General features: G+C 37.4%; 1 protein-coding gene, 1 long non-coding RNA gene and 1 pseudogene across 5 annotated transcripts; 2 read left to right on the top strand and 1 right to left on the bottom strand.

The window, feature by feature from the left end:
- The first annotated feature begins 6,015 nt into the window (after positions 1–6,015).
- On the top strand, positions 6,016–6,795 carry LOC148581517 (secreted RxLR effector protein 161 pseudogene; annotated as a pseudogene).
- Positions 6,796–38,867: 32,072 nt separating this feature from the next.
- On the top strand, positions 38,868–39,422 carry LOC148581516 (uncharacterized). The gene has a single exon (XM_088492401.1). It carries the CDS (start codon positions 38,868–38,870, stop codon positions 39,420–39,422), a length of 555 nt encoding a protein of 184 aa, XP_088348527.1.
- A 3,644-nt stretch (positions 39,423–43,066) lies between these two features.
- On the bottom strand, positions 43,067–52,560 carry LOC148581515 (uncharacterized). 4 transcript variants are annotated; one of them, XR_015886038.1, is made up of 5 exons: positions 52,409–52,560; positions 46,425–46,550; positions 46,224–46,317; positions 45,124–45,199; positions 43,067–44,643 (listed from the first exon to the last, which is right to left on the bottom strand). It is a non-coding gene; the product is annotated as an uncharacterized LOC148581515 (long non-coding RNA). The 4 variants fall into 4 exon arrangements; XR_015886044.1 differs by lacking the exon at positions 52,409–52,560 and having other exon boundaries at positions 43,067–44,132; positions 44,585–44,643; positions 46,425–47,662; XR_015886040.1 differs by lacking the exon at positions 52,409–52,560 and having other exon boundaries at positions 43,067–44,079; positions 44,585–44,643; positions 46,425–47,662.
- Between the last annotated feature and the right edge of the window lie 19,529 nt (positions 52,561–72,089).

Here is a 72,089-nt window from a genome sequence, read left to right as displayed (position 1 = left end):
CTTGCAAATTCCAAAGTTGGATCCATGTTAGAACATAGGCAAACTTATTTTTCTTGATTGCTACTCCTTGCCTCCATCTCCTTAGGTTCAGGATATAATTCTTAAATAACCAAGGTACTCCTTTATTAATTCTTAGCACATCCATTTCATTTGCAAAGAAGGATTGAAAGATGGTATCTCCGTGGCTTTGCACTTTGAAATTTGTTGGCTGTCCCCATATAGAAAATAGGCTGATTATTCCATTATTCCAATGCTAAAAGCTCGATCTACTAACATTCTCCCAACAAGACTTAGTGAGCATTTCTTGAATTCCTCCACAATGTTTTTATCTTCAAAACCCACCACAACATCTTCTTCCTCCAATTCCTGTGGATTTTCTTTTCTAGATGAGCCTCCAGGGTCAGCCATTAGTAGAGGACTATGTGCAATCACTAGTCACTAGTCAAAGTATGAAAATTTCACTCGAGAATTGACTTGTGTAAAAATAAGGATTACTCTACTAACCCTAGCAGAATATAGTTTGAAAAATCCTAATAGGACCAATGAATCGGTAGAATTAGAAATTTAAAAATTTAAAGGTTTAATCGAATCAAATATAATAAAATAATATATATTTTTAAAAAAATATTTTTTATATTTTATTATTTTAAATTAGTTAACCACTAAAAATTCGTACCGATTTATTTGATAACTAGTTCGTTGAATGATTTTTTTTAGTTCTTTGACTCTTTTATTACCAATTGATTTTTTATTTGAATCGAATCAATTTGGTGATTGATTTTTTATTAATTAGATTGAACCAATCAACAAGTTTGATCTAATTTTCAGAACAAGATATTAATTGTGTGTTTGGTTTACATGTTTTTTATTTTCATTTTCACAAAAATTAAAAAATAATGGGAAAAAACTTGTTTAGTTAGTTATTTTCATTTTCATATTTTAAAAACATTTTCAAAATTCTTGAAATTTTTTAAAACGAAAAAAATCACGTTTTCATGTGAAAACAAGAGGTGGCAATTTTATTATTTTAATTAATTACTTTATTTTTATTCTCTTTCTTCGGTACTCCATTTCCCATTTCCAATACTATTTGTGTCTTTTTTTATCCTCGCGCTCTTGCTCTCCATCCCCAGTATCATTTCTAGCCCCTTCAAACCTCTTCCTCATAACATCAAATACGGATTATGGAGCATGCCTCTAACTTCTCTGTTACCATAAACTGATTTCTTGTTTCAAAGATGAAAAAAGCCATAACATCCAAGACGACCAGAAGGAAGCACTGGTGATAGAGATGGTAAGATCAATATAATGCTCATGGTGGTGGCCATGGGTCAAAAAGTAAAGCTTGAGAGGATAGTCAATAAAAATATATGTTGGTGATATAAAAACAGAAAACTAAAGAATGATTGATGATGATAATTTTGAACAGGAAGAGTGAATGATAAAAATAAAAACAAACATATTTTCAAAGTAAAACAATTGAAAATAAAAATAAAAAGTTAAAAACTAATAATATTTTTCAAAACCAACGCACTCTAAAATGGCTACCTTTCGAACACAACGGATAAGAAATTGAAATGTCAAACCCGTGCTGTATGAGTTATATTCTCCATCCTTGCATTCCATGCATTTTCCTTCCCTTCGACCTTTCCAACTTTAGCATTTATTGCACGTTGCAAATTGTATATACGGCCGTAGCTGCGTGAATTTTATGTCACAAATCATATAAAGGACAAAATATTGTTACCAAATTATTACATATTACTATAGTTGACTTTACCACACACCACCTATTAATGATTTAATCTCATCCGTTAATTCTAATGTTTGATGGACGCATTAGATTTAAAGATAATAACATATAAAAGGTGGTCCTCTCTCTGCCTCAAAACATACGACGTCTTTACAGTTTCCACTCACTAAAAATACCGTGAAACTGCCATCCTGATGAACGTCTGAAGGAAAGGAAAGGGAGAGAAACCAATCTTGAAGTTCAACTCTATCGTAACCAAAACTCATTATGGCAACCAATCCAGGTATGAAGATCACAACTTTTAAGATCCTAATTAATGCTTCCGCTAAATTAAGTTTACATGTGGTATCAGAGCATGTGTTCTGAAAGTATGTGATTTTCTCTGATCTAATTATGATGTCCATAATGTTTCTGATTAATTATTTATAATTGGATTTTAATTAAGTGGATTTCAAATTTCATGCCATCAAAACTTCATATTTGTGGTTGTATATATTCTATATGTTTTCTTCTGATTTGACCATAGATTATACTCATGTATGAATTCAATCTTGAGTTTATATTTAGTATTGATGACAATTATGAAATTATTTTGAGTATGTAATGTACTCTAGTTTTATGAAAAATCTATAAATATTTATTTATAGTATTAAGTTTATTTCGACTATTTATTGTTTGTGTACACCAAAGTGACCAAGTTATAATGTAAAATGCCAGGATAGTTAATAATATGTTAATTAATTTTAGAATTAGATTTACCCAAAGGAAATCTCTACTATTATTAATAGACTTGAACAAGAAAATTTATTATTCTTGGGTCAGATATATGTATTGTCCAAAGATGGTATATGTATTTGGCAGAGAATTTTAATCTTCAAGTATGATGAATATGGAATTTATTTGTATATTAGTATATTATAGAATTTTACCCAAAAGTGAACTGTAATATGCTTTGTTATGTTCTGTAATCTGAATAGATGATAAAATTAAAATTAATATGAGCATTGTATGATTAAATAACAGATATTTCAATTCATTCGCAAGTTTCATCTATTACCATGTTTAATGGCTTAAACTTTTCTGAATGGAGTGAACAAGTGAAGTTCCATTTAGGTCTTTTGGATCTTGACTTGTTACTTTTGGAAGAGAGACCCATTATTACTGATGATAATGATGAGGATGAGAAGTATGCACTTAAGACATGGGAAAGTTCTAACAGATTAAGTCTTATGTTTATGCGAATGACTACTGCAAGCAATATTAAGACTACCCTTCCACAAACAGAAAGTGCTAAAGAATATCTTGTGTTTGTAGAGAAGACCGCTTCCATTCTGCTGATAAGTCACTCGCTAGTACATTAATGTCACAGCTCACGGCCATGAAGTTTGATGGGTCTAAGAGCATGCAAGAGCATACTATTGAGATGACTAATATTGCTGCAAAATTAAAGTCACTGGGTATGACAATTGATGACTTCTTTATGATGCAGTTCATTTTGAACTCACTACCTTCTGAGTACGGAGCTTTTCAAATTAATTATAATGTCATGAAAAAAATGGGACGTTAATGAATTGATTAAAAAGCTTATACAAGAAGAAAATAGACTTAAAAAATTGTGGTGGTCATTCTGTCAACTTAGTTTAAGGAGCTGGCAAATCAGAAAAGAAATTAAAGACAAAGCCCAAGAATTTTAAGAAGAAAGGACATGCCAATGCAAAACAGTGTCATTTCTGTAAGAAGGAAGGACATTTCCAAAAGGATTGTCCTAATCGTAAGGCATGGTTCGAAAAGAAAGGTATATTTGAAACATATGTATGTACTTATGAATCAAATTTGATTGATATTCCTCATAATCCTTGGTGTCTTGATTCTGGTGCTACAACTCATGTATCTAATGTAATGCAGGGATTCCTTACAATCCAAACCACAAGCCAAAGTAAGATGTTTCTCTACATGAAAAACCATGTGAAAGCACCCATTGAAGGAATAGAAACTTATCGTTTGGTGTTGGATACAAGCTTTCATTTAGATTTACCTAAGACTCTTTATGTACCTTCAATGTCTAGGAATTTAATTTCTGTTTCAAAGTTGGACAATTGTGGTTTTTCTTTTAATGGTGGACATGGTTGTTTTAATTTATTTAAAAATTATAATATTGTTGGTTATGATGTTTTAATTGATGGCTTATATAGATTAAAACTTCTTGATCAACTTTCTGAATCCTTGCTTATTGAGTACCAGAATGACATAGTTAGGCCAAATACGCCTAAAGAAAGTTCTGCATTCTTGTGGCATAAACGCTTGGGTCACATATCCAAGGAAAGAATAGAAAGATTAGTAAAGAATGAGATTTTACAAAATTTAAATTTTACTGATCTTGGTTTATGTGTGGATTGTATTAAGGGAAAACAAACCAAACAAAACAAGAAAGGTGCCACAAGAAGTAGTCAGCTTCTTGAAATTATACACATTAATGTATGCGGACCTTTTGATACTCCATCTATTGGTGGAGAAAAATATTTCATCACTTTTATTGATGACTTTTCACGTTATGGATATGTCTATTTGCTTAAAGAAAAGTCTCAAGCAGTTGATGCTATTGAGATTTATATTAAAGAAGTTGAAAGGCAATTAGACAAAAAGGTAAAAGTTGTTAGGTCAGATAGAGGTGGTGAATATTATGAAAAACATAATGAAACAGGACAATGTCCTGGTCCATTTGCAAAACTTCTAGAAAGACATGGCATATGTGCACAATACACAATGCCATACACACTGCAACAAAATGGTGTGGCAGAAAGGCGTAATCGAATGTTAATGGATATGGTTAGAAGTATAATGAGCAATTCTTCTTTACCCAAATTCTTGTGAATGTATGCATTAAAGACTGCCATATATTTGCTAAATAGAATTCCTAGTAAAGCTGTTCCAGAGACTCCTTTTGAGTTATGGACTAATAGGAAACCTAGTTTACGACATTTACATGTTTGGGGTTGCCCAGCAGAAGTAAGAATATTTAATCTACAAGAAAAGAAATTAGATTCTCGAATAGTGAGTGGCTATTTTATTGGCTATCCAGAGAAGTCTAAAGGGTATATTTTTTATTGTCCAAACCACAGTCCAAGAATTGTAGAAACTGGTAATGCAAAATTCTTTGAAAATGGTGAAGTTAGTGGGAGTGAAAATCATCAAAATGTAGAAATAAAGGAAATTAAAGGTAATGTTCCTATACATGTTAGTGATCCTTTATCTACACCTACTCAAAGAGTTGTTCCAACTATTGTTGAACACATTAATAGTGATGAACAAAATTTAAATGATAATGCTCCCAATGAAGAAACTAACTCACAAATATCAGAAAGAAATGAGTCTCAAGAAATACCATTGAGGAGATCTCAAAGGGAAAGAAAGTCAGCTATTCCAAGCTATTATGAGACTTATTTACAAGAAGAAGATATTAAAATATCTAAAGATCCAGTTTCATTTACACAAGCCATAAATAGTGATGATTCAGAAAAATGGATTGATGCCATGAAAGAAGAGTTAAAATCCATGGAAGATAACAAAGTTTGGGATATTGTTGCATTGCCAGAAGGTGCTAAATGTATTGGTTGTAAATGGGTCTTCAAAGTTAAGCGAGACTCAAAGGGCAATGTTGAACGATATAAAGCTAGACTTGTTGCTAAGGGTTTTACTCAAAAGAATGGTGTTGACTATAAAGAAACATTTTCACCTGTTTCTAAGAAATATTCATTGCGTATCATTATGGCACTTGTGGCTCATTATGACTTAGAGTTACATCAAATGGATGTAAAAACTGCCTTTCTGAATGGTAATCTTGATGAAGAAGTTATATGGATCAACCTGAAGGTTTTTCAACTGAAGAAAAAGGTCGTATGGTGTGTAAGCTTAAGAAATCAATATATGGACTAAAACAAGCCTCACGACAATGGTATATTAAGTTTAATAATACCATTCTATCTTTCGGTTTTGAAGAAAATATTGTTGATGTATGTATATACCAAAAGGTCTGTGGGAGTAAGTTTATCTTTCTAGTCTTATATATTGATGATATTTTGCTTGCAACAAATAATTTGGGAATGTTGCGTGAGACTAAAGAATATCTTTCTAGAAACTTTGAAATGAAAGATATGGGAGAGGCATCCTATGTGATAGAAATTAAAATTTTTCGTGATAAATCACAAGGATTGTTAGGATTGTCTCTGAAGGCCTATATAAATAAAGTTCTAGAGAGGTTCAACATGGAAAAGTGTTCTGCAGGAATTGCACCAATTCAAAAAGGGGATAAATTTAGTCTTATACAATGCCCAAAAAATGATATAGAATGGAAGCGAATAGAAGGAATTCCATATAGTTTTGTAGTGGGAAGTCTTATGTATGTGCAAACTTGCACAAGACTGGACATTAGCTTTGCAGTAGGAATGCTTGGAAGGTATCAAAGTAATCCTGGAATGGATCATTGGAAAGTTGCAAAGAAGGTTTTAAGATATCTTCAAGGTACAAAGGATTATATGTTCATGTACAAAAGGTCTAGCCAATTAGAAGTAATTGGTTATTCAGATTCAGATTTTGGTGAATGTGCTGACAAAAGAAAGTCTACATTTGACTACTTATTCTTATTTGGAGAAGCTGCCATATCATGGAAAAGCTCCAAGCAAAGCGTTGTGGCAACATCTACTATGGAGGCAGAATTTGTAGCATGTTTTGAAGCTACAAATCAAGCTTTATGGCTGCGAAATTTCATTTCAGGACTTGACATTGTTGACTCAATTGCTAGGCCATTGAAAATTTATTGTGATAATTCTGCAGCAGTATTTTTCTCAAAAAATGATAGATATTCTAAAGGTTCCAAGCATATGGAAATAAAGTACTTTGGCGTTAAGGAGGAAGTTCGGAAACAAAGAGTGTCCATAGAACATGTTAGAACAAAACTTATGATTGTTGATCCATTGACTAAAGGATTGCAACCAAAGACATTTAAGGAACATGTACATAGAATGGGTCTTGGTTCTTCTGAATGATGCTAACACTCTTAGCTCACTATGTTTATTTATGTGTTTTCTGAACATTGATAGTTTGTTGTTTCTAGTTAAAGTAATATTATTGTATGAGTTATAACATAATGATCTAGAAACTTTATGGGACCGATATAAAATTGTGTTATTTATGTAGCTTGTGTAGTAAGATGCTAGTGGTTGTAATATATGGAAAGAAATGTGTTTCATATTAAATGCATGACTACCATAACTCACACAAAGTATTTTACCATATTAAAGTAATTATGTAATGTGTGAGAATATGATTACACTTAGGCCAAGTGGGAGAATGTTGGAAGTTTATTGTAATTTAAACTTTTGTTGTGACCTAATTGTAATTATCTATAAACTATTAATGATTTAATCTCAACCGTTAATTCTAATGTTTGATGGACGCATTAGATTTAAAGATAATAACACATAAAAGGTGGTCCTCTCTCTGCCTCAAAACACACGACGTCTTTATAGTTTTCACTCACTGAAAATACTGTGAAACTGCCATCTTGATGAACGTCTGAAAGAAAGGAAAGAGAGAGAAACCAATTTTGAAGTTCAACTCTATCATAACCAAAACTCATTATGGCAACCAATCCAAGTATGAAGATCACAACTTTTAAGATCCTAAGTAATGCTTCCGCTAAATTAAGTTTACACTCTATACTCACAAGTCACAATATATCGACGAGTCAAAAGGCAATAATGGTGGCAGATACCAAGCTGGTGAGAGGTTTTTCCTCTGATCAAAAGAAGATGAAGGGGCCAAAGCGTGGCGGCAGAGACGGCGGCAAACCACTCCTGCCGCCCACAAGAGGCCATATCAAGCGCCAAATATTTTCTACTATCTCTCACCAGATTCATAACATTTTCTGCTCCTCCATATTCTTCACCAAGTAGTGTTGTGTATATCGATCGATGCTCAATTGTTTATTATTTGCCCATTATTGACACGTGCTTACGTTGTTTTCAAGTTTCGTGGTCCTTGTATTCTGAAATCAATAATATTTAGAAAATAATAAAAACATTAACCTAAATAATTTAAAATTATTTTTTAATATTTATTAATTATCGTTAAAATCATTATATAATTTTTAATATAATAAATAGGGGTGGCAAAATGGGTCCAACCCGTCGGGCCGATCCGCTAAACCCGCTAAAAAGACGGGTCGGGCTAGGATTTGGAGCTCGCCAAGTAAAAAAAAGCCCGCCAAACCCGCACCGCCAAATTGGCGGGTTTTGGCGGGGCGGGGCGGGCCGGTCCGCCGGGCCGAAGATTTTTATTTTTATTTTTTTATTAAATAAAAGTGTGATTATTATTATAAAATTAATAATTATAGAATTTTTAAACACTTTTTTTCATTTTTTGTTTTTATTCTTCTTTTAGTTATTAACTTTATTTATTTTATTTTACAATTTTGTATATATGCTCAAATTATGTGACTTATTTTTTAAAATAAAGATGATTCTATTGACAAATATTATTTTGAATAATTTTATTGAAGTTAAAAATTTTAAAAAATAGTAAAAAAATTATATTATAATTTGACTATTTTTTATTTGTATTTGATTTTTTAATTATTATTTTTTGGTTAATTTTAATGAATTTTATTTAAAAAAAAAAAAAGAAGCGGGCTAGCCCGCCAATCCGCCATAAAGCGGAGCGGGCTAGCATTTTAAACCCATTTTAGTTGGCGGGGCGAGCTGGTCCGTCCCGTTTATAGGGCGGGCCTAGGCGGGCCAGCCCGCTTTGCCACCCCTAATAATAAATATATAATTACAAATAATATATGTATAAAATTATAAATATTATATTATATAAAAAAATTTTAGATATTCTCTTTTTAGTGTTATGAAAAACAGTTTTTGATATAGCTAAACAACTTAGTTGCGCTTAGAGTATTAGTTTACCATCCATTTTGTGACTGCATATCAATTGTTTGTCTTGTTATATAGCGAAAGCTTATATATATAAGATGTTTATTAATTTTTTTACTGTTAGGATGTTTACTTCTCCTATTAATTATTCTAACCTATGTTAAATTCTTTTGTGTCCAATAATATATGCTGTAATATACTCCGTGATCACTGATCAGCTTATTTGATCGTTTTTGGACAAACATTTAAAGAGCACTTCAGTTAACCATAATATGAAAGCGACAATTTTAAATTAATTTTTTTAAGCATATAAGATTAGAAAAAATTAATATACATGAACCCACGATAGAGCTTGAATAATTCCGATCATATTATAATCAAGTGCGCCATTAACATATCTAGTTGAGTATACCTTTATTTTTCAAACAGTACATACATTAAATAAGCTAAGCTGATAAAAAAAAATTGTTACATATACAATTTTTATGTAATATTTTATTTTTTATTTAAAAAATAATTGTCAAGAAGTGATGAAAAAAGATAAAATAAAATATTTTTCAATGAAAAAAGAATATGTATATTTAATGGTGTACCAAAAAGAATTTAAATATAATTAAAAAAAAAAGAGGAAAAAGAGATTATACGAAGCAATATAATAAATAATAAAATAAGTGACTCATGTTGGGATAATTAAAGCTAATTAAAGAAGTCAACCAAGTGGTGGGTGATTACAATGAAATAGGTATTACTTTATACGTCTCTTGTGGGTTTAATATGGTAGTACAATACATGACGAAATTGAAGTCAAATGATAGAGGAAATATCTAAATTAGTTTTTAAAAAGGTTAAATTTATAAATATTCTAATTTTAATAATTTTTTATTATTTTAAGAGTTTTTGAGATAAATAAGTTTATAATAACATTTTTTTTAATTTTAATTATCTTAATACAAAAATTTGTAAGATATTTAATTTATTATTTATTTAATAATATAATTTTGACTTTTTTATTTAAATAGGGTAGGACGATTTATGTGTATTCTACAACTCACAGCAGCCTAGCACGATTTATGTGTTAGAGGCTAATTCTCAAGACCCTATGACGATTTATGAAAACAATGAGTCTATAAATAAACGAGTATGATGTATAACGAGCCATGCATACACGAATTGAGAGTTTCGGGAGAGATGGCTGAGAATGTATTTTTTCTAGTTCACTATCGAGAAAAATTGATGAAAACACAAGTGAATGTGTTATGTTATCTATAGTAAAGGCATATTAGTGTTTTGTCAATCCGTCAACGAGTTTGATGGATTTACAAAATATTATATTACAGAAGTTAGGAAAGTGCGATAAAAAACATGTAAAGTAAGTTTTTTTTTTTCGAATTCCTATCTCACTCAGGCAAGGTTATGTTAAGTTTGAAAAATATGAGATGCTAGGCGATAACAGCGAATTATATTTCCCAGTTAAGCTAGATTTCTAGATTTGGATGCTATGGAGTTATTTGCGAGAATGGTTGATGTAGAGGATAATTCTGGGAAATTTGCTCCGAATTTGCCATTCCAACTGGTCACGAGGTTACTGCCTATGTTTTATCTCCATCATTTGTAGTAGATTTGCTTGTTCAGACAGATAATGCAGATGACTTAGGTGATGTGTGTACCTTCGGGGAGCTTGCAGCTGCAATGAAAGCAGCACCTGTATTGGATGGTTTACCGGCATTCATGGAAGTCAGAGATAGGGATCCACTAGCCGAGGCTATAGGCGATGATGGGTCAGATTCGAAATCACCCATTATTGGTGATGATACCAACTGCGAGGAAGACATAACAAGTGTTAGGAGATTGCAAGCTCAGTCAAGTCCCAGACACAACAGTACCCTCCACACTTCTCTAATTTGAATCTTGAGGCAATGACTCAATCGGCATTTTCAGATCAACAACGCTCTACTATTCATGGAGATGGAAATGGTATGCTTGGCCCAAATGAGTTTCAAATCGGCCAGCAGTTCCAAAGCAAAGTGGAAGCTGTGTTGACAGTGAAGAGTTACAATATCCGTCGGGGTATTGAGTTTAAAGCACTTGAGTCTGATCAATTAAAGTATCATGAAAAGTGTGTGTAGTTTGGAAATTGATGTAATTGGCTGATCTGTGTGACTATGGCGGCAGAAGAAAGGCTATTGGGAAGTTAGACACAATGAGCCGCACATATGTCTTGCAATAGAGATATCCACCGATCACAGGTAGCTCGATTATCATGTTATCTGTGGGTTAATTCTATCATTAGTCATGGCAGATGCATCAATCTCCGTAAAAGTATTGCAGAATGTGGTCTCATCAAAATTTGGTTTCAAGCCTAGTTATAAGAAGGTGGGATGGCTAAGCAGAAGGCGATTGCACATATATATGAAAATTGGGAGGAGTCTTACAACCTGATTCCGAGATGGATCATCGAGGTTCAGATATATATATATATATATATATATATATATATATATATATATATATATATATATATATATATATATATATATAATATGCCTGTCACTATAGCAGTGTTGCGTACTTCAGTTGTTAGGGCTGGTAATACTGTCGATAGAACGAGGGTGTTTTTTCATCAATTGTTTTGGACATTTCGTCTGTGTGTTGAGACCTTCAAGTATTGCAAGCCATTGATATCCATCAATGGTACTCATTTATACGGCAAGTATGGGGTACTTTACTAATGGCGATTGCACAAGATGGACACTCAAACATTCTCTTAATGGCATTCGGGTTAGTCGAGGGCGAGAACATGGATTTGTGAAATTTTTTCTTAAGTCACCTTCGTCAGCACGTGACTCTGCAACCTGGCATTCTAGCTATCTTCGACTGCCACAATGCAATCAAGGCTGCCAAAGATAGTGGGTGGCTCCTACCGACTACGCATCGTGCATTCCGGGCAAGACACAAAGTTGCTAATTTTACACTAAACTTCAAATTTAAGGATGCACGAAAGATTCTTGTGAATACAGCATATGTAAAGACTAGACAAGAGCATCAATGATGCGTGGCAGAAGTTAACTAATTAAGAGATTTCAATTAAGAGAACAGCGTTGCACGTATAGCTCTTAACCGGCTAATATCTGCCTCACCAATTTAAAAAGGGTTGTCACAAATTTTAGAAATAAAATACTGGGAGTATGAGTCCCAGGTCGTCTCCCAACGAGTTGCAGGAAAGAGTGCTATTTTATTAACTAGGAGTTTTCAGAAAAATTAAGTTTTGATAACGAGTAATTAAAATGATTAAAAATTAAAGCAATAAAAATAAACTAAGAATAATTATTGATACTCTGAATAAAAGGCCTTGACTGGGGGAATAATTAAATGGAATTTTTATCCTTGGGATCTTCTCAAGTGTAGTGTAAAAAGGGTGTTGTTCTCACTCGGTTATCCCTTACTAAATAAGAAAAAGTATGGTGATTAAACTAACTCTCACCCTCAAATCCTAGTCCTCTCCCTTGGGGAGGTCTAGTGCTAGTAGGTATGGAATTAGCTAACAACGTCCAATTCAACCAAGCACTTAAGCATTCCAACTCAAGTATCTCTTCTTAATCAACCCCCATGTCAAGTAGAAATTCTACTCCATTGACATGAAATTAATAATCATAAAAATATGAGAAGACATAATTAAATAAAATAAAATAGAGAATTAAAATTAATTAAAATAAAAATAACTCTATATATTAATAAATTCAAAACGCAACATAATTATCTGAACAGAGTCAATGAGTAACTAATTGAAAATAAGGGAATAAGGAAACAAACTAAAGTAATGTCTTCAACGGAGGTAATGACTCTCAGCATCCAAAAATCCAAGCAAAAACATAAACTATCAATGTAATACAAATCTAAAAACTCAGATCTAAAACTGACGTAATCCTAATGTGATGAATCTGAATGTGTGTGGATGCGTGTTGAGTCTCAGCATGTTCCCTAGGTTTAGTCTGTGTTTCTAGGCCGAAAACTGGGTCAAAATGCGGCCCGAAATTGCCCCAGCATATTCTGTTATTTTTGCAGATCGCGCAGGTCACGCGTACGCGTTGTCCACGCGTTCGCGTCATTCAGCGATTTTCCTTGTCACGTGTTCGCGTGGTTCACGCGTTCGCGTCATTCGTGCAGACTCCAATCCACGCGTTTGCGTCAGGCACGTGTTCGCGTCGCTGTGAATTCTCCATTTCGCGTGTTCGCGTGGGCCATGCGCTCGCGTCATTGCTCGCTGGTCATCTCCTTAGTTTCTTGTGTTCCTTCTATTTTTGCAAGCCTCCTCTCCAATTTCCAAGTCATTCATGCCCTATGAAGCCTGAAATACTTAACACACGGATCACGGCATCGAATGGGATAAATGAGAATTAAAATACGTAATTAAAAGTCTCTAGGAAGCAAGTTTTCAACCATGGAGTGATTTTGGGAAGGAATTGTAAATACATGCTAATCATATGAATAAGCGGGTAAAGATTTGATAAAACCACACAATTAAACACAATATAAATCATAAAATAATGGTTTATCAACCTCCCCACACTTAAACATTAGCATGTCCTCATGCTTAGTTGAAGGAGATAAAGTAAATGAGTAGGGAAATGTAAAACTCATGAAATGCAATGCAACCTATATATATATATATATATATATATATATATATATATATATATATATATATATATATATATATATATGAATGCAACTATATGATCCTTGTCTACTTGGTCAAAAGTAAATAAACTCTTCAAGACAAACATAAATCAAATTTCACTAATTCAATTCACACAGTAAGAACAGATAAAAATGCAAGAAGATAGCTCATGAAAGCAGGAAATATAGAATCAAGCATTGAACCCTCACTGATGGTGTATGTGCACTCTATTCTCTCAAGTGTACAGGGTAATCACTCTACTCTTCTCTAATCATGCTTTCTAAATTTTTGTTCTTCACCTAACCAATCAACAATATTTAACATACCAATGCAAACATCATGAGGTCTTTTTAAGGTTGTAATGGGGCTAAGGTAAGGGTGAGGGTATATATATATGGCTAAGTGAGCTTATAAATTGAATCTTTAATTAATCTAAGCTTTCACCTAACATACATATACTCTATATAACTTTAGAATCATGCCTAGCTACCCATAATTTTCACTTTTGCATTACATACTCATGTATCAACTTTTCTTTAATTTTATCACATATGCATTGATTTTTCATTAACTTAACATTGGGATAATTTTGTCCCCTTATTTATTTAAATATTTATTGAATATTTTTGGATCTTCTCTTTTTTTTAAATAAAAATAAACATAGCTTATCAATGCACATGAATTTTTAATTTTTCTAGTTTCACACGAGTAGGTGCTCAAATTCTCATTATTTTACCATGACACATTCCTTTATTAACCCATGTTCTCACAATTTTCTCATACTTAATTGACACACAATTTCTATCTTAAGCTAACCAAAGATTCAATTGGAATATTTAATTATTTTTCCGCTTAAGGCTAATAATGTGGTAAAATATAGAACAAATGGGATTAAAAGGCTCAAAGTGGCTAACAAATATAATTTAAAGGGTAGGCTTATTTGGGACAAGTGAGCTAAACAAATAATGGCCTCAATCATGCGCATGCATATAACATATTAAACATTGGACAGATAGGATGAAACAAAATAAGATTACAATCATAGAGAAGTAAACACACAAGAATAAAATATTTATGGATAAATAATGTAACCATGTAATTAAGCTCAAATCTCACAGATTGTGTATTCTTAGCTTTTTAAACTATGTTCCAAATACAACTTCAAGCAAATTTAACACAAAAGTTTTGATTTAAATTAGTAAAATTTTTCAAAGAAAAGGGTCTTAGAAGAAACTTATTATTTTCAATCAAGTAGAACATGCATGCAAATAACCTATTTTTATGTGATCTATCCTATTCTACAAAAGAAAAATTAACTAAATATCCTATTTTACTGGTGTTTAAGGAAAAGAAATTACCTTCGAAAGTCAGGTACTGACCGACCTCCCCACACTTAAGGCTTTGCGCCGTCCTCGGTGCCATCTGTTAGGAACAAAGGGGGGCTGGTAGCAGCATCTCCACCATCGGGACCGTCATGGCTCCCTGTGCTGGTAAATAAAGTGGAGTCTGGGGTGTCTGGGTCTTTGTAGTTTCCCATAAGTAGCTCCTTGAGGTATGTGAATCGGCGCTTGTTACGGCGCTCTCTTAACTTTGCTTTGTGTTCCTACCAGAGTAAAACAGCCATGTCTGCAGTGAAGGAGGACTCATGAGTGCTCGGAAAGACGTAATGAGACATAATCTATGCCCATACTCGAGCCTCCAAGGTAAGTGCTAAAGCCGATATCCCTTTTGGTCGGGATCGATGGTATCCGTAGATCCATCTGCTGCCAGGTTGTGCTATAACTCTGAGAACGGCGTCCCAGTCAAATTGGTATGTCTAGCGCTTGAGTGAGGCTTCTTGGAATGCGTCTAATCCTTTTGGATCATGGGGAAGATCTAAAACTTGTTGAATGGCCTCTTCAATTATGGGGACTTGATTCTGACGGACATAGACAGACTGCATGGTTGGCACGTGAAAGTTGGAGTAGAATTCTACTATCCATGAGAGATTAACCTGCCGTGGCTGTCTCCGTAGGAATTTCCATTATCTTCGTTCAATTTGTGGCTCAACAAATTCAGCAATGCGGGTCGGGAGGATGAGAAGGTATTCATTGTTGTAATTCCTCTCTGTCAGGATGGGGAACATCTGCTCATAGTAGCGGTTAGGAAACCGCGCAGTGTCCTTTGCTGGGAATGCTTTTTCTTTTTCATCGACCTTGATGATCCTCTTGATTCTTTTTTGTTGAGGGCTTTGCTGCTGTTGAAGATGGCTCTGCCACTAATGCTCTTTTTGTTCCTCTCCTTGCTGGTGGTTTGGGAGTAGCTTTCTCTTTGCCTTTCTTGGTGGCCATCTTGAAAAAGAAAAGAGAAAGTAATATGTAAAGCGAAGGGTTCGAGCAAGGGAGCAAATATTATGAGTGGTAATCAATGCACGGTAAGGAAGGATGTCGTTAACACATGGTCTAGACTACATGTGAAAAGTTCATCAAAGGTAATATAGTAAGTGCATGTGATGGCAATTAAATGCAAGATGTTTATTGGCATGCTGGCAAAGGCATGAGTAGCATAGATCAAGCATTCAATGTCCAAGTTAGATTACTAAGTCTTTCAAACTAGTAACCTGTTTGTATTGATAATTAAATTAAATTAATAAAATATAAAAGGGGTTTGGTGAAAAACAGGCATTAAAGTAGTAGGATAGCATAAAGGTAGTGCAAGATGCCATACAGGTTTTTTCACAAACACATAGCATGCATGGTAAATATGTTTTTTTGAAAATATAAAATAGAACATGCAAGTAACCCTTTAAAAGGTAATATTAATTGTCAAACAAATCCATGATAATCCACAAGCAAAATATAGAAAATAAAGACCGAAATAAATTTTTAACACCAATTAAAAGGAAAGAAAGAAATAAAAAGAAAAAAAATATAGATAAAGAAAATAAAAAGAAAAAAAAGAATAGAACATAATAAAAAATAAGAATAATAATGGAAAAGTAAAGAAGGAAGAAGAATAAACCTTGATAATGGGTGTAAAAAGAAAAGAAAAGGGGAAGAGTAAAAAGTGAGAAAGAGTAGAGAAGGAAGAAGAGAGAAGAAGGAAGTAAGAAGGGATAAGAAAAATTAGGATTTGGGGAAGAAAAGATAAGATATTTTGGCTGATCTGGATATTCTGTGCGCTGCATGTGATGCGGACGCGTGGGTCACGCGGTCACGTGGTGTGTGATGTTTTTCTAGTGACGCGAACGTGTGGGTCATGCGGTCGCGTGGTGTGATTTGTGTGAATGGCGCGAGGGCAGCGACGCGTTCGCGCAACTCTCTGTCTCAAACTCATTTTGCCAAAATATTTGGGTGACGCGATCGCGTGGTTGACGCGATCGCGTGGATGGCCATGTTTGGAGGATGACGCGGACGCGTGGGGCACGCGGTCGCGTGATAGGGCTGGTGCTTCTAGCATTACTCCAGCCCCACTCCATCATAACTTGCTGCCATACACCTCTTTTACGTCGATTTTTAAGGGCACGCGTTCGCGTGGGTGACGCGGATGCATGGGAATGTTTGTGCCTAAGGCACGCCTCCAGCCACGCTTTCGCATGACTCTCTGTCCAATTCTCTTTTCTTCAGAATGCACTGGTGACGCAGACGCGGCAACGACGCTGCCGCGTCGCATGCGTGCTTTTTTTTTTAAATTAAAATAATATGCAGAATGCTCATGCAAACTATATGCAGCTATATGCAGGGATGATGAGAAGAGTCATTAACATCATAAAAATAAAGTGAAAATAAAAGTAAGACTGAAACGAAACAATCATACCATGGTGGATTGTCTCCCACCTAGCACTTTACTTTTACGTCCTTAAGTTGGACGCTCGTTAGGCTCATTCTGCTTCTCTTGGTGGGTCTTCCAAGAGGAAAATCTCTAGTTCCTTTTGATTCTTCATCTTCTCACCATGATAAAGCTTTAGGCGATGTCCATTGACCTTTAGAGATTTGGAGTTAGTAGGATGACGCAGGTGAAAAACTCCGTATGGCTCTACCTTTTCTACTCTGTATGGACCTTCTCATCTTGATCTCAGTTTACCCGGCATGAGCCTCAGTCTGGAGTTATATAGTAGAACTAACTCCCCTGGTCTGAATTCTCTCCTTTTAATGTGCTTGTCATGGACAGTCTTCATTTTCTCCTTGTAACGCCTGGAGTTGTCATATGCTTCTAGGCGGAGGTTCTCTAGTTCTGCTAGTTGCAGCTTTCTTTCAGCACCAGCTTTTGTAAGATTCATGTTGCACTCTCTTACAGCCCAGAAAGCCTTGTGTTCCACCTCTACGGAGAGGTGGCAAGCCTTTCCGTATACCAAGCGAAAGGGGCTCATCCCAATGGGTGTCTTGTACGCTGTTCTATATGTCCAGAGTGCGTCTTGTAGCCTGGCACTCCAGTCCTTCCTATGAGGTTTTACTATCTTCTCTAGAATACGTTTAATCTCTCTGTTAGAGACTGCTGCTTGTCCATTGGTCTGGGGATGATAAGCTGTTGCTACTTTGTGAATTATCCCATGCTTTTTCAGTAATCCTGTTAGTCTCCTGTTACAAAAATGGGTGCCTTGATCGCTCACGATTGCTCGTGGTGATCCAAAGTGACAGATAATATGGTTTCTAACAAAGGAAACAATAGTGTTAGCATCATCAGTGTGAGTAGGAATTGCTTCCACCCATTTAGAAACATAATCTACGGCTAATAGTATATAAGAGTATCCGTTAAAATTTGGAAATGGACCCATGAAGTCAATGCCCTAAACATCGAAAATTTCACAGAAAAGCATAATCTGTTGAGGCATCTCATCCCTCTTGGATATATTACCAAATCTTTGGCATGGGAAACAAGATTTATAAAATTTAGCAGTATCTTTAAAAAGATTAAGCCACCAGAATCCACAGTCTAGAATTTTTCTAGCTGTTCTTTGAGGGCCAAAATATCCTCCACTCTTAGATGAGTGGCAGGCCTCTAAAATGGACTGGAATTCTGATTGAGGCACACACTGTCTAATTACCTGGTCAGCACCACACCTCCATAAATATGGATCATCCCATATATAATATTTGGACTCGTTTTTCAGCTTATCTCTCTGGTGCTTAGTAAAATTTGGAGGAAAAGTGTGGCTAACTAGATAATTAGCTACAGGTGCATACCAAGGAACTACTTCAGATACTGCTTGTAAGTTATCAAATGGGAAATTATCATTTATAGGAGCGGAGTCACCCTTAATGTGCTCAAGGCGACTCAAGTGGTCTGCCACTAAATTCTGGTTACCACTCCTGTCCTTAATTTCTAAATCAAATTCTTGTAGCAGCAGTATCCAACGTATTAGCCTTGGTTTGGACTCCTTTTTAGCTAATAAATATTTTAGAGCTGCATGGTCTGAGTACACTACTACCTTAGTACCAAATAAATAGGCTCGAAATTTATCCAGAGCAAAAACAATAGCAAGAAGGTCTTTTTCAGTAGTAGTATAATTAGACTAAGCAGCATCTAAAGTCTTAGATGCATAAGCAATTACAAAAGGGTCCTTACCTTTGTGCTGAGCCAGCACTGCTCCTACTGCATGGTTGGAAGCATCACACATGATTTCAAATGGCTGGCTCCAGTCTGGTCCACTCACAATTGGAGCTTGAGTCAGGGCGGTCTTCAGCTTATCAAATGCTTGCATACAATCCTCACTGAACTCGAACTCAATTTCCTTCTACAGCAATCTGGATAAAGGTAGTGCTACCTTACTGAAGTCCTTAATAAATCTCCTGTAAAAACCTGCATGGTCAAGGAACGAACGGACTTTCCTCACGGAGGATGGGTAAGGTAAACTAGAAATAACATCCACCTTTGCTGGATCTACAGAAATGTCAGTATTAGACACAACATGTCCTAGTACAATTTCTTGTTTGACCATAAAGTGACATTTTTCAAAATTTAATATAAGGTTTGTATTAACACATCTGTCTAACACTCTAGATAAACTATCCAAGTAATGGCTAAATGAATCACCATATATGCTGAAATCATCCATAAAAATCTCCATACAGTTCTCAATAAGATCAGAGAAAAGACTCATCATGCATCTTTGGAAAGTAGCTGGTGCATTGCATAAGTCAAAGGGCATTCTCTTATAAGCATAAGTCCCAAAAGGACATGTAAAAGTAGTCTTTTCCTGATCTTTAGGAGCTATATGAATTTGAAAGTATCCTGTATAACCATCTAAAAAACAATAATGGGATTTACCTGACAGGCGATCATGCATCTAATCAATGAATGGAAAGGGGTAGTGATCCTTGCGAGTGGCTTGGTTGAGACGCCTATAGTCAATGTAAACTCTCCATGAATTCTACACTCTAGTTGTCAGGAGCTCTCCATGCTCATTTCTTATTGTTGTGACTCCAGATTTCTTGGGCACCACTTGTACTGGACTGACCCATTCACTGTCTGAGATGGGGTAAATGATATCTGCTTCAAGTAGTCTGGTTACTTCTTTCTTGACAACTTCTAAGATGGTGGGATTCAATCTTCTTTGAGGCTGACGGACAGGCTTTACTCCCTCTTCTAAGAATATTCTGTGTTCACAAACTTGAGGGCTAATGCCTACTATATCCGCTAAGCTCCATCCAATTGCTTTCTTATTTTTCTCAGCATACTGAGTAGCTGTTCTTCCTGTTGAGAAGTGAGTTCCTTTGCAATGATGACTGAGAACTTCTGCTTGTCCTCAAGGTAAGCATACTTGAGGTGTGGATGGAGGGGCTTTAACTCTAATTTCTGCTCATAGCTAGGCTCTGGATCATCCGGGGCTGGTGATAATGGTAAAGTCTTCTCATTGTTTTCAGAAAGTGTCCCCACACTTGGACCTTGCTCCATGTACTTCTCTTCTAATTCTTCCTGGTGAACTTCAGCTACAGTTTCATCAATAATGTCGCATTGGAAGATAGAATGATCTTCCAGAGGATGCTTCATAGCTTCATTTAAACTGAAACTCACTGTTCTGCCATCTATCTCAAAGGAGTAAGTTCTTGAGAATGCATCCAACTTGAACTTTGAAGTCTTCAGGAATGGTCTTCCAAGCAGGATTGATGATGGTCTTCCTGAGTCATTAGGGGGCATTTCCAAGATGTAGAAATCAATGGAAAATGTGAGCCCCTTAATGCTCACTAATACATCTTCAGCAATTCCAACCACTGTAATAATGCTTTTATCTGCTAACACAAAACGTGCTGCCGACCTTTTTAAGGGAGGGAGCCTCAAAGTATCATATATAGACAAAGGCATTATACTAACACATGCTCCTAAATCACACATGTAGTCAGAAAAATTTACACCTCCAATGGTACAGTTAACTATACATGGACCTGGATCACTACATTTTTCAGGTATATTTCCCATTAAAGCAAATATAGAACTACCTAAAGGAATAGTTTCTAATTCATTAATTTTATCTTTATGTATGCACAAATCCTTTAGAAACTTTGCGTATTTAGGTACCTGTTGAATAACATCAAAAAGGGGAACAGTTACCTTGACCTTTTTGAATATTTCTACCATTTTGGGGTCAAGTTCCATCTGCTTTCTGGGCTTCCTTGCAAGTTGTAGAAAGGGAATAGGATGGGCGCTCCTTGTAGCTTCAGCATCCCTTGGGGCTTCATTCTGTGGTTGAACTTCTTCTTCTTCAACTATGTCTTGTACGTCCTCTTCCTCTTCAGCTTCTTCCACTTCCACCACATCCTCTGCTGGCAAGTTTTCTGGTGGGTTTGGCTCCTCATGGTTCCTCTCCTGTAATGTGGTTCCGGACCTGAAGGTGATGACGTTGATGCCACCTTTGGGATTAGGCAGTGGTTGAGAGGGAATTCCATTAGAGCTTGAAGGTTGATGTGTGGAATTAAGTGAGGAATCCATCCGGGAGACGAGAGCTTGTAAAGTGGCAGTCAAGCCATTCAGACTAGAGTTCAGCTGAGCCTGCATGTCTTATTGTCCTTGCGCAAGAGAACGGAGCATCTCGTCATTTGATGAGGAATTAGAATAAGCAGTCTGAGAAACCTGCTGTTGGTTGTGCTGGGTTCCTTGTGATTGTCTTAGGTGAGGTGCTCTGTAAGGTTGATTCTCATTCTGCTGTCTGTTGTTATTATTGTTATTCCACCTCTGGTTTTTATTGTTGTCTCTGCCTCCTTTGTTATAGTTGTCCCTCCAGCCATGGTTAGAATTATCTCTCCAGCCTTGGTTGGAGTTGTCCTGCCATCCATGGTAATTGTTGCCACCTTGGTTGTAGTTGCCACCTTGTTGATTGTATCCTTGATTCGGGTGGTCATAGAAGTTGTGAGTGGCTGCCACAGTGTTGTCTTCCTGGAGCTGCGGACATTCATCAGTATAATGACTATAATCAGCACAGATCCTGCATACTCTTTGTGGAACTAACTGTTGGCTTTGTTGTGGTGAAGGTTGAGCTTGTTGTGCTTGTTGTTGATTTAACTGCATCTGCTTCAGTAGGTTGGTCATTTCACATATACTCTGGGTGAGAGCAGTAGTCTCTTTGCTAGAGGAAATCTCTGCAACAGCTTTGGGATGGTTGCGCCTCTGTCTGTGATTCCTAGTGGACTCAGCTAAGTCACTGATCAGTTGCCATGCTTCATCTGCGGTTTTGTACTTTTTCAGAGAACCATTACTGGCCCCTTCTAGTGTAGTCTTATCCTGGGGGTTCATGCCTTGAGTGAAGTAGCTGATCAATACTAGTTTACCAATCATGTGATGGGGACATGCATCCAGGAGATTGTTGAAGCACTCCCAATATTCATAGAGAGTCTCTGATTCACCTTAAACAATGCAGAAGATCTCTTTTCTTAGTCTATCTGTGACTTCAGCTGGGAAGTATTTTTCCAAAAATTCTCTCCTGAGTGTATCCCAGTTGGTAACAGTTGCTTCAGGTTGGGAGTAATACCACTCCCTCGCCTTTCCCTCAAGAGAAAATGGGAAAGCGGTTAACAGAATAGGAGCTTCATCTGTACCATGACGCCTAACAGTAGAACAGGCTGTCTGGAAATCCCTAAGGTGCTTGATAGGCTCTTGAGCAGGTAAGCCATGAAACTTGGGCATCAAGTTGATCAGTGCGATTTTTAGTTCAAAATCTGCAGCTGCAGTCGAGTGATGCACTTGATATGGCTGCAGTGTAAAATCTGGGGCTCTTGCCTCCTGGAGGGTAATTCTCCTAGGTGCTGCCATGGTATCTGCACGTGAATCAACTGAATCGGTAGTAAAGGAGCTTGTTTCGCTCTCAGATGGCGGTTCAGATTCGCTCTCAGATGAGACTGGTGAATCGATAATAATCACTTCACCACCCTCGGAGGCTAACCGACGTCGAGTTCGTCTAATATGTGAAAGAGTTCTTTCAATTTCAGGATCAAATGGGACTAAACTTGGATCAGGCAATGAACGCGTCATTCAATGAGAAAGACATGTAGCTCATGGTAACAGAAATAAAAATAAAATATGCAAATAAAAGTAAAATATATACACTAATTAATAATTTAGCACACTATTGCAACTCCCCGGCAACGACGCCAAAAATTGATGCGTGGCAGAAGTTAACCAATTAAGAGATTTCAATTAAGAGAACAGCGTTGCACGTATAGCTCTTAACCGGCTAAGCTCTGCCTCACCAATTTAAAAAGGGTTGTCACAAATTTTAGAAATAAAATACTGGGAGTATGAGTCCCAGGTCGTCTCCCAACGAGTTGCAGGAAAGAGTGCTATTTTATTAACTAGGGATTTTCAGAAAAATTAAGTTTTGATAACAAGTAATTAAAATGATTAAAAATTAAAGCAATAAAAATAAACTAAGAATAATTATTGATACTCTGAATAAAAGGCCTTGATTGGGGGAATAATTAAATGGAATTTTTATCCTTGTTGGGATCTTCTCAAGTATAGTGTAAAAAGGGTGTTGTTCTCACTCGGTTATCCCTTACTAAATAAGAAAAAGTATGGTGATTAAACTAACTCTCACCCTCAAATCCTAGTCCTCTTCCTTGGGGAGGTCTAGTGCTAGTAGGTATGGAATTAGCTAACAACGTCCAATTCAACCAAGCACTTAAGCATTCCAACTCAAGTATCTCCTCTTAATCAACCCCCATGTCAAGTAGAAATTCTACTCCATTGACATGAAATTAATAATCATAAAAATATCAGAAGACATAATTAAATAAAATAAAATAGAGAATTAAAATTAATTAAAATAAAAATAACTCTATATATTAATAAATTCAAAACGCAACATAATTATCTGAACAGAGTCAATGAGTAACTAATTGAAAATAAGGGAATAAGGAAACAAACTAAAGTAATGTCTTCAACGGAGGTAATGACTCTCAGCATCCAAAAATCCAAGCAAAAACATAAACTATCAATGTAATGCAAATCTAAAAACTCAGATCTAAAACTGACGTAATCCTAATGTGATGAATCTGAATGTGTGTGGATGCGTGTTGAGTCTCAGCGTGTTTCCTAGGTTTAGTCTGTGTTTCTAGGCCGAAAACTGAGTCAAAATGTGTCTCGAAATCGCCCCAGCGTATTCTGTTATTTTTGCAGATCGCACAGGTCACGCGTACGCGTCGTCCACGCGTTCGCGTCATTCAACGATTTTCCTTGTCACGCGTTTGCGTCATTCGTGCAGACTCCAATCCACGCATTTGCGTCAGGCACAAGTTTGCGTCGCTGCGAATTCTCCATTTCGCGCGTTTGCGTGGGCCATGCGCTCGCGTCATTGCTCGCTGGTCATCTCCTTAGTTTCTTGTGTTCCTTCCATTTTTGCAAGCCTCATCTCCAATTTCCAAGTCATTCGTGCCCTATGAAGCCTGAAACAATTAACACACGGATCACGGCATCGAATGGGATAAAGGAGAATTAAAATACGTAATTAAAAGTCTCTAGGAAGCAAGTTTTCAACCATGGAGTGATTTTGGGAAGGAATTGTAAATACATGCTAATCATATGAATAAGCGGGTAAAGATTTGATAAAACCACACAATTAAACACAATATAAATCATAAAATAATGGTTTATCAATCAATATTATATGGATATCTTGAAATAGGAAGACCAGGCAATGGTTGATTAGTGCAACAAGATCAAATTAGAGTTGTGGACCTAACATCAGGATGGCAACCGCAGATATGGTCATATGACAACCAATATTTCTGAGTGTATTAATGCCATCCTAAAGGGTACACATAACCTACCTGTGGGTTCACTTGTTAAGTCAACATATGGGCATTTGGTTTTGTCAGGATAAGAAAGGAAGCTGAGTCGCAGCTCGGGGCTAGAACCATTAGAACCCCAACTCCTCAATCTCCAGAACCACTAGCTCCTCTAGCGACTCTCCACCTAGGGCCATTTCCACCCCCTCCCCAACCAGACCCACCTCCACTGTGTTCCCAACCTCTCCAATGACTCTGACTTCCCCCATCGTCATCATCATCGATGTCTTGTTCCTCATCCAGCTCCAATACACCATCTACTCCCCGTGCCATAGGCTGGCTATATCAGCAGCCAACACGCTCACAAGTAGCCCTACGTCGATTTTTTGGGACGTTTGGTCATTGTTGTCTAGCTGGCATAGTAATATGACCCCGAACAGGAGCATCTGTAGGAATTCCATCCTGGTGAGGGTCAACTAGGTCCCGATTATGTGAAAGGAATCTACGGACTATTCCTATACCACCACTCAAGATACTCAGCCAAAGGTCGAAGATCTGGCACCAACTGAAATGCAAGCACACTCTGATGTCTTTGGTCCCAATAATCATGCCATGTGGCGAATATTTCAGGGAACCATTGGGTCGGTCCTCAACCGTCCTTCGACAACAGGAAATCAATGTTGATGGCTGGATCGGAGATGTGCTGAACTCTCCTAAGCTAAAATAGAACTCTATCAACATGATACCATTCAATTGATGCAAAGTAAATTAATGCAGTAGTCGACTTCCATAATAGCGTGTGCTCAGGCTTGAGAATATCAGGATGGACTACTTGGATAACCTCAAGATCTTGTACGGCATCCAAATAAACTACAACATATCAATTAATTATACTCAAGTATTATGGCATAAATATAAACAACGAACTAGTATAATCAAAAGCAAGTAATAGAAGATTATACTTACATCATCTACACTTAACCTGTCTAGTCTATGTCGAGTAGCGATGACCCGAGAACCCTTTTCGTCTGATGATGGCAGGTACCTACCCCACCTGGAAGATTCATAATGATAAGCATTAAACTTAGAAAAAGATATATGAACTAGTGCACTAGAAACCTCATGAAACGTACTGACCTCGATGCAAGTGGCTAGAGAATGGTGTCAAACCCTCTGGGCCTAAATGTGACAAACCTCCAAAATATCCAAGATTGCGGCATTGCTAGTGGCCCAGCTAGGTTCTTAACATTCCAGTTAGCAACTCTGCAGAGACACCTATACAACCAGGATAAAGTGGCTGAACCCTATCTAGCTATACTTGTCGAGTCCGTCGAAATCCGCAACATAGGAAAGCCATCGTAAATGAACTCTAGCACCAGACTTGTCCCCAAAAAGCATCGTGGACAACAACATCATGATGTAACCACATTCATAAACCTGTATCGTGGCCTTCGATCCATTAGCTAACATGAATCTGAACTTGTTCTGAAACTAGAAAAACGATACGGTAAACTCATCAATACAATCGTTAGGTAGAATTTCACCAAACAACTCTTCGAACCACACCCAGGCAAGCTTTCCCCCTCCATCAATTGCTCAAAGTCGCTGAGACATCCACTAACTAGAAATCCATCAACAGGGAGGATGAACTAATATGCCACATGCTGTAAAGTTACTTTACACTCCCCAAATGGCATGTGAAATGTGTGGGTCTAGCAACGCCATCGCTCCATAAATGCATTACTCAGTGGCTCATCAAGCTTAAACCAATAATCATTCAGCCTTACAACGTGTAGTAATCCGACACTATCTAGTTACGACATTATACGATCATGCATTATCACCTTCTATTGCCTACGAATGCTCCTAACATATCGAGTGGGCTGATGAAACAAGAATATACAGTCACAACTCAACAACGCATAATAACAACAAAAATATATATTAAAAGTGAAATTCATCCCTAACCCTACAACAACTACAATATTCCTAACCATTTTAAGCCTAAAATATTAACGAATAACTAATTTACAAACTGTATAGATTATATTAAGATAATTACATTAAGATAACTCAATATATTACTGTAATCAACTATAAAGATTGTAAACAAGTTTGACAATTGACCTCTTCGTCGATAAATCTGGTAACGTACGTAATACCGTTCAATCAGTACATGTCTCCTTCGTTCTTCACCATCTTTCACCGAAATTGCTTATCCCCTTACCCTGCCTGGCCCCGCCGTGCACTTCCCCCCTCCGCTGCCCACCAAAGCTTTAACCACCACGATTGGCAGCTGTCGTCGCCGCCCTCTGCCTCTGGCTGTACCATGCACCGGTACCCACTTGGTCATGTCTTCCTCTACCGTAAATTGTCTTCTTCCCTAATTCTCCTTCTCTCCAAGACCTTCCTCGCCATCAATGGGGGCCTCTTTGGCAAACATTACTCATGGGAAGTTATTGAGGGTTGCATTATATGCATAAATCGTCGTACCCTATTGTGCCTTAGTTTGTTGCACGTAAATTGTGCTAGGCTGCTGTGTGTTGTAGGAGACACATAAATCGTCCTACCTCCTTGTGTTTTAAGTAAAAAACGTATAACCCTTCTTACCGTGAGATGAATTGTATTTAACTTGAGAAATATAGAATCCTAGAATGATTTATGTGCATTTTTTTAAAGACTTCCATGCATAAATCGTCCTAAGATGTAACATTTAATATATTATCTAATACACACAGTCTTAAGACGATTTATAATAAAAATAAGAGATTTATGTTTAAAAAATTAGATTAAAAAAATTTGGTAATATTAATGATTCTTTATTTTATTTAAATAAAAAAAACTTATAATTTTACTGAAAATAACGGAGAGATTATTTGATGGGAATAATTATCGAAATTTTTAAAATAATAAACATTTATTGCGGATAAAAATGTCTAATCGTGTTTGTTAGACACCACGTTATATTTTTGTTCTATACTATGTGAGACAGCCAAAGTAAATTAAACCATTGAATTCTGACAATCAGAGATCTCTTTGAAATTACGTACCTGCATCGGTTCTGCAATGAATATGTGACTCACATACAATTTCGAAGAAGTTTCATACAAAGATAATAAGTTAATTAATAATAAATCTATTATGTTATATGGAAGGTGTTCACCTGTTTCATTGTATTTTAGTGAAATATTTTGTTCCATTCCTTTTAACTATTCAGATTTAATTTTAGAAAAAAAAAATGGCCTAGATTGAAGAGAAGTCCTTTTGTGGACTGCAACTTGAGAGGCACATGGTGGGCGTGCTACCTTTCCACCCTTTTGTCAATTTATAAAATTTGAACTAATTTTCTATGTCCAATTCGTTTGGAAGCTAACTAATATTGTGTGGGTTGTGGATTTAGGGTAAAGCTGGTTGAAGTGTGAGCCAAACAGTAGGTTTGGAGTTTATACTAAAAGAGTAGGTGATAAAAAATTATTTTAACAAAGAAAAATTGAGAATAAATACGAGACCTTTTACTAAAATAAATTTAAAAAATTATATTTATTAGATTATCCTAAATCGAAATTTGTTATATATATATATATATATATATATATATATATATATATATATATATATATATATATATATATATATATATTAAGTTAATACTTAAATTAGTTCTTAAAATATTAACTCCATATATGTTATTTTTTATCATTTATGTAATTGCTACACAATAATAAATATTAATATTTGTTCATAAATTATGCTAAACGGCATAAGTTATTAAAAATGTTATAGTGTCTTTTAACACAAATCATAACAGTGTAATGTGTTTTACAAAAGTATATCAATAATAATATTCTATCATTAAATAATAATATAATAATAAATTTTTAAAATTATACATAAAATTTATCGGCCTATCGTAATTTATCTAAAAGAAAAAATATAAGCACTCAATATCCCTATTATAATTTATGTATAAATAATAGAAATCTAACACGGCAAATTTTTTGAGTAAAAGTCAAACAAAACATAAAATATAAGTTATGAATAACACTATAAAAAGTGACGCAATTAGGGGCATCCTGCATTAAATTATAGGAGTTCTTTTAGAACCGACGCTATTTTGAACTTCAAATAATAATAGTTTTTTGTCCTTTGCTGTTCGCGACGATTTCAACTAAATTGCATTAATTTTCAAAGACATCCAACGGTCCTATATTGCAGCGATTTCGATTCAGATTGTGGGGTTTTAAACTCCTGCGAATATCATATACTCAAAAAAGTTTTTTCTTTTGTGAGAATTGTGAACTCTAGCAATTTAAAAAGTGCTGCCAAAATATTTATACTATGCATATATATAGTTTTTTCTTATTTTATAAAATATTAATTAGAATGCAAAATTTAATAAAAGTAAAATTCTTTAAAGTATAAATCTATAACACCAAATTTAATAAAAGTAAAATTCTTTAAAGTATAAATCTATAATTTGTCATGATGTATTCGGCCAATAAATTGTGTAACTATATGAACTTTGCAAAAAAACCAATTACCTCTATAATACCGCTAACGACAGCCATCTATACTGAGTAAAAGCGTATGGATCGAGCTTCGATTTTTGCAAATTGAAGAGAAGTCTTTACTGACGCTTCCTCTGTTTGCATCGCGAGCAAAGTTTATGTGTTAGCTTTGGTGACGGTGCAGATATTGGGTACCGGTAAGTGAAAAAATGGATGGAGAGAGATCTGATAAGGGAGGAGAATGGGTTTTATTTACTTTCATGCCCTTATCCTTTCACTGCGCCGTATAATATGACACTTTTTTTGGGATCAGAACCCATACATAATTTTTTTTGGATAGCTTCAGGCCCATTACCAGTCCCCAACCAACTGAACCTGCAACCCGACTGGCTGAATCTGAAAAAAAGAAAAATGACGCCTTTCCTTCATTCTCCATTACTGCCGTTCCTGTTATTCCTTATGCTTAAAAAAGTCTTAAAATTAGTTGGCAAATAAACAGTTAAAGAATTAATTTTTACCCAAAGGTGGGCCCAAAAAAATCAAAAAGACACACACACACATATATATATATAAAGGAAGAAAAACATATGGCTATCTATATGCATATGCTCGAATAATGGCTATTCAATTTTTTTTTTAATTGTCATTTAGGATCTGAGAGAAGAAAAGACTATAACTCCCCCACACATATAATAACTATTTAGGCATCTCTTTAATTAGTGACTAACTAATTAAAAGGAAAGTGAGCAAAGCATAGAGAAGAGATAAAGGAGTTTCAGCAGAGGTACATAATAAGAGTTTGCGCCAGCAGCATCTTTTCTGAGATCCATCTGAAGAGCAAACCAAGGTTCGAACCATCCATGTAAAATGTTATCTCCATCTGAATTCTAGCAGTCTCTCTTAACACTAAGAGAAACTGAAAATTTTTCCTTTTTTTTTAATTATTCTAATATAATCTCTTTTAAGAGGAAAAATCATTGATCTCTTCTCCAGTGCTGAGAAGACAATTAGCAACATCACAAAACTGGATGGTGGTGCATGCAAATAAAAATGATGCCAATAGGTAAAAAATTGAATCCTCGTTGATCCTTACTCTGCATGTCTATAAGAAAATAAACATCCAGTAATACTCAATTGGTACATGACATAGGAACATACTACCCTAGATTGGTAAAATTGCTAGTCCCCTTATCCCATATTTAAGAAAAAAATCTTCAAATCATACTAACTTAATTAGGTTTCATATGTCATAGTTTTTACCCCTTTTAACCAATAATAAAGCCATAAAAATTTGATAGGCTATACATCCTTAGAGGCATCTTTTTATCGGTCCAAAAACTTTAAATATTTTGTTTTAACGCATTCAATTCATCATTAAATGGCCAAACTCTGTTTTGAGCTCAATATAAAAAGGTAACTTCATAAAGAAATTGACAAACAAAATTTATTTTAAGTACTTAAAAATAAAGATTTATCAAAAAGGATAGATGATATTTAACCCAATTGAACAAAAGAATTCTTCATAATTTTATTATTTGAGTAGTTTTTATATAACTTTTTATATAGTTGTTTTAAAAATATTTTTCTCCAAATCAAATAACAGATATATTAGCATAAGATTCATGAAATAACTGTACTCATTAATAATTTATCATGTATCAAAAGTGTTGTTAATTTTTTTATCTGATTAATTATAATTATTGTTTAGTTAACCATTTCTTATATGTCATATTTCATTAAACTTGGCTTGAGTTGAAGTAACTTATATCATTGGTTGACTCTAAATTTTTTAATTCAGATTTTTTTACCACTCTATTCATTTACCAAAGGTACTGAAACTAATTATGGTATCTAAAATTTATATTTAGCTTCAAAATAATCATTCGTCGATCACATTCCGTAAATGATGTTTGTAATCTATATGTTACTGTCATAGCCAGCCTTTTTTTTGCTCTTTTAAAGCTTAAATATATAAGTGAAAAATGATTATTTACTTTAGGTAGTACAGGTCCATTTCTTAGAATACAAATAATTGAAGTCTCACTAACCTATGATGGTACTATAATATGCTCTCAAGAGGTTTATGGCAACCCAAGAACACTGGATTAAAGGAAAAGAAGGGTCTCTGAGGTTTCGACGAGCAGGTAACCAAATATATGTAATACTATGTCTTATATTTTAAATAGCTTGTGAGGGACAACATTTAATTTTAGATATAACATGTAATATAGGGAGACAGAGCTCTGCCACCACATTTTGTAGCAATTTATGGCCACCAATTAAGGTCTTCATGCTACGCAATTGATGAGTGGGATAATTGTCTGGTGTTGGATCTAGAAAGTAAAACTAAACAGAAGGTCATAACTAAGGGTTCAATTGAGCTGATTTGAGATTTCTATTTTATTGGGAGAGGGACTACTATACGTCTATACCGTTTATCTATGTGGGTTTTGGGATATTTTTCATTTCACTATGCAATAAAATGAACCAACCTATTAAAACTGTTCCGGATAAAAATTTTTATGTGGGGGACCGATTGGACCAAAATACACTGCACAATGTAGAAAGAGCATTTCATCTAAAGTACGGCAGCAACAGTGACGCCTTATCACTTGATGTTATGGTACTATCCGGGTCCAAACCATCTGAGCTTCAGGACTCGTCAAATGAGGATGAAAATTCAACAATAGAAGGTAATAGCCCTAATAATCCAATAATTATGTGTGATCAAAGCTATTCATCAGTTGAGTTGAGCAAACAAAGTTCTGAAAGAAAAGAAATACCCTATGAAGCACGGACACTTTGCTGAGTTACCGTGTCTGCGTGTCGGACACATTTCGGACACGACACTCACCGACACTCGTCCGACACGCGTGTCTGCTGTGTCCAAACCGTCTCAATGAAAAATAAAAAATTCTTCTCTGGACACACTTGGACACACCTAAATACCATCACGTGTTAGCGTGTCCGATCTTATTCTTAATATATATCCTTAAAATAAATTTAGATATAGTATATATTATTATTTATTAAAACAAAAAATATTTTAAATACTTGATATAATTAAAATAAGACTTTAAAAATAATTTAAAAAATTAATTTATATTTTAATATCAATAAAATATTAAAATATCATTACGGTTTATCTAAAAAATACTTTATATTTTATATGTATGCGTGTCCCTGTGTCATGTAAGATTTTAAAATTCACGTGTCGGCGTGTCCCGTATCGTGTCGAGTCCCGTGTTCGTGTCAGTGTCCGTGCATCATAGGAAAACCTGACAACGGGTGATGTGACACTTAACTTTTGTATTCACCCATAAATTTTATTTCTGCATAACATTGAACTACATTTTAGAATGGAGACTAACAATTTAAAGTATCCACAAGCAGATACACTCGATATGCTTACTAAGAAAGACCCTGACACGTGCTGACCTAACTGGAAGTAGATTGGCAAGTTGATTCTAAATAATTCATCTCAATTTTATGCAAACATGTCAAATTCTGGTTATGCATTTATGATAGATAACCTTAACAAATTCTTCCTAAATACTAACAATGGTTCATTTGTTGCAGTACTGGGTGTTAATTTTGCTGCACATCTTATTCCATCTGGACATGGTTCAATTTGGCAGATCGTTGGTCTACCTTTTAGCGGAGGCAACGTCTTTTTTTTCCATCTATGAAGGAAGAAATACAGAATGGAAGTTTGGGGTTGAATGGACCGAATGTTGTCAAATGTATAAGTTGAAGGAAAAGGACATTATCCTGAAACTGGATTCACTGCGAACCCGCTAGCTAGATCTAATAATTTAAAGATTTTAAAGCGTGTAGGTGATTTGGATCTTAAGCTTTACCTTAACCATATTTTGAATTATGTCATGAAGTGTATTGTTCATATTTTGCTCCTGTGGGACCCGTCCTAAGTACAGAGTATATAGGGGGAGGGCCCTACCCCTCCCCGAGGTACGTCACTATACTCTCACTTTACTGCCATCTGTACGGATTCTGACTTGGGCGTCGGAGTCCTTTTTGTAGTTGGTTCTCCCTTTACACCACAACAGCTCAGGAGGTCGCGAGGCTCCAACGATCCATCCTTAGACACGAACCCGGGAGGTATATCCATTCTCCAGCATCCTTGGACCAGATCCCTTTCATCCCTCATAATCATTTCACTCATCCGACCCGTTTGGTACCCGATTAACCGAACAAGTTGTTAGTTGCCATTGTTGGTCATATTCAAAATAGGAGTTCTCACACAGTTATGGATAACAAGGCAAAATATAAATAATACACTTCATGACATAGTTCAAAATATGATCAATGTAAAGTTTAATCCTAATCACCCAAACACTTTAAAATCTTTCAATTATCAAATTTAACTGGCGGTTCCGCAGGGAATCCAATTTAAGGATATTGTCCTTTGCCTTCAACTTATACATTTGACAATATTCAGTCCATTCAACCCCAAACTTCCACTCTGTATTTCTCCCTTCACTCTTGAGTAGATGTAAAAAAAAGATGTGCAAAATCGAACCATGTTCAAATGGAATAAGATGTGCAACAAAATTAACACCTAGGTACTGCAACAAACTTCCCTCCCGTTTCCAGGAAAGGCTTCCTTTCGGAGGAACGGGGAGCGACAACGCTAGAATAATGCAGGAGCTGCTCCACAGGGTGCAGAACCTGGAGCGGAAGCTAGCGAATAGGGAGTGCTACCAGCCCAACCTGAGACAACCTCGTTCCTGGCCTCCTCAAAAGAGGGGGGAAGCCAGAGGAAGGAGCCCTAGAAGAGACCGTTCTAGGTGCACACCGACCCCCCGGTCCGAGCTAGAGAGCCAAGAAAAAAGTAGGGAGGTGCAGGGAGGCGGCAAGACCCCATAATCTACACTCGACCTCCAGCGAGACATACCGAGGAGAAAAATTGAGAAGATAGCAGAGAAAGACCGAGGAATGGATTTATTTTGTATTGAAATGAGTGAATTTTATCCATTATTCTCACCCTTATTCATAGAATTCGCATGTTTTACATTTTCCTTCCTAATTTTGTGCTATGATTGAAAACGTGCTTCTTTGGCCTTAAATTCACTAATTTTAATCCTCTCTTATTACCATTCGATGCCATGATATGTGTGTTAAGTGATTTCAGGTTTTCCAGGGCAAGAATGGCTTAGAGGATGGAAAAGAAGCATGCAAAAGAGGAAGGAACATAAGAAAGTAAGGTTTTCAGAAGCTGGTAGCGACGCGCACGCATGGACGACGCGTACACGTGACTAGTGCAAGAGGCAAGCGACGCGTACACATGGATGACGCGTACGCATGACCAGGAATTTGTTCAGCGACGCGTACGCGTGACAAACCGTCACGTGCTGCAGATATCAGAATTCATTGGGGGCGATTTCTGGGCTGCTTTGGATCCAGTTTCAGGCCCGAAAATACTGATTAGAGGCTGCAGAGTGAAGCTGGAAGATGTGAATCAATCATTCATACTTTCATTCACATTAGTTAGGTTTTAGGGTTTTTAGGTTTATTTCTTCTCCAATTCAGCTTTCTATCTTACTTTACTTTAGTTTTTTTCTACGTTTATTTGTTCTAGTACTTTAGTTATTTACTTCTCTCATTGATTCTTTTATTTTGCTAATTTAGTTTATGAGTTTATGTGTTACTCTCAATTTTCATTAATGCAATTTATGTTTCACGTTTCTTATTGTTCAATTGCTTTGTTATTGTTATTTCTTTGCTTTGGTTAGTTTTAAATTTTGCTATGTCTTGTTAGTTTTCTAAGTTTTTATTTTATGCTTTCCAAGTGTTTGATAAAATGCTTGGTTGGATTTTAAATTATATTTTTATGTTCTTAACTTGGATTGATCAATTTGGAGACTCTTGAGTTGTCAAAGTCTCTTGTTGATTGGTGATTGAAAGCTGCTAGTTGGCTTAAGCTTCACTAAATCTAGTCTCTGATTAGGACTAGTGAAGTTAAGTTGATTTTGCTCACTTCACTTTCCTCCAATTGTTGGAGGTTAACTAAGTGATAGTAAAAGCCAATTACCATCACAAGTGACTATGATAATAAGGATAGGAATTCTAAGTCTCTTTCTTTGCTAAGAACTTACTTAGTTATTAGTTTATTTTCTTGTCATTTACATTCTTTGTTCAACATTTAAAAACCCCAAAAATACTTTTCCATAACCAATAGTAACATACTTCCCTGCAATTCCTTGAGAGACGACCCGAGGTTTAAATACTTCGGTTAATTTTTATTGGGTTTGTATCCGTGACAAACAATCTAAACGTTGATTGAGGTTTAATTGTCGGTTTAGAACTATACTTGCAACGCGATAATTTTTGTGAAAATCTTTACCGATATTTTTCTTCCATCAGGCGGCGACATCCCGTAATCATGGGGTAACCCCTTTTCACCACTCCATTCTCGAGGTCTGGCTATCGAAACATTTCGATAAGCCAACGGACATGAGATATGACGGAACCCAGGACCCTCTGGAACATCTAACGGCCTTTGAGGCTAGGATGAATTAGGAAGGTGTGGGTGACGAAGTGAGATGTCGCACCTTTCCCGTGACCTTGGCAAGACCGGCAATCCGCTGGTTCAACGCCCTCCCGTAAGGCTCCGTGACAACCTTTGCAGATATAACCCACGCTTTTCTGGCTCAGTTTACAACGCGCATTGCTAAAGTTAAGCTCCCGATCAACTTGCTAGGAGTGATGCAAAGAAGCGGGAAACCGACTAGGAAGTATCTGGACAGGTTCAATGATAAATGCCTAGAGATTGACGGCCTGACCGACTCGGTGGCAAGCCTGTGTCTGACAAACGGGCTGTTGAACGAAGACTTCAGGAAACACCTTACCACCAAACCCGTGTGGACAATGCAAGAAATCCAAAATGTGGCTAGAGAGTCCATCAACGACGAGGAGGTCAACCAAGTCGTGGCAGCCAACAAGCGGCAGCCCGCCTATCACCCTGCTCGTCAGCCCGGTAACGGGGAAAGGCCTAAGGAGCACTCCAGGGACGGAAGGCCAAGTAAGACCTTTAAGTCGTTCCCCCGGGTAGGGAAGTTCACTAACTACACTCCCCTGACAGCCCCGATCGTCGAGGTGTACCAGCAAATAGCTGACAAAGGCATCTTGTCGAAGCCCCGCCAGCTCAAGGACAAAACTAGAGGGAACAAAAACCTCTACTGCGACTACCACAAGGGCTTCACCCATAAAACCTAGGATTGTTTTGACCTGAAGGACGCTCTGGAGTAGGCGATACGGGAAGGTAAGCTCACGGAGTTCTCTCACCTCATAAGAGAACCCAGGAGGCGAGATCGCGACCGATCTGGCGACGACAGGAGCCGCGCTTTGAAACTAAGGCAAGAACCCGAAGAGGACAGTGAACGCGGCCTCACCATCCTGAATGTCATAGTCGGGAGAGACGCTGCACCAAGGTCGAAGTGGCCTACAAGAAAGACGCCAAAGTCTTGGCCGTGTCATTATCTAGTCCTGCGCCTTCTTCCAGGAGAGTCCCGACAATATCATTCAGACCAGAGGACCAATGGTTCCACGACGTACCGGAGAACTCTCCCATGGTAATCACAGCAAGAGTGGGAACTGGTTTGGCCAGGTGAATTCTCGTTGACACTGGAGCCGACTCGAACATCATGTTTCGAAATGTATTTGACACTCTGAGCCTCCGAGAAGCCGACATAAAAACACACCAACACGGAGTGGTCGGCTTGGGGGATAACTTTATCAAGACTGATGGAACAGTCTCCCTACCGGTCTCCATTGGAGGAGGTCAAGGAAAGAGGTCGATAATGGCGGAGTTCTTTATTCTAAGGGACTCCACGGCCTACAACCTTATCCTGGGAAGAAAGAAAATCAACAAGTTCAGAGCGGTAATATGTACCAAGCTACTGATGATAAAGTTTGTGGCTGACAATGGGTCGGTGGGATCCATCAGGAGAGATCTAGAAATGGCGGTCGCATGCGACAACGCCAGCCTCTCCCTAAGGAAGAAGTCAAATGAGGCATCCGGGGTTTTCCTAGCTGATATGGATGCTAGTGTCGACGACAAGCCAAGACCAGAGCCTGAGGAGACCTCGAGAAGTTCAGGGTCGGCGACTCGGAAGACAAGTTCACCTCTGTGAACAGAAACCTCCCCCACAACTTGAAGGAGCCGTTGGTGGAGATGATCCAAGCAAATGGCGATCTGTTCACCTGGACCCCAGCCGACATACCGGGGATTGACCCCCAGTTCATGTCGCACCACCTAGCTGCGAAGGCAGAGGCCAAGCCCGTGGCATAAAGAAGAAGAAAGATGTCCCAGAAGAGAGTTGACGAGATGGCCAGGCAAATGGCCAGCTTGCTAGAAGCGGGGTTTATCGAGAACTGGACTACTCGACCTGGCTGTCAAACGTAGTCCTGGTTAGGAAAGCCAATGGGAAGCGGAGGATGTGCGTAGACTTCTCCGACCTCAACAAGGCATGCCTTAAGGACTCCTTTCCCCTCCCTAACATTGATGCTCTAGTGGACGCGGCTGCAGGGTATCGGTTTCTGAGGTTCATGGACGCACACTCTGACTACAACCAGATACCGATGCACTGGCCAGACGAAGAGAAAACGGCGTTCATAACGCCAGGGGGTACATACTGCTATAAAGTAATGCCGTTTGGACTAAAAAACGTAGGAGCTACTTATCAAAGGCTGATGAATAAGGTTTTTAGCAGTCTTATCGGCAGGTCGGTAGAAGTCTACGTAGACGATATCCTGTTGAAGACCACCCAGTCGGAAGATCTCATTAGTGACCTAGAGACTGTGTTCGCGTCCCTCCGGTGACACAACATGAGACTTAACCCTCTCAAGTGTGTCTTTGCCATGGAAGCCGAAAAGTTCCTAGGATTCATGATAACTCGGAGAGGAGTGGAAGCCAACCCTGAGAAGTGCGAAGCAATTCTGCAAATGAAGAGCCCAGGATGCGTCAAGGACGTACAGAGGCTAGCCAGAAGGCTTACTGCCCTATCCCGCTTCCTCGGCGCATTGGCAGCTGAGGTCCTCCCATTCTTCAACTTGATGAAAAAAGTAATAGCGTTCGAATGGACCCCAGCATGCGAAGAGGCATTCCACCATTTCAAAAGAATACTGTCGGCACCCCCGGTTCTTGGCAAACCCAAGGACTCTGAGACACTGTATTTGTACCTGGTTGTAACCAATGAAGCCCAGGCGGCCATCTTGATACAAGAAGAAGGAAAACCCAGCAGCCGGTATATTTTGTTAGCAAAGCACTACAAGGAGCGGAGCTAAGATACAGTAAGTTGGAAAAATTAGCGTATGCGCTATTAACCTCATCCAGAAGGCTACGACAGTACTTCCAAGGTCATCGCATTGTCGTCAGAACGGATCAAGCGATACGTCAAGTCATGCAAAAACCCGACCTGGCGGGATGGATGATGACCTAGGAAATCGAGCTATCTTAATACGACCTGCAATATGAGCCCAGACATGCAATCAAGGCCCAGGCCATGGTCGACTTTCTCGTGGAGGTCATGGGAGACCCTCACAAAACCCTAGGCACACGGTGGAAGCTCCACGTTGATGGAGCCTCCAATCAAACATCTGAAGGAGGAGGGATAATCCTCGAGAGCCCGATGGGGATAGTATACAAACAATCCATCAAGTTTGAGTTCCTAGTCTCCAACAACCAGGTAGAATACGAGGCCCTCATCGACGGCCTGCTAAGTCGGGGTAACAAGGGTAGAGGTGAACAGCGACTCTCAGGTCGTCACCTCCCAGATCAACGAAATGTATCAGGCTAGGGACCCTCTGCTACAAAAATACCTGGAAAAGGTTAAGGGCTTGAGCAAGGACTTCGAAGAGGTCGTGGTACAGCATGTCCCAAGAGAAAGGAACACACGAGCTGACCTCCTATCCAAACTGGCCAGTACAAAGCCTGGAACGGGAAATCGTTCCTTGATTCAGAGCCTAGTGAAAGAGCCAATAGTCGCCCTATGCGCGTCCCGAGCAGACATCGATTCCTCATGGATCGACCCAATCATTGACTTCTTAGAAAGCAGCAAGCTCCCTAACGACCACAAGGCGGTAAAGACATTGAGAAGAGAGGCGGCCAAGTACGTAATAGTGGAAGGCCATCTATTTAAGAGAGGACTGAATCAATCCCTATTGAAGTGCCTACGACCCGACCAGACGGACTATGTCCTTAGGGAAGTCCACGAAGGTTGTTGCGGCCATCATATCGGGGGAAAAGCTTTGTCTTGGAAGCTCGTGAGAGCCGGTTACTTTTGGCCCTCGATGATGACAGATCCCCAAGAATTCGTCAGGAGATGCAAGAAGTGCTAGGAAAATGCTAACTTCCATAAGACTCCCGCATCTGAGCTTAGCCTGCTAATGGCCTCCCGACCTTTTAGCTAGTGGGGGATCGACCTCCTAGGACCTTTCCCAGTTGGCCCTGGACAGGTCAAATAAATGATCGTGGCCATTGATTACTACACAAAGTGGGTTGAAGCAGAGCCACTGGCTAGTATTTCATCAGCTAACTGCCGTAAGTTCGTATGGAGACAGATCATTTCCAGGTTTGGGATCCCGCAGTCCGTGATATCGGACAACGGGACACAGTTTGTGGACAAGAAATTTAGGGAGTTTCTCACGGACCTAGGGATAAAACAAAGGTTCTCATTGGTAGAATACCCCCAGACCAACGACCAGGTTGAGGCCGTGAACAAAGTCATCCTCCAGGGCCTGAAAAAGTAACTCGACCAAAAGAAGGGAGCGTGGGCAGACAAACTAGCATCGGTCCTATGGTCGTATAGGACAACACCTCAATCCTCCACCGGGGAAACTCCCTTCCGACTTACCTACGGGGTTGATGTAGTAATCCCTGTAGAGATCGGGGAGCCAAGTCCACGGCTACTCTTGGGCGGAGTAGACGAGGCCGTGGAAAAGAACTTGGTCGATGAAACCAGGGAAATGACACACTTGTCTGAAATGGCACTGAAGCAAAGGATAGCACTTCGCTATAACGCCAGAGTGCTAAGGAGGAGCTTTGAGCCAGACGACCTGGTCCTACGACAGAACCACGTGGGCCTCCCCACCCCTGGGGAAGGGAAACTGGTGGCTAATTGGGAAGGTCCATACAGAGTGAAGGAAGTGGTCGGCAATGGGGCATACAAGCTGGAACGCTTAAATGGGAAAGAGGTACCCCAAATCTTGAACGTGGCAAACTTGACAAAGTTCTACCCCTAGAGACCGGGGCGACCACTCGTCCCAACCGATTCAGTAACACCTGTATTGCCTTGTGCTGAATTATTGCTAATCTTTAATTTTTGTTATTACTTAGTATGCTATTGTTTCACTTCATTCCATTTCTATCTCTATTTTTGTTTTCACTTGCCAATTACCCGATCTACAGCGATTACGGCTTCCCGGGACTGATCACCCCAGGAGCCCGCGACACCGTTAACATCACGCCGCGGCTACAAGGATAAGCCAAAATTCGAATTTTAAAACAAAGCCACAAGTCGGCTTCCTTGATTACCAGCGATGAGACAAAATGGTAAACAAATAAACCGTAAACAAACCACCAATTACCAAAACGGTAGACAAATTATCAACTACCAATAGCAAAATGGTAAACGAGTTATGGAAATTACACAAGAGTTCGAAGATCCATAAATCTACATATAACCATTACACAGTTCAAAATAACACAAGTAAAAGTGCATCACTTCTTCGGGATGTCAACAATTTGACCATCCCGGATAGTCTTGAAAGCTCCAATTGCAGAAGTGTCAAAGTCGGGAGAGAGCAGTTTGACCTGGGCTTTAATTGCCTCCTCGGTCCCATTGATCACCTCCCTTGCCTTCTTCACTGTGTCCTTGTTTTTCTTCTTTAGGCCGGCAACCTCTCCTTTCAGCCCGGCGACCTCATCCTTGGCACTCTTGACCGATTTCTCAGCCTCTTCAAGCTTGTCCTCCAAAGCAGTAATCTTGGCCTGGGCTGCAGAAGTTTTGCCACAAGCAGAGTTGAGCTCAGACTCTAACTTCATCTCCCGCTCGGTAAGCCGGGCGACCGCTTCGTCGGAAGTCTTCAGCTTCCCCTCCGAGTCAGCTAACTTCTCCTTTAAGACCCCGACCTCCGACTTCAGCCTCTCAACATCTTGAAGGGGATGACGATACTTCCCGTCCAAGGCCCCGACTTGAGTCAAGATGGGTTCGGCCTTCCTGGCAATAGTCGCAGCCCTTAGCATGCACCGATAGATCCATCGAGCCTGTGCGCCGAGGTCCCCACCATGGAAAAATTCTTCAGTACCGAGCATGAGCTACGAGTCAATAAAACCCCTAGCATCAAAGTTATTTTCCATAACAGTCAACGACCCCTCAAGACAGGAGGACAGTTTCCGCTTACAAGGGTTGTCGACTATTGCCACGTCGGGACCCCCCGGCCGACTCTACCTCAGGAGGAACTACACCGCTACTGCCTGGGACATCCTTTCCGATAGGGCCAGTTGGTCCGAGATTGCGAGGTGGAGCCGACTACACCTTGGGAGTAGGAGACAAAGGATGATCGGCAGTATAAGTAGCAGAGCTATCTTCGCTATGTCCAGGGAGAAATCGGGTCGTCAAATCTTCAAGTCCAGTGTGCTCGGCGGCCATGTCCACTGCAACACACACAACAACCCGTTACCTTGTAAAAAAAAGGGAGGGAGAGGAGTGCACTAGAGCCAACCGACTACTTACCCACATAGCTTCTACCCATCTCCCGATCACCCATTACGAGATGGGAGTTGATATTATTCTTATTAAAAATGACCAACAACACATCGGCTATATTCTTGTCCCTTTGAGTCAGGCCCTTGTATGTCACTTTGGTGAAAGCGTTGGACCCGGCCCCGAAGCTCCAATAAGTCGGAATCTGTCTCTCCCCCTCCAAAGTTAGCCAAAAAGGGTGATGACCCTCGGCAGGCCAGACCTTAAAGAATTTATCCTTGAAGTCATGGAACGAATCTTCCAATACCCCGAAGATTCGCCTGCCCTGTGCAGCCCGGAATGACATGAACCCCTTCTTATGCCTCCCTTCTTTAGAAGGATTTGTCAAAACAAATAACCATAATAATACCTCCACAGAGGCCGGCAAGTCTAGGTATTCACAAACCATCTCAAAATACTGAATCGCGGCCCAACTGTTCGGGTACAGCTGCGACGAGGCCATGTCGCACCGGTTGAGGAGAGCCATTTCAAACGGGGAGAAGGGGATGCGAACCCCCAAGATGGTAAACATGGCTTTATGCATCCAGATCCAGTCGGCAAGCCGGGGAGTGTTAAGATTAAGCTGACATATACGCTCGTGGGAAGCGAGAACAAACACCTCATAGCGCCCCTCATCGTCACCTCTCCCACACAGTTGGTCGCGAAGACGGAACTCCGTGAGTTCCTCTAAGGTTATTTGTGAAGGTGTATCCTTCACGTCTGAGGTGACCCAGGCGTATCTTTCAACACGGGGCCGGAAGAGGAAGTTGCGACATACCTACAGTGGGGGCACCACTCAAGGTTAGACTATAAGGCCGATAGGTCGAGAAAACAGGAACTAATGCTAAATGCTACAGTGAGCCTATCTACAGTTAAGCTTGGGCTAGATCTATAGCAAAGTAAAAACCAAAAATCAGGAACCTAAATGTCAACCTGCCTAGCATCTACCTAACGTTGTCACAACTCAAACATGCAAATCCAACACTTAATCCAAACAAGTGCAAACAGGGAAGAGCATACAAGTAGCATAAGCATGAGGCAAAATTGAAAAGTAGGAAAGAAAGAAGAAACATACCAGAATAGTGATAATGATCGAAAGGAGCTGCAAAATCTTGAGGAAGTTTCAGTGAATCAGGAACGATCCAGAGTAAAGTGACTTCAAAGAATGTGGAAGGGAAATGAGGAGTTTTTGGTGGTAATCTGGAAGTAGGAAACTGAAATGCAAGAGCAGGGAGAACTGAACAATAACTGACGCCTGGAAGCGCAAAAGACAGGGGTAAAATAGTCATTTCGCGCAGGGTTCAAATCAGTAATTAAGGGCATTAAATGTCCGACACAGAGAATGAGACGACGAATGACATTCCTCCGAGACGATGAAACCCACTCGCGCATAGAAGGCACGCCCCAATCATGAACGGCCGACCCAGCGACGATACAACTGAACGAGATCAGAACGCACCAACAACGGCGCTCACGACCATTGCCAGCGCGTTGGGGTACTGTTTCGACCCGGCCTAGCTGGCATTATGCCCCGGCCCGGGCGGCCGACCCGACGGGCACGTCGGACCGGAACCAAGAGTCTAACCCGACACCTCCTCCCCTCTAGAAAAGCACCTGACAGCTGGGGAGAAAGAAAACTTCCTGGAAGGCAGGTCTGCTCCTGTAGGATCCGCCCTAGGTACAGAGTATATAGGGGGAGGGCCCTACCCCTCCCCGAGGTACGTCACTATACTCTCACTTTACTGTCATCTGTACGGATTCTGACTTGGGCATCGGAGTCCTTTTTGCAAGTGGCTCCCCCTTTACACCACAACAGCTCGGGAGGTCGCGAGGCTCCAACGATCCGTCCTTAGACACGAACCCGGGAGGTATATCCATTCTCCAGCATCCTTGGACCAGATCCCCTTCATCCCTCATAATAATTTCACTCATCCGACCCGTTTGGTACTCGGCTAACCGAACAAGTTGTTAGTTGCCATTGTTGGTCATATTCAAAATAGGAGTTCTCACACAGTTATGGATAACAAAGCAAAATATAAATAATACACTTCATGACATAGTTCAAAATATGGTCAAGGTAAAGCTTAATCCTAATCACCCACACGCTTTAAAATCTTTCAATTATCAAATCTAACTGGCGGTTCCGCAGGGAATCCAGTTTCAGGATATTGTCCTTTGCCTTCAACTTATACATTTGACAACATTCGGTCCACTCAACCCCAAACTTCCACTCTGTACTTCTCCTTTCACTCCTAAGTAGATGAAAAAAAAAGATGTTGCCTCCGTTAGAAGGTGGACCAACGATCTGCCAAATCAAACCATATCCAAATGAAATAAGATGTGCAACAAAATTAACACCCAGGTACTACAACAAATGAACCATTGTTAATGTTTAGGGAGAATTTGTTAAGGTTATCTATCATAAATGCATAACCAGAATTTGACGTGTTTGCATAAAATTGAGATAAGTTATTTAGAATCAACTTGCCAATCTACTTCCATTCAGGTCAGCACATGTTAGGGTCTTCCTATAGTAAGTATATGGAGTGTATCTGTTTGTGGATACTTTAAATTGTTAGTCTCCATTCTAAAATGTAGTTCAATGTTATCTAGAAATAAAATTTATGGGTGAATACAAAAATTAAGTGTCACATTATCCGTTGTCAGGTATTTCTTCTCTTTCAAAATTTTGTTCGCTCAACTCAACTGATGAATAGATTTGATCACACATAATTATTGGATTATTAGGGTTATTACCTTCTATTGTTGAATCTTCATCCTCATCTGATGTGTCCTGAAGCTTAGATAGTTCGGACCTGGATAGTACCATAACATCAGGTGATGAGGCGTCACTGTTGCTGCCGTACTTTAGATGAAATGTTCTTTCTACATTGTGCAGTGTATCTTGGTTCAATTGGTCCCATATAAAAGTTTTTATTCGGAATCATTTTAATAGGTTGGTTCATTTCATTGCACAGCAAAATGAAAAATATCCCAAAACCCGCATAGGTAAACTGTATAGTAGTTCCTCTCCCAACAAAATAGAAATCTCTAATAAGCTAAATTGAACCCTTAGTTGTAACCTTCTGTTTAGTTTTACTTTCTAGATCCAACACTAGGCAATTATCCCACTCATCAATTGCGTAGCATGAGAACCCTAATTGGTGGCCATAAATTGCTACAAAATGCGGTGGCAAAGCTTTGTCTCCCTATATTGCATGTTACATCTAAAATTAAATGTTTTCTTTCACAAGCTATTTAAGATACAAGACATAATATTAAATGTACTTGGTTACCTGTCCGTCATATAGGCGAAACCTAAGAGTCCCTTCTTTTTCTTTGATCCAGTGTTCTTGGGTTGCCATAGATCTTCTGAGAGCATATAACAACACCATCATAGGTTAGCGAGACTTCGATTATTTGTTTTTTAAGAAATGGACCCGTACTGTCTAAAGTAAATAGTCATTTTTCACTGATATATTTAAGTTTTATAAGAGTAAAAAAGACAAAAAAAAGGCTGGTTATGACAGTAACATATAGACTACAAATATTATTTACAGAATGTGATCGTCGGATGATTATTTTAAAGCCAAATACAAATTGTAAAAACCATAATTAATTTCATGTCTTTGGTAAATGAATAGAGTGGTAAAAAAATCTGAATTGAAAGATTTAGAGTCAACCAATGACATAAGTTACGTCAACCCAAGTCAAGCTTAATGAAATATGACATATCAAAAATGGTTAACTAAACAATAATTATAATTAATCAAATAAAAAAAATTAACAATACTTTTGGTACATGATAAATTATTAGTGAGTACAGTTATTTCATAAATCTTATGCTAATATATTTATTATTTGATTCGAAAAAAATTATTTTCAAAATAACTACATAAAAAGTTATATAAAAATTACTCAAAAAATGAAATTATTAAGAACTCTTTTTTGTTCAATTGGGTTAAATATTATCTATCCTTTTGATGAATCTTTATTTTTAAATACTTAAAATAAATTTTGTTTGTCAATTTCTTTATAAAGTTACCTTTTTATACTGAGCTCAAAATAAAATTTGGCCATTTAATGATGAGTTGAATGCGTTAAAACAAAATCTTTGAAGTTTTTTGACTGATAAAAAGAGGTCTCTAAGGATGAATAGTCTATCAAGTTTTCACGACTTTATTATTAGTTAAAAGGGATTAAAACTGTGACCTATGAAACCTAATTAAGTTTGTATGATTTGAAGATTTTTTTACTAAATCAGGAGTAAGGGGATTAGCAATTTTACCAATCTAGGATAGTATGTTCATATGTTATGTACCAATTGAGTGTTACTGTACATTCATTTTTTTTATAGACATGTAGAATAAAGATCAACGAGGGTTCAATTTTTTACCTATTGGCATCATTCCTATCTGCATGCACCACCATTTAGTTTTATGATGTTGCTAATCGTCTTCTGGAGAAGAGATCAACAAGTTTCCCTCTTACTGCAAGAGATTACATTAGAATAATTAAAAAAAAATTGTTTCTCTTAGCATTAAGAAAAACTGTTAAAATTCAGATGGAGATGACATTTCACATGGATGGCTCGAACCTTGGTTTGCTCTTTGGATGGATCTCAGAAAAGATGCTGCAGACGTAAACTCTTATTCTGTACTTCTGCTGAAACTCCTTCTCTCTTCTCTTTGCTTTGCTTACTTTTCTTTTAATTAGTTAGTCACTAAACAAAGAGATGCCTAAATGATTATTATATGTGTGGGGGAGTTACAATATTTTTTTCTCCCAGACCCTAAATGACAATTAAAAAGAAAATTGAATAGCTATTATTCGAGTATATACATATAGATAGCCCATATATTTTTGTTCCTTTACACATATGTCTTTTTGGTTTTTTTGGTCCACCTTTTGGTGGAAATTAATTCTTTAACTATTTATTTGTCAAATAATTTTAAGTCTTGTTTAAGAATAATGAATAACAGTAGCGGCAGTCATGGAGAATGAAGGAGAGGCGTCGTTTTTCTTTTTTCAAATTCAGCCGGTCGGGTTATGGGTTCGGTCAGTTAGGGACTAGTAATGGGGCCTGAAGCTGTCCAAAATAAAAAAAAAAAACATTATGTATGGGTTCTGAGCCAAAAAAAGAAGTATCATATTATATGGCGCAGTAAAAGGATAAGGGCATGAAAGCAAATAAAATCTATTATCCTCTCTCATCAGATTTCTCTCCATCCATCTCTTCGCTTACCGGTACCCAACGTCTGCACCGTCACCGAAGCTAACACATAAACTTTTCTCGCGATGCAAACAGAGGAAGTGTCGGTAGAGACTTCTCTTCAATTCGTGAAAACTGAAGCTCGATCCATACGCTATTACTCAACATGGATGGCTGTCGTTGGCAATGCTGTAGAGGTAATTGGTGTTTTTTTTTCTTTGCAGAGTTAGTATATATAGTTACATAATTTGTTGGCCGAATACATCATGACAAATTAAAAGATTCATATTCCCGTTATACCTGCATCCCCGTGGTGGCCGAATACATCATTTATTAATGTGTCTAGCGGATTCTTTTGGTATGATGTCGCTTGCATTTCTAGACTATTTGGCTCAGCAGGTTGTATCTCACCATAGCGATTCCAAATTAAACAACATAGTTTTTGGAAAACAGCTTTAAGAGCAAGTGATCTAGAACTGTCTCTTTTATGCCATTTTTCAAATGCACATCGTGAACATGGACAACATATTCTATTCGAAATGGCCGCTCTCGTAAAAGTAAAATCAAAGAATCCAAGTATGCCATCTTTGTATTCCTTTGTTATTCGAGATTTTTCAATCCAAGTTCTATCCATTTGTAACTAATTTATTCAACCAAAAAATAAACAAAGTTGTAACATAAAAAAGGAATAAGTATTTATTTTTGTAAAGAAATTACTACATTAAAACTTGTCATCATAATTATTATAATAAGTAATTTGTCTCTTTGATGCTATTTTATGTCTTATTGATTTTCTTTAATTTTTTTATACAAAAATATTAAAATATTCTTTGAATATTGGTGTCGTTTTATTGGTGTAGACTAATAAAGAATTTGAACAAGTTACAACTTTTGAAGTTTTAATCTTCTAAACTAAATTTTAGGTAAATATATTTTTTCATATCACCTTTAAGAATTTGAATAATTATTTTATATGTAATTAATTTGGTATTATTTTATACTGGGTTAGTTTTTTAATTAAATTTTTTATGTCAAGCATTCTAACTATAAAAAATTAAGTTCTAATTTAATTATTGGATATTTTAAATCATTTAAGACTCGAAAAATACCATTCTAAAGTATTTTAAAATATTTATCTATATAATTAATCATTTATTTTCATGTCGGTAAGAAATTCTAAAAAGAGTTATATTTTATAAATTTTGTTTTCATGTAAATGTTATTATGTGTATTTTATGTTCAAGTTTCTCTCCCTAAAAAATATTTTTGAAGTTCCGTCATTACCAATCAATTAAATAAATAAAAAACTAGAAAAAGAAAAAAATCACTAAAACCTAGAAGGGAGAATACGTATAAACTAATAAAATCCCAAAAATGAGATACATAGAATTTAACAACTATAACTATTTTATTCAGAATAAAAAACATGTAACTACTCTATTGAACCAGGGAATTACCTTGTAAAAAGATTCAACAGAATAGTTTAGATTAGAACCACCAACAGAATAGTTTAGATTAGAACCACATGTATTAGTGAAATAGGAGCAACAAATATGCCAAATCAACTATTCAGATACTACAAGAACAATTTTTAAAAATAAAAAAGATATTTAGTTTAGTATGAACATTAGCAAATAAAAAGAAAAAAAATGTTAGATAACTAAAAAATTAAACAAATTTAGTTTTTTTTTTTCTTGTTAGCATTACTTGTGATATTATCAAAAGAGGTTCCACCTGGTTTTGCTAGATTCACTTTTTCTTCGTTAATGTCAATAATTTAATAATAGTATGATGCTTTTTAATTAAGAATACTAGTAGTTTGTTAATAAAATTTAGCTAGATTCTTCTTCTGAATTCATGATCAGTAATAATGTACGTAAATATTCACATAATAATAATAATAATGGGGATTTCATACGTAACTAGCATAAAAAACATGAAAATTAATTTTGAATTTATAATCCTATGATCTTTCTTAAGGTGATTAAGCACAAACTAAAAGAAATAAAAACATGCAAGTAGAACTGTAACAATGCACAATCAATCACTTTTGGAAGAGCCAAAAAATTCAAACCTTAAAATGTATATACACACTGAATCTAATTATCTTAAAATAAAACTCTATTCAAATCATGCATGTGGTATTACAGAATAAAGAAGCAACGCAAGACTTGCATGTACTGAAAATAAGATGCTCCCTCATGTACTGAAATTCAACATTTTAGTTCAAAGAATAGTAGCAGAAATAAACTGGAGACTACATGATTATAGGAGCTCTAATAGGAGCCAATTTTACTAGAAGCTAAAAAGATTAAATTTTTAGATAAAAATTAATGAATAATTTTTATGTCTAGCAAAATAAATCCCAATGTAAACTCTTTCTTTAATGAAAAAAGCATAAATATAACTTGCATGCATGATGAATGTAAAAAATATCAATACATATATACAAACATCCTATTATATATTGCTATATTTGTAAAAATCTTTGACTTGACCATTCACTATTAAGTTAAAAAGTCACATAAACACAAACATCTAATTGAATAATAGTATAAGTTAAAAAGTCACATAAACACAAACATCTAATTGAATAATAGTATAAGTTTTACATCGTTCAGTGTAACAACTAAGTGTGTGTTTGGATTACAGTTTGCAACGAGAGTTTGCATAAAATTGATTTTGTAAAATTGATTTTGATGAAAAGTAAGTTTGGGTTAACATGATTTATGTTTGACAATCTTTATATCAAAATTGATTATAATAAAATAAATGTTGTTTGGATTATACTACTCAAAATTACTTTTAGATGAAAAATTACTAAAAGAGACATTAATTTTAAATAATTTTTTATATACATGCAAAATCAGAACACTATCAAAAATAATATAAAAAATATTTATCAAATAAATACAATAAAAAATAAAAATATAAAAGAGATTACTATAAATTTTATAATGTCAGACAAAAAAAATATTCAATAATTTTTTTAGTACTGTTAATACTCTTTAATTTAGTATTATTTTTTACTATAAATTTTTATTATTTATGGCTCTATTGTTACTTATAATTAATTTTTTATTTATTTTATCTTTTTTTATAGGATCATAATTTATATTATACAGAATTTGGATAATAAACGTAGTATATAATAATTACAATTACAAATTTTACAAAGTCAGAATAAAAAATAAAAAAATTAATACAAAAAAAATTAGAGTACATCAAAAAATAGAGAAAAAATCATACAGATAAGAAATAATAAAAATTTCATAAAACCAACAACATATATCATATGAAAAAAAAATAAAAAGTAAATAAAATTCATATGAATAAAATCAAATAAAAAAATTTCATACACAACATAAATACAATGCAGTAAAGGATAAAAAAAAGAATTCATATGGAAAAAATAATAAAAATATTAAAAATTAATAAAATACCTGAAAAATCAGAACACTGTAAAAAATAAAAAAAAAGTCAACAACATTTGTCATATGAATAAAAGAAATATAATAAAGTAAATAAAAAATTATATGAGCAAAGCTAAACAAAAATTAAAAAAAATTCATAAAAAATATACATATAAAAAATAATATAGTAAATGATAAAAAAATTCATATAAAAACATAACATGAGAAATTAGAACACTATACAAATAATATAAAAATATTTATCATATAAATAAAAAATATAAATAAAAAATATAATAAAAAACATAAAAATTAAAATATAAAAATGAGTACTAAAAACAATAAAAAAAATTAAAATATTCAATTTGCTAGTGATTGAAACAAATCTGAACGATTTTGATGAAAAAAATTGGAATGAAAAACTGTGAAGAAGTAAGAAGAACTACAAAGAACTACTGTAAAAGTAATAGTTACTGGTATCATTTGTATAGAAGAAAATAAAGGATAGAGTTGGTAAAAAAAATAATTTTTTTACCTAATTTTCTAAGGATAATAACAACCATGAACGTGTTTGCCAAACACACCCTAAACACTCTTTAAATGTATCAAGCTTCTTAAGAATAACTTGGTATCATTTCAGATAGAAGAAAGATAAAAAACATTAACTTGGTATTATCAGTTCAGAAAGCAATGAGACTAAAACTTTAGCAATCGAAACAAATCAGTACCTTCTATCTAGGTGCAAAATTTTACTTAAAGTGCAATAAAGTTTGATCAAATATTATTTAAAGCGCAGTAAAAAATCAAATTGCTATTATATAAAGCTGACAATTATTGTTAAATTTACAAAAAGAAGTTTATGTGTTTGTTTAATAAAATAAAAAAAATCTATAGTCTTTAGTCTCTACCCTATTTTTTATTTTTCTATGTCTTAAATATTTAGTACTATAGATATAATTTTCTTCCTTTCTTTAATTTGTGGCATCCATCATCAGGATTGAAGGATCTAAAAATGAACAAAAAAAGTATGAACTTCCATGAGGAATACCAAATGGCTTTAAGGACAAAATCCTATGTTGATTTCCTTAATAAAGCTCATGAATTACTCATTAATAATTATTTCAACCACATTAAACTTTTATCAGAGACACTCCTTGAACCATGCCAAGAATCTATACATTCCATCTTGACAACACAACAAGAATTTTTTCCAAAGAGATCACATCAAGAACTAAGAAGTGTGATGCTAAGTTACTTTGATATCACTTATGAAGCTTCAAACATTTGCATCCATATTCTCAAAAGCATCAAACAAGTCCAATCCAATTACCAATTCATACAAAGGGCATTAGACATTATTATTATTGTTGATGATGATGATGAATCCTTAAAAAATTTCAATATTATGATTTTTGAGCTCAATTTATTCATATTCTTAAGTAATCCATTTTCAAGGCTTACTAACAACAACAACAATAGTAATCAAGAGTACTTTAAGCATATTAGTGATAAGCACTCATTATTTCAACCTTTGAAGTCTATGATTACAAAAATTGGAAGGAAAATTAAGCTTATAAATTCCTTATTAAAGTCCTTAACAATCTTAGCCATAGGGAAGAAGCTAATAAGAAGATCAAAGTTCTCATGGAGTTTACTTAGTAGAATTTTTTATCAACTACACATTGCATCAAAAGGAACATATATATTGAACACATAAAGGTAATGGTGAAATTCTGCTTAAAGAGGACAAGTTCTCTTTGCAAATGGTGATGGAGTCAGTATTAAAGAGAGACTCAAGCAGCAATTCATTTAAATGGAGGTACATTAACCTAAAGAAATAAAGCTCTGTATAACCATCACAACAAAATCCTCTTTTATTTTCTATCACACATGCAATTCAAAAATCAGGTTACAAACCCTAATAGTTTTCATCTGTATATGCTATCAAATTGTTACCTTTGCATAGAAACACAGCTACAACTCAGCAGCGACACTAACGCGAGTAGCAGAGGCACAACCGCGAACAGCAGCAATTAATAAAGAAATGCAAAGAACGAAGCGGTTAGAATCGGAGCAGAAAGAAGAAGAGGATTTTTCCCCTGTCAAATTGTGTGGGAGAATTCTTTTTAATTGAAGGAGTTATTAAAAACTCTACTATTTAAAATTAAAACTCTTCGTTAATAAATTTTTCAATAAAATAAAAGAGAATATTTTATTTTCAAATTCAAATTTATAAGATTTTTTTAAAACTTTCATTAACAAATTTCTATAATTTAGTCCTCTTTTTTTTGTAGTGAACATTCTTGTAAAAAATAACATTCATAAATTTATAATAATAAAATATTAAATGATAATAAAACGTTATTGAAAATAACGTAAAAATTATCCTAATAAAAAAAATCATGAAGATTATTATACTAATATTGTATTTTTGGATAAATTTAATAGGAATAAAGTTTAGGATTAGTCGAAATCTAATATTCTTAAACATTATATCTTGTCTAATTATTTTCATGATAAACTAGTTGTTGGGTTATATTTGAGTGTTTATTTTTTGTTCATATTAAGAATACTATGATAGGAAGATTTTATTATTAGAAGAATTTTATGTGATTTTTAAAAAATTAAGATCATAGAAATATTATGATTAGAAAAATATTTATGGTTTCCAGAAAAAAAAATTCGTTAAACTTTTTATGTTTGTAGATTCATTGAAAATTCAGTAAGTTTAATTTTTTTCATTTCACAAATGTGATAATACATGTTGGAGATATTAATTAGTCAAAGAGCAATATCTTTTAAATACTTGTTTGTAAATAAATAATTATAATTACATAAATAAATTATTTGTCTCTCAAATTTACGCAATTATATTGTTTTAAATATAAAGACGCAAATACATTATTTTATATATCGATAGAAACCGCTACTGCCAGTAGCTATTTACCGAAATACATAATTCGCTATAATCAGCAGCGGATTACATGCGAATGGGAAAACACAGAAAGAGGCGGTCGCGATTTCTGTTGATGCTTGGCCATAAACCGCTACTAGCAGTAGCGGTTTATATGTATTGGGACATGTGCATAAACCGCTGGAGGCAGCAGCAGTTTATGTTGAGTATATATTTTTTGCAATCATATGATTTATATGGATAAAAAGTAAAGTAATTTTTAAAGAAAAAATGTATACTTTAGTGAATTTTTTACTAAAAATAAATTATTTTATCATTCATTAGTTTTAGAAGAGATGAAAATAAAAAAAAATTAGTCTTAATTTTTATATTTTAGTACTCTGTGAGTACTACTCTTTGATTTGCTATTTAGTCTCATTTTAATAATAAATACAAATAAAAAATTATTACATACATATTTATATTTTCTATTTTATTCATCAAAATTATGATGCTATCACTATTATTTATCCAATCAATCAATTATAAAATACAAATAATTTTTATTTTTTAAAATCTTAGAAAATATAAATGCAATGACTTTTTGAGTTATATGGCTAAAATTTAAAGATGATTTTTACATACATATTAATTGGTAAAATTTTATATTCTTATGAATTATTTTTATAAATTAAAAAAATAAAATTACTAATATCTATCAGAATAATTATACCTCTCTATCAACATAGATTTAATAAATATATAAAAATTTATATTTTAAAATTTAAAATTTAAAATTAATTTAATTTTAATTGTTTTAAATATTTAAATAAAATATAATTTTAACAAAAGACTTCTATAATTACAAAAAATATATATTATTTAGTCTTGGTTTATAAATTTTAAAAGACATAAGAATAAAAAAAATTAGTCTTAGTTTACATAATTTAATACTTTGAGTACTGTATTTTTTTTTATTTGTAATTTGGTCTCACTTTTAATAATAAATACAAATAAAAAAATTATTACATGTATATTTATATTTTTTAAATTATACCGTGAAATGATAAATTAATTTTTTTTATTTATGATATTATTTAAATAATATATACCATTAATTATTTGTTTTGTAATTATTTTTTTAGATAAATATTAGTTTTACTATTTGTTTTCATACTCAACGTAAACCGCTGCTGCCTCTAGCGATTTACTGCCAGTAGCGGTTTATGGCAAAGCATTAACAAACAAAAACAGCGACAGCCTCTAACGGTTTCTGTATTTTCCCATTCATATGTAATCCGCTGGCTATACCGGATTATGTGTTTCGGTTTCTATAAATATATGAAACAATGTATTTGCGTCTTTATATTTAAAACAATGCAATTGCGTAAATTTGAGAGGCAAACAATTTATTTATGTAAATTGCTCTATTTTTTATTTATTTCTATTTAAAAATGAAATATTAGGATCATTATATATATATAATTCTTTTGTATAATTCTTTTGTATGAATTGCACTATGAATTAGGAAAATTCTTATATTATTAGTTTAAACTTTGTATTATCATTAGGATATTTTTTTATAGGAATATTATTCATAAGTTATAATTTTTTATGTGTTGTTTAATTTTTGTTCAATAAAATTTGATGTATTAGATCTTAATTATTTATACATAAATTGTGATAGATTATTAAATATTTATCCTTTTGTATATAAATTGTGTTAAATTGGTGAGTTTTTGTTAAAAAATACTATTGAATTTATAAGTAAATTGTGATAAGATACCACATGATTTGTGTATTTTTGTAAAACAATTATTCTACTATAATTTACGTCTTAAAATATAGTATAATATTCCTAGCAAATCATAGTAGAGTAACAAAATTTATGAATAATATTATTATTTATATATAAATTATAAAAGAAAACATATATATAATGAATTTTGATTTAGGATAATTTAGTAATTATGGCTTTTTTTAATATTAAAATAGACAAGTGTTTTTTTTTTAGACACATAGGACAACAAAATAAGAAGAATTTAATATCATTAGATACTGAATTTAAATTTTTATACAAGTACTACAACAACGAACTAAAGAATTTTTTTTTTGTAAAAACTAAAATTAAAAATATATTGATTGAATTCAATTCAAAGTTCATGGAATAGACTCATTGAAGTCACTAACAAAATAAATATCTATTAAATCTATTAAATGTATATTTTTTGTCCGAATTTTTTGCTTTTGAAAAATTAGATGTCAAACAAGTTGTATTTTAAAAAATGTGAATGAGAATATTGTGATAGTTGTACTTTTAAGTTTGTTAAAGAATAAATTACAAATTAAAAAATTGATTTTAAAAAAAAGTTTGCGAGAGCGCAATAATTTTGATTTTTATGTTAATATTTGAAAAAAAAAATCATTTTGATTTTTGGGAAGCAAAAAAGGAAAGGCAAAACATATGGACCTGAAACAACTTGTTACAAGGAAGAGACTTCTTGAGAAAAAAAATGGAAAGTAGAGCTTGGGAGATGGAAGGAAAGTAAATGTTTGATTCACTAAAAGACCCTATAAAGGAAGAACAAAGCATAATAATGAGAGTGTCGGAGTTAATAACACAAGAAAGCGAGTGGGACATCATAAAAGTACAGGAGAATTTCGCTCCAAGCATTCAGGATAAGATCCTACAAACTCCAGTGTAGATTGAGAATACAAGATTCACTCAGACTTTAGGGACCTATAGGGAGCTATTTGGAATACGCAGACACCACAAAAAATTAAATTATTCTTATGGAAAGCTACTCAAGACATCATACCAGTCAGGGCTAACTTACATATAAAAAAAAATTGCTAATGATCCTTCTATGCGAATGGACTAGAGCAGCATGGTTTGGGATGCAAATTCAGTACATTCTAATAGCAGACACAGTTACTGTTACGATGGGTAATCGAAGATTATTGGGTTGAATCAGTTTGGCTGGCCCGACCGTAGGAATGAAGGAGTATCTAAGCGGATTGATGATCTAAGGCCCCCGTTCGACTTCGGTATGAGAGAATGGGGGGTGGTACCTGCAAAGACACTCCGATGCCAAAGTCAGCAAAGGGAGCAAAACAGGTCTAGAGAGTATTGGGCTTAGTGATACCTGAGAAGTGTCAGTGTATTTATAGTGGTGAACCCATAACTACCGTTGGTGTAGTTCCGTTATTCATGGGGAATAACCATCCCTTTATCTTAGGGAGGTTGAGATATGGTTCCAGGAAGTGGGTAGAGAGATTTTAGGGGCAGTTACACATTTGAATGAGTGCTTATCTGCCAGCTAATCTTCGTCCCGACTTCTTTAGAGCAAGTCGTGGTAGGAACCAACTTCGTGGGGTGAAGGTCGGTGTAGAGCGAGGCTTAATCCTTTGGATTGGGCCTTTCGTTTGGACCTGGGCCTTATCGTTGGGCCAGGGTATGAACAGTGCCCCTACTCGAGTCCAATTTCTTTTAGGACTTGGGTTCGAGTATTCTACTCGGGGTCATTGCCGACTTGTTGGAGGACCGACGTGATGGTTTGGAACCGACGTGACTTTTTGTGACTTTTGATTTTCACAGTTACGTCTAATCAAACGTCGCGTCCGTTAGAGGTTTGCGTAGGGGTTGTCTTGGTAACGGTGCACCCATTTAATGACTGCGTCCGTTTTTACCATTATGCCCCTAACGTGCTTATAAATACTTTCTTTCTCTTTCTTTGCTTCGTTTCTGCGATTTTTCAAATTTTTTTTCTTCTCATCTGTTCGTGGAGCACCCCTTGTTTGAAGGCTTTATCTTCCTCTACCTTACTTCCAGATAAAGGTTAGTTTTCTCTTCTCTTCTATACGACGTGCTTTCTGTTTGCATGCTTTTGTTCTTTAGATAGAGAGAGGTTGATTCGTAGGCTCTGATTCCGTATTCCCCTTAGAGACCATGTTTTTTATTTTCTTTTCTTTTTCCTTTGTAGGTTTCACTCACCTTTTTAGGAAAAGAAATGTCTTCCGTAGAAATTTTTGCTCAGTGGGTCGATGTCACAGTCTTAGGAGAGGAGCCTCTGGTTGATACTGATTTTATTACTGACCTTCGCACTCGTCACCGGCTCTGCACCTCTGATGAGGATGAGCCAAAGTATAAACTGCTTGCCCCGGGTCCGGAAGACCGGGTTTGCTTCGGGAAGGCTACTGAGACGGCCCCTCATTTCTTCTTTATGTATGAGAGCATGATTACCCGTTTGAGTGTTTTCCTTCCATTTTCTGATTTCAAAATTGCTGTTTTATGTCACTGCCGTGTTGCACCTACCCAGCTTCACCCCAATTCCTGGGGTTTTCTGAAAATCTACCAGTTTATCAGCCATGCTTTAGACTTTCTGACTTCTTTGAGAATTTTCTTTTATCTCTTCCACATGACCAAGCCCTTCAGTGGGCAAAATAACAAGCAACAATGGGTGTCTTTCCGAGCTATACAAGGTCGGAGAGTTTTCACCCTTTTTGATGAATCCTTTCATGACTTCAAAAATTATTTTTTCAAAGTTCAAGGCGTAGAGGGTCACCACCCCTTTTTCTTGGATGAGACTTCTTCCCCTCGCTTTTCCTTGTACTGGTTAGAGGCTTCCCCCTGTGAGAAATATAGTTTGGAGGATCTGGATGAGGTGGAGGCAGCCATTGTAGGGTTCCTCTGAGAAGTATGGGGGAGGGCTCCATATCTGGATACCAAAAAATTTCTCCAGGGGTCGTCGTCTTTTGTCCAGACACAACTAGGTAGCTTTTATCTACTTTGTTTTCGACTTGTTTCTACCGACTTGAAGTTTACCGACTTGTTTTACTAATTGTTTTCTTTTACAGAGATGGCGAGGAAGAATTCCAATGAGTCTTACTAGAGAGTCCAGGAGGCCAAGGCGAGGTCTCGTGCCAGAACCGGTGGTGCCAAGGTAACTAGCTCTCCTCTTCCTCTTCCTCCCCCTTCTTCCCGAAATTTGGGGACTCCTTTCCAACCCATTGTTATCTCTGCTTCGGCTTCTTCTCAGCCGTCCCCTCCTCCCCGACCTTCTCCTGAACCAGAGAAGAAGAAGCGCAAGGCTTTAGAGTCTGGATCTTCTTTTGAAGGTGAGGCTAAGGTGGATGCTCCTGCATTTATCCGAAAGTTCATCTATTCCCATACCCGTATAGGTATGGATGATGTTTCTATTCGGAACCACCTCACTATTCTGGCTGAGGAGAGCATCAGGGCGGCGGGGATTTGTGCCAAGTTCCTTGATATTTTTGAGAAGACTCCTCTTAGCTCTCTGGGTTCAACCTCTAAGGTTGAAGAGTTGGAGGGAAGACTTCTCATATATCAGGAACATGAGAAGGAGTTGAAGAAGGAGGTTTCCAAATTGAAGGAGGAGAGGGATGGCCTCCGAGAGAAGGAGAGCAAGTTACAAGCCCTATGTAACATGGAGGAGGGCTTGAGAAAGAAGGCGCCGGAGAGTTATCAGAGTTTATTTGAGGACCTCATGGCTGTAAGGAGGGACTTGTTGAACTCTCGGACTGCCTATGCCGAGTTGGAGGACTCTATTGCTGAGGGGGCCGAGGAGGCCTGGAGGATTTTTAAGGAGCAGGTCGGAGTTCTAGCTCCTGACCTGGATCTCTCTCCTTTGGATCCTGATAAGGTCGTTATTGATGGTGCCATAGTTTATCCCCCAGCTCCCGAGGTCGTCACCGAGTCAGATTTGAAGACTTGGGGGCAGAGAATCATTGAGTCTCCTCATCGCCAAAAGGATGTTCCGAGTTCCTCAAGACCTCACGGCGCCTCTTCTCCGACTCCTATGGACACTTCTCTCCCTGGTTCTGATGGCGCTCCGACTTCTCTTCCCGACTCTGGTGGTGATCCGACTACTCCCTTCAGTCCTGGTGGTGATGCTCTTTAAAAATTCATTATTTGTTGGCTATATGAGGACCCGGCCTGTGGGTCCCCTCTTTTTAACTCTTTATATTTGTGGTGGTGGTATGTTGACTTTGGCCTTTTGTGGCCGTAAACAAAAAGTATTTATAATTACCCTTTTTGGTATAAGGGTTTCAGCTACCTTTTTGTGTGCATGCTTTTCTGATTTTGTTTTTTCAAAGCGCCCTTGATCTTTTCTAAAAAACCTTTCTTTTGGCTTGTCTGTTTTCCCGAGCCTTTTCGTTTTAAGGACTTTAGGACAACTTTTAAGCTTTTTCTAGGTTTTTTCGATCCCTTTTTTGTTATTCCTAGTACTCAACTTTGTTTTATTGAGTATTTATGACTTAGGTTATTTTTGCGATGCGTTTTCTTTTCTACTCGGTTTTTCATTTCGACTTATGAGTCGGAATGTTTCCGAGTTCCTCACGATCAACTTTTATAACCTCTTTACACCGACTTGTGCCTCGTCGTTTTATTCTGACGACCATCTAGGTCGGTTCATGGGATTTTCACATTTTGTCGAGCTTAAGTCGGGGCGTTTCGTAGAAAAGTAAACGAGAAGGAATTTATAAGAGATATTGTAAAAAAGACATTTATTTATTTGGGGAGGTACTTTTACGGCTACTAAGGGTTTAATGGTCTATTCCCCCCTTAGCCTCCACTATGATGCCTCGTTAAAACCCTTTTTCAGAAAAAACCCTTTAATTTTTGGGAAAAATCATGAAGTTGGGAAAAGAGTACATCAGGGAGTAGAGTTCGCTTTTAACTATAGTACCTTTTCATGTTACAAGCATGCCACGACCTTGGTAGCTCGGCACTGTTTAAGTCGGTCACCTTGTAATAACCTTTTCCTAAGACCTCGTTAACTTTGTAGGGTCCTTTCCAATTGGCAGCGAGCTTTCCTTCCCCCGATTTGTCGACTCCTATGTCGTTTCTGATTAAGACCAGATTGCTTAGTGCGAAACTTCTTCGAATGACTTTCTTGTTGTATCTAGTAGCCATCCTTTGCTTCAGCGCTGCTTCTCTTATCTGGGCTTGTTCTCGGACTTCAGGGAGCAACTCGAGCTCCTCTTTGTGCCCCTGTATGTTTCCGATTTCATCATGGAGAATCACTCTTGGGCTTTGCTCACTGATTTCCACTGGTATCATAGCTTCTACCCCATAGACAAGTCGGAAGGGTGTTTCTCCAGTTGCAGATTGGGGTGTCGTCCGATAAGCCCACAACACTTGGGGGAGCTCCTCTGTCCAGACTCCTTTTGCATCTTGTAGTCTTTTCTTTAGCCCTGCCAGTATGACTTTGTTGGCTGCCTCGGCTTGTCCATTTGCTTGTTGGTGTTCCACCGAGGTGAACTGGTGTTTGATTTTCATACTGGCCACTAGGCTTCTGAAGGTGGAATCGGTGAACTGGGTTCCATTATCTGTGGTAATGGAGTGAGGTATCCCATACCTTGTGATGATATTTTTGTAGAGGAACCTCCGACTTCTCTGGGCGGTGATGGTGACCAATGGTTCTGCTTCTATCCACTTTGTGAAGTAGTTTATTCCCACAATTAAGTATTTGACTTGTCCTGGCGCCTGGGGAAAAAGACCTAACAGATCCATTCCCCATTTTGCGAAGGGCCATGGAGAAGTTATGCTAATGAGCTCCTCGGGGGGAGCCACGTGGAAATTTGCATGCATTTGGCAAGGTTGGCATTTTTTCACAAATTCTGTGGCATCTTTCTGCAAGGTCGGCCAGTAGAATCCAGCTCGGATTACTTTTCTGGCTAGCGACCTAGCTCCGAGATGGTTTCCGTAGATCCCATTGTGGACCTCCTCTAGTACTTCAGTGGTCCTTGAGGTCGGTACGCACTTCAACAATGGCATTGATATTCCTCTTTTATAAAGGATATTTTTCACCAGAGTGTAATATTGTGCTTCCCTCCGGATTTTCTTGGCCTCTTTTTCCTCTTTGGGGAGGATGTCGAATTTTAGGTATTCGACCAGAGGATTCATCCATCCGAGATTTAGCCCGGATACCTCAAGGACATCTTGTTTGCCCTCTGCTTTTACTACAGAGGGTTCTTGGAGAGTTTTCTGGATCAGGCTTCTATTGTTCCCTCCTGGCTTAGTACTTGCTAACTTGGAGAGGGCGTCTGCTCTGCTATTGAGATCCCGAGTTATATGCTTAACTTCGGTTTCGGTAAAGCGCCCGAGGTATTCCAGAGTTTTTTCCAAGTATCTCTTCATGTTTGGGTCTTTGGCCTGATACTCTCCATTTATCTGGGAGGTCACCACCTGAGAGTCACTGTATATCATCACTTTTGTCGCACCGACTTCTTCGGCCAGCTTCAGTCCTACAATCAGGGCTTCATATTCTGTCTGATTATTTGAAGCTGGGAATGCAAATTTGAGGGATACCTCTATTTGAGTTCCCCTTTCATCGGCCAGTATTATACCTACACCGCTTCCTGTCTTGTTTGAGGATCCATCTACATAAAGTTCCCATGTAGTTGGCTTTTCCTCTTGATCTCCCGCGTATTCTGCTATGAAGTCGGTGAGGCATTGGGCTTTGATTGCTGTCCGAATTTTATATTTCAAGTCGAACTCGGAGAGCTCTATTGCCCATTGAACCATTCTCCCCGCAACATCCATCTTTTGGAGGATTTGCTTCATGGGTTGGTTCGTCCGGACTTTTATTGTATGTGCTTGAAAGTAAGGCCGTAGCCTTCGTGAGGCTATTACTAAGGAGTAGGCAAACTTCTCTAGTTTGTGGTACCTTAGCTCAGGGCCCTGTAGAACTTTGCTAATAAAGTAAACTGGATGTTGTCCGACCTCGTCCTCCCTTATCAGGGCTGATGCGACAGCTTTGTCTGCTACGGACAAATAAAGGACGAGGTCCTCCCCGACTAGAGGTCGGGTTAGTATTGGTGGTTGGCTCAAGAATCTTTTGAACTCCTGGAACGCTCCTTCGCATTCTGGAGTCCATTCGAACTGGCATCCCTTTCTTAATAAAGAAAACAGTGGAAGGGATTTTAGTGCCGATCCTGCCAAAAATCTAGAGAGGGCTGCGAGTCGGCCATTCAGTTGCTGAACCTCTCTTAAGCAAGTCGGGCTCTTCATTTCCAGGATAGCTTTACACTTATCGGGATTCGCTTCAATCCCTCTCTGTGTTAGCATGAATCCTAGGAATTTTTCGGCCTCCACCGCGAAGGTACACTTTGCAGGATTTAGCCTCATCCCGTGTAACCTTATGGTGTCGAATACTTGCGAGAGGTCGGCTAAGAGGTCGGCTTGTTCCTTGGTTTTTACTATCATGTCGTCTACGTAGACTTCCATTAAGCCCCCAAGGTGGGAAGCAAACACCTTGTTCATCAGCCTTTGGTATGTGGCCCCTGCATTTTTTAATCCAAATGGCATGACCACGTAGCAAAAATTTGCTCTGGGCGTGATGAATGATGTTTTCTCCTGGTCTGGCTCATACATTGGGATTTGGTTATATCCCGAGTAGGCATCCATGAACGACAAGTATTGATATCCCGAGCTAGAGTCTACTAAGGTATCAATACTCGGGAGAGGATAAGGGTCTTTGGGACATACCTTATTTAAGTCGGTGTAGTCAACACACATCCTCCATTTGCCATTTTGTTTCTTGACTAGCACTACATTTGCTAGCCATGTTGGATATTTAACTTCTCTAATGAAGCCGGCTTCTAGGAGTGCCTAAACTTGCTCTTCCACCACCAGGGCTCGTTCCGGGCCGAGCTTGCGCCTTTTCTGTTGTACAGGTCGGGATCCCGGATGTACCGAGAGCTTGTGGGACATGAGCTCGGGGTCTATCCCGGGCATGTCAGAAGCCTTCCAGGCAAAGAGGTCGGAATTGTTTCTTAGGAGCTTAGTCAACCCTTTGCTTCAGGGTTTCCCCTAGGTTGGCTCCTATGCTGGTGTTCTTCTCTTCCTCTTCGCCGACCTGTATTTCTTCAGTTTTTCCTCCGGGCTGTGGCCGTAGCTCTTCTTTGGCCCTTGCACCACCGAGCTCTATGGTGTGAACCTCTTTGCCTTTTTCCCTCAGGTTCAGGCTTTCGTTGTAGCACTTTCTTGCCAACTTCTGGTCTCCCCGCACTGTTGCTATTCCCGCAGGTGTCAAAAATTTCATGCAAAGATGAGGGGTAGACACCACCGCTCCGAGTCGATTCAGGGTAGTTCTGCCGATTAGGGCATTGTATGCTGACCCCATGTCGATGACTATAAAGTCTATGCTCAGAGTTTTGGACTTTTCCCCCTTTCCAAAGGTAGTGTGGAGGGGTAGAAATCCCAGTGGTTTTATTGGTGTGTCGCCTAGCCCATACAAGGTGTCGGGGTAGGCTCTCAACTCCTTTTCATCCAGCCCCAATTTGTCAAACGCGGGCTTGAAAAGGATATCCACCGAGCTTCCTTGATCCAATAGGGTTCTGTGGAGATGGGCATTAGCTAGGATCATAGTTATTACCACTGGATCGTCGTGTCCAGGGATTATTCCTTGCCCATCTTCCTTTGTAAATGAGATGGTGGGGAGGTCGGACGATTCATTTCTGACCTGGTGGAATCGCTTGAGGTGTCTTTTGCGAGCGGACTTGGTGAGTCCCCCTCCCGCGAATCCGCCCGAGATCATATGTATATGTCTCTCCGGAGTCTGCGGTGGTGGGTCTCTTCTATCCGTATCATCTCGCTTCCTTTTTCCATGATTGTCCGACCTTTCTATGAGATATCTGTCAAGTCGGCCTTCTCTGTCCAGCTTTTCTATCACATTTTTAAGGTCGTAACAGTCATTTGTTGAGTGGCCATATATTTTATGGTACTCACAGTAGTCGCTGCGACTCCCCCTTTTTTATTTTTAATGGGCCTGGGAGGTGGCAGCCTTTCAGTATTGCAAAGTTCTCTGTATACGTCCACTATAGAAACTTTTAGAGGAGTATAAGAGTGATATTTCCTGGGTCTGTCAAGACCGAGGTCTTCTTTCTTCTTGGGCTCCCTTTCTCTTTCTTTTATTGAGGGAAGGTGCCCAGGTCGCCAGCTCGACTCTCTCAGCCTGGCATTTTCCTCCATGTTGATGTACTTTTCAGCTCTTTCTTGTACATCACTCAGGGAGGTGGGGTGCCTTTTTGATATGGACTGTGAGAAGGAGCCTTCTCTAAGTCCATTTACTAGCCCCATAATGACTGCCTCGGTGGGCAGGTCTTGAATCTCTAAGCATGCTTTGTTGAACCTTTCCATATAATCTCGTAGAGGTTCTCCGACCTCCTGCTTTATTCCCAGGAGGCTCGGTGCATGCTTTACTTTATCTTTCTGAATGGAAAACCTCATCAGAAACTTCCTCGAGAGGTCCTCGAAGCTGGTGACCGACCTTGGAGGGAGACTATCGAACCACTTTATCGCTGCTTTCGATAAGGTGGTCGGGAAAGCTTTGCAACGCGTTGTATTAGAAGCATCAGCCAGATACATCCGACTTTTAAAGTTGCTTAGATGATGCTTTGGATCGGTGGTTCCGTCATAGAGGTCCATATCGGGGCTTTTAAAGTTTTTTGGAACTTTTGCCCTCATTATGTCCTCACTAAAAGGGTCCTCCCCTCCCGGGGGCGACTCTTCTCGATCTTCACGGGAGTTCCGACCTCTGAGGGAGGATTCTAACTTTAAGAGTTTTTTCTCTAACTCTTTTCGTCAATCCATCTCCTCTCTTAGGTGCTTTTCTATCTCCCTTTGTCGCTCCCGTTCCTGTTCCAGCTGTTCCAAGCGACTTTGGTGGACATGGACTAGCCCCATTAGTTCAGTTGCGTGGGGTGGTCCATCCTTTTCTGACTCACGCCCCTCCGAGGAATTTGTCTTCGGATTTTTAAATCCAGAGGTTCCTTCCCTGTGTTGGTCGTTGGTTTCCTGGTGGAGGGTCAGGTCTGCGTCGTGGTTTCCGGTATCCAGATTCTCTTGTTCGGAATCCGACGCCACATGACCATCTTCAGGGGATACATCCGCCATTACTGGCTGATCTCTCGGGTCCCCGGCAATGGCGCCAATGTTACGATGGCTAACCGGAGATTATTGGGTTGGATCAGTTTGGCTGGCCCAACCGTAGGAATGAAGGAGTATCCAAGCGGATTGATGATCCAAGGCCCCCGTCCGACTTCGGTATGAGAGAATGGGGGGTGGTACCTGCAAAGACACTCCGATGCCAAAGTCAGCAAAAGGAGCAAAATAGGTCTAGAGAGTATTGGGCTTAGTGATACCTGAGAAGTGTCAGTGTATTTATAGTGGTGAACCCATAACCACCGTTGGTGTAGTTCCGTTATTCATGGGGAATAACCGTCCCTTTATCTTAGGGAGGTTGAGATATGGCTCCAGGAAGTGGGTAGAGAGATTTTAGGGGCAGTTACTCATTTGAATGGGTGCTTATCTGCCAGCTAATCTTCGTCCCGACTTCTTTAGAGCAAATCGTGGTAGGAACCGACTTCGTGGGGTGAAGGTCGGTGTAGAGCGAGGCTTAATCCTTTGGATTGGGCCTTTCGTTTGGACCTGGGCCTTATCGTTGGGCCAGGGTATGAACAGTTACATTAATGGGAGAATAGATGAGAGAGAATTGGCACAAATTCAATGGAATAAAGAAGAGAGGAAAGACAGATGGAGCAGCATGGGGCACATGATTGGGCTATATGGAAGGCGAGAAATGCAGCAATATTTCACAATCTAAAACCAGATCCTCTAAGCACTGTAATCCAAGCTAGAGTACAAGAAAGTGAGGAAAATCACAGAGCAAATAGAATCAAAACTAAGTAAAGTATCGTTTTTGTCCCCAACATTTGGGGTAAGTCCTATTTGTGTCCCTAACGTTTAAATCGTCTTATTTGTATCCTTAACGTTTATAAAAGTGATTTAATGTTATCCTATTATCAATTATACAAACAAATCAAATTATATTTTTCAATTATTCTCACTTGGATATATTCATTCTCAATTAGGTCTCACTTGGATGTGTTCGATTTTAATATTATACCCACTATTTGTGTTTAGATTCAATTATGTCCCTAGAAAAGTGAATTATGTAATAAATGTTGTAGGAATTAGTTTAAATTTGATGAGCTATTTTTTGGAGTAGATCATCGATTCTATCCCATACATTTGTATTCTAACTTCAAGAAAAGATTTTTAAAACTCAAACTAAAGCGCTCATGATGTGTAATTGACGGCAGGATAACATTGAATCACTTTTACAAACGTTAGGGATACAAATAGGATGATTTAAACGTTAGGGACACCAATAGGATTTACCCAAAATGTTGGAGACAAAAACAATAATTTACTCAATCAAAAATAGTTAAAAGAGGAATCATACCAGTAAAGTGGAGGCCACTGCCCAAAGAATGCCTTAAGATCAACACAGATGCAGCGAGAAAAGCGGTAATTATGGCAAAGAATCTAGATATGGAAAAAGTGCTAATTGAAACGGACTGTTTACTACTAATTGAGGCTGTTAAGGCCAGAGGAGAGCTATGGGAAATTGATCACATACTGCAAGACATTAGAGTTATAGCTGCAGATTCCCCACTAAGTGGATTCACCTGGACATCGAGGGAGGGCAACATGCTTGTTCGCATAATAGCGAATCTAATGAGAACAGGGAATCTTCAGCCAAGCTGGAGCTCAGGAAACTCATCAATGCAGAGAAGCTAAGGAGAACTTCTCCCATTAGCAGAGACACCAACTTGATAGGAAAACACCAGAACCACTAAGGCCAACTTGCTTGAAGACAAAGGACAAAATGAAGGAAATAGAAGAATCCATAAAGAGAGCCAGAGAGATACACATCACAAGCGTCAATATCAAAGGAGCAGCAAAGGGGAGAAAAAAAGAAAAGAAAAGAAAAGGGATATCTTGTGCAGACAACAGAGAAGATAGAAGAAGAAAGTACAACGGAGTTATTCTGGAAGAGGGAGAGCCACTGCCAACAAGAAGCGCTGAAGGCGTACATCAGCAATAAGCAGTACTCCCTTTCAATTCACAATTCTACAGAGCTTCATATGATTCCACCTTCACCGAAGCAGTGTCGCAAGTCCGGTTGCCATCAACATCAGAGCTGCAACAAGCATGATTAGGAGTGACAGGGTCGTGCTTCACAGAAGCAATTAGATAGTGATGTTCCTCCGTCCATTGAACCGGAGCAACGCCGCAAGCATGGTCGTAGTCAACAGCCGAGTTGCAATAGCATCCGCCTATTCCAACCATCTTTGATGTTTGCTTTGGTGTTCAGTATTGAAAGAGCCTAGCAGCAGAAACGACACAAATATCCAACACAAAAGCAATATGAAAGCACTCACAACACAATATGGCAGCAACTATAACAAGCAAATATAGCAAGTAAAGCAATAACAAGAACACACCGAGATTTTAATATGGAAAACCCCCTCAATGTGAGAGGTAAAAACTACGGATCGTCCAGACCAATGAAATAGCTCCACTATAATGAAATGAGGTACAAGAGAGTCTCAAACAAAGTACAAAAATATGCATATAACCAGCCAAAATATCAAATTACCAAAGCTTACAAATGAGAAGCAAGAAGATTAAATATACCCAAAAAATAGAGCAGTTGTCGAAGCCAATTCTCCCTCTGCAGACTCCAATTAAAATCTCCACCATCCAAAATGAAGAACTAGATGTGAAGAATCTATAGTTTAAATTTCACTTTGATCCAACGGTGAAAGAATGAGTAACTTTCATTCAAAGATTGCTGCTCTGTGTAAAAATGGGAAACCTAATTTCTCTCTTGAGAAGCCAATTTCTCATACTACAAACCTCTAATCAACATCTTCACCAACCAAAATAAAGAAAAAGATGATACGAAGATGTAGTTCAAATTTTAAGTCGATCCAACGGTGAACGAATGAGAAACTCTCATTTGAAATTTGCTGCTTTACAAAAAAACGGGAATTCTATTTTTCCCTCTTCTCTCTCTTTTGGTGGCTACTCTCTTTCTCTCAAATTAACCCCAAAAATCTGATTAGGGTTGTGGTATAATGGGTGTAAAGAAACACCTTCAAAATGTTGGGCTTGGGGCTCACAAAAGAGAGAAAAAAACCCAACAAATCTTCCCCTTCTCGACTAGGTGGAGGCTCTCGCCATTCCGGCGATCAAACAACATGTTTCAAACTTTTCTCTTGACAATGCTTTTGTCATCATATCAGCACCATTGTCATCAGTGTAAACTTTTTCAAGTTCCAACAACTTGGAATCTAACATATCCCGTATCCAGTGATACCTAATATCAATATGTTTAGATCTTGTATGAAAAGTAGAATTCTTGGCAAGATGAATAGCACTTTGGCTATCACACAACAGCACATAACGGTCTTGCTTGAAACCAAGTGCTGCAAGAAACTTCTTCATCCACAACAACTCTTTACATGCTTCAGTTGCTGCAATAAACTCTGCCTCTGTGGTAGAAAGTGCAACATACTTCTGTAGCCTTGACTGTCATGAAATAGCTCCCCCTGCAAACTTGACCAAATAACCTGAAGTAGACTTTCGAGAATCAATATCTCCTACCATGTCTGCATCAGTAAAGCCAACTAGCAAAGGTTTCTCACCACCAAAAATCAAACTCAAGTTAGTTGTACCTTTGAGATATCTCATAATCCATTTAACAACATTCAAATGTTCTTCACCTGGATTAGAGAGAAAACGACTCACAGTACTAACCGCATGAGCAATGTCTGGTCTAGTACACACCATAGCATACATCAAGCTTCCAATAGCAGAGGCATAAGGAATTTCATCCATTGCTTGTTTCTCCTCATCAGTGGTTGAACACTGCTTGGTGCTCAACTTAAAATGAGGAGCAAAAGAACTAGTAACACATTTGGCATCATTCATACCAAATCTTTGAAGCACCTTCTTTATGTACTTCTCCTGTGACAAATAAAGCTTCTTGGAATCTCTATAACGAGTAATAGTCATGCCCAAAATCTGTTTGGCAGGACCTAAGTCCTTCATAGCAAAGAACTTGCTCAACTGTTTCTTCAACTCATTAATCCTCAAAGCATTCTTGCCCACAATCAAAATATCATCCACATAAAGCAAAAGAATGATAAAATAATCATTAGAAAAATTTTGCACAAATACACAATGATTTGAAGTTGTCTTACGGTAACCATGCTCCCCCATAACAGATTCAAACTTCTTGTACCACTGTCTTGAAGCTTGCTTCAACCCATAAAGAGTCTTCTTAAGCTTGCACACAAAATCTTCCTTTTCTTTAACAACAAAGTCCTCCGATTGCTCCATGTAGATCTCTTTATCTAAATCACCATGAAGAAAAGCTGTCTTCACATCCATTTGCTCAATCTCCAAATCAAGAGACGCTGCTAATCCAAGCATAGCACGAATGGATGACATCCTCACAAGAAAAGATCTCCTCATAATCAACACCTTTTCTTTGGCTAAAACCTCTAACAACCAATCTAGCCTTATACCGAGGCTTAGAATTGTGTTCTTCATTCTTGACTCTAAATACCCATTTGTTCTTCAAAACTCGTATACCCTTCGATAGCTTCACTAACTCATAGGTATCATTCTCAAGCAAGGACTTCATTTTTTCTTGCATAGTTTTAAGCCATTGAGCTTTGCTTTCATCTTCAACAACCTCTCTAAAGCATTCAGGTTCTCCCCCATCAGTCAACAGAACAAACTCATGTGGAGAATTCTTTGACGAAGGCTTCCTCTCTCTTGTAGACCTTCTGAGTGCATTTGCAGGAATTTCCAAAGTTGGTTGTTCATCTTGATCATCATCACCAACTTCATCAAGCATTGGATCAATTGTTCCATCTTCACCTGCACTTGTATCATGCTCATTATTTTGAGCTTCAACTCTACCATCCTCTACCATAGACGTAGAGGGAGTAATATCCAAGTCAAAAAAATTATCACTAGGCTGAACCATTGGCTTCTCTGCATTATCAATATCCTTCAGTGTTTGGTCTTCAACAAAGACAACATCTCTATTCCGAATCACCTTCTTGCTAACAGGATCATAAAACATGTACCCAAACTCATCCATGCCATAGCCAATAAAAATACACTGCCTAGTCTTTACATCAAGCTTAGATCTCTCATCTTTAGGAATATGAACAAAAGCTTTACATTCAAAGACTCTTAAATGATCATAAGAAACATCTTTACCTGACCATACCTTCTCTGGCACTTCAAATTGCAAGGGAACACATGGTGTCCGGTTCAAGACATGAACAACAGTGCTCAAAGCTTCACCCCAAAAGGATTTTGCCAATCCAGATTGTGACAATAAGCACCTAACTCTTTCAACCAATGTTCTGTTCATCCTTTCAGCCAAGCCATTCAACTGAGGAGTCTTTGGAGGAGTCTTATGATGTCTTATACCATGCTCTTTACAATAAGCATCAAATAGACCTCTAGCAACAACCATGGAACCCTTGGTGAGCTTCCAACTATCACGAGAGAATGAGCTATCCAAGTCTTCATCACACAACTTACCAACAGAAAGTAAGTTCAACCGAATATCTGGAACATGCTTCACACGCTTCAAATTCAACTTGGTAACGTTGGAGGTTTCTAAGCAAACTTGTCCAACACCGGCACATTTTGCAACACCTTGATGAGCCATTTTCACATCACCAAAATCACCAGGAGTATAGGATGTAAACAAATCTCTCCTAGCTGTAACATGAATAGAAGCACCACTATCAATCACCCAACTAATGCTATTATTAACAAAGTTAACATATTCAAACTCCTCAACAAGAAGAAAATCATCATGAGTTACATTAACCTTGTCTTCCTTGTTACCATCATCTTTATTTGTGCTCTTTTCTTTACTTGCCTTGGCTTTCTCCTTCTTTAGCTGCCAATAAAATTTCTTCACATGTCCCTTTTGACCACAATGATGACACTCAATATTCTTATACTTTCCTCGAGACTTGCTTCTGCTTTGATCTCTACTTTTAGGACCTCGACTTTTGTTTCTCCCCCTGGACTCAGAAACAAGAACATCTGAATGTGTAGTCGATGTACCTTGTGACTTTCTTTTCATCTCTTCATTCAAAATACTGTTCTTGGCAAGATCCATAGAGATTGCACCATCAGGAGCAGAATTGGACAATGACATTCTAAGAATTTTCCATGAGTCTGGTAAGGAGCCAAGAAGTAACAATCCTTGAACCTCTTCATCAAACTTGATACCCATGGAAGATAACTGATTCATAATTTCTTGAAAGTTATTCAAGTGATCTGTCATTGATGTCCCATCTGTATACTTCAAAGCTAACAACTGCTTGATCAAAAATATCTTGTTATTCCCAGTTTTTCGAGCATACAACTGTTCAAGCTTAATCCAAAGGGTTCGAGCATGTGTCTCTCCAATAATATGGTTCAACACATTATCGTCAACCCACTGCCTAATATATCCACAGACTTGTCTATGCAACAAAGTCCAATAATCATAAGATTTATCATTAGGCTTTTTTGTACCAAAAACTAGTTGATGAAAATTCTTGACATAAAGCAAAATTTCCATCTTTGACTTCCACAAATCATAATTAGGTCCATTAAGAGTGATCATCCTACTAGTATTAGTATTAGCTTCCATTGTTCACAGAATCACAAGCCCAGAAAAATACCAAACAAATCTCCCCCTTCTCGACTAGGTGGAGGCTCTGATACCATTTGTTGGGCCAACCGTGGGGAGCTCACGACCACTGGGGAGATTTCGGAGAGGAATCAAGTGAGATAACATAAGATGAGAAGACACCACATCCAACTCAAAACCTTAAAGT

This window comes from Arachis ipaensis, chromosome B10 (genome assembly GCF_059453495.1).
Source record: "Arachis ipaensis isolate K30076 ecotype BB chromosome B10, ASM5945349v1, whole genome shotgun sequence".
In the NCBI taxonomy this organism is placed as follows: domain Eukaryota; kingdom Viridiplantae; phylum Streptophyta; class Magnoliopsida; order Fabales; family Fabaceae; genus Arachis; species Arachis ipaensis.
Note: the sequence above shows the minus strand (reverse complement) of the source record. Positions and strands in the feature narration are given on the sequence as shown.

Bases quoted from the DNA above. Each gene is read 5' to 3' on its own strand.
- LOC148581516 (XM_088492401.1), top strand. From the start codon at position 38,868: ATGTATCAGGCTAGGGACCCTCTGCTACAAAAATACCTGGAAAAGGTT.